Raw genomic sequence first — 72,089 nt, forward strand, 5'->3', positions numbered from 1 at the left:
GTATGTAATTCCATTAGAAGTGGCTCTCTGCCTCGTACAGAGACAACTACCCAGAGGAAGATGCCGTCCTGTTAACTCAATTCATCCTGCGGGTAACAAATGATTTCACTTCTTCAGAAATTGGCTCATTGGCCCAACCTGCACAAATTTATACGATATAGGAGCCGAATTAAGCCTTTCGGCCTATCAAATCTGCTCCACCATTCGATCATAGCTGATGTGCTCCTCATGCCCATTTTTCTGCCTTCTCCCCATAATCTTTCAACTCATTAAAAATCTGTCTAACTCCACCTTGAATGTATTCAATGCCCCAGCATCTTATGAACTTATGAACAAATGCAGCAGTCTGGTCTAGTTTTCCATATGGGAATTAGTAGTGCTGCCCATTCCAAAAAATGAACTGGCTGGATAATGCCCAGTTCTTCCAATCGCTTGAATTCAACATCAGTATCCCCTCTGCTGTTTTGTTCTCTTGGAATTAATACGCAAGACACCCTACTTATTGTGTCTAGTCTTCTGCAGAGAAGTCATATGAACTAGCACATCTTGGTAAGAACTCTTTTCCTTTCTGTACTCAACTCCAGTGTAAACTGGATACATACAGTCTGAGGATTTTTAAAAAATCTTTGTTGCCAAATGTAGAGATGCTTGTTTAGCATCTCTACATTTGGCAACAAGTTTAGGGAAAACACAATTCCTTTATTTGCAGGTTAAAAGTATAAAGAGACTTGCAGCTTTGTGGCTGCAATCTGCTCCCAAGATGACTCGGAGTACAAAAACCCACGCTTCCTTGGGTGATTCCCCCACCCTGCTCTCCAATTTGTTCCACAGATGACCCCTTGCTCTGCAAATTGATCCTTAAAATATCAATCACCACACCAGGTCAATAAGTTGCCTTCAATTCCATGAGCTCCAACTTTATTTAATAGTGTCTCATAAGTGACCTTACCAAATATCCACTGGAAGTCCATATAAATAACATCCATTGACATTCCTCTCTTCAAAAATTTAAATCAGGTTTGTCAGGCAAAACCTACCCTTTATAAGTTGATGTTGGCTCTCTCTGATCAGCACAAAAATCTCAGTCACTCTATATTTAACTATCGAATCTTAATTATTTCCTGACAACACATGTTAGGCTAACCACAAATTCCTTATGTTTCCTCTTCCACCTTCCTTAAATAGTGAAGGGATACACATAATTTTGAAACCTATGTAATGGTTACTGAATTGTGAGAGCTGTGGAAGGTGGCACAGTGGTTAGCACTGCTGCCTCACAGGGACCTAGGTTTGATTCCTGGCTTGGGTCACTGCCTGTGCGGAATTTGCACATTCTCCCTGTGTCGGCGTGGGTTTCCTCCATGTGCTCCAGTTTCCTCCCACAGTCCAAGGGCGTGCTGGTTAGGTGACATAAGACATAAGACATAAGAAATAGGAGCAGGAGTAGGCCATCTAGCCCTTCGAGCCTGCCCCGCCATTCAATAAGATCATGGCTGATCTGTTGTGGCTCAGTTCCACTTTCCCGCCCTCTCCCCATAACCCTTAATCCCCTCTCTTATCAAGAACCCATCAACCCGCTTCTTAAAAATATTTAGCGAGGCAGCCTCCACCACTTCAACGGGCAGAGAATTCCAGAGATTCACCACCCTTTGAGTGAAGAAGTTCCTCCTCAACTCCGTTCTAAACCGCCTCCCCTTTATCTTGAGGCTGTGCCCCCTAGTCCTACTGTCTTTTTTGAGCGGGAAGAGTCTCTCCACCTCTATCCTATCCATCCCATTCATCATCTTATACGTCTCAATGAGATCTCCCCTCATTCTTCTAAACTCTAACGAGTACAAGCCTAGTTTATTCAGCCTCTCCTCATAGCTCAATCCCCTCAACTCCGGTATCAGCCTAGTAAACCTCCTCTGCACTCCCTCCAGGGCCAAAATATCCTTGCGCAGGTGCGGCGCCCAAAACTGCACACAGTACTCCAGCTGCGGCCTCACCAATGCCCTATACAGCTGCAGCAAGACCTCCCTACTTTTATATTCAATCCCCCTCGCTATGAAGGCCAGCATCCCATTCGCCTTCCTGACCACCTGCTGCACCTGCAAGCTGGGTTTTTGCGACTCATGCACAAGGACCCCGAGGTCCCTCTGCACCGTCGCCTGCTGCACCTGCAAGCTGGGTTTTTGCGACTCATGCACAAGGACCCCGAGGTCCCTCTGCACCGTCGCCTGCTGCATTGCATTGGCATAAGGTGACCTTACATAGAAACATTGAAGATGGGAGCAGGAGGAGGCCATTTGGCCCTTCGAGCCCACTCTGCCATTCATTAAGATCATGGCTGATCATCCAACTCAATAGACTAATCCTGCTATAGAAACATAGATGATGTCCACTTTACCACTCTCCTTTTCCAAAATATACTTGATTTTTAGGGTTTTAAGTTGTTTCTTTATCTTATTAAATTCTTAGAGTCATGAAGGTTTGCAGCATAGAAACAGGCCCTTCAGCCCAACTTGTCCATGCTGCCTTTTTTTTTAAAACCCCTAAACTAATCTCAATTGCCTGCATTTGGCCCATATCCGTCTATCCCTATCTTATCCATGTAACTATTTAAATACTTTTTAAAAGATAAAATTGTACCTGCCTCTACTACTACCTCTGGCAACTTGTTCCAGACACGCACCACCCTCTGAGTGAAAAAATTGGCCCTTTGGACACTTTCATATCTCTCCCCTCTCACCTTAAATCTATATGCCCTCTAGTTTTGGACTCCCCTACCTTTGGGAAAAGATATTGACTATCTAGCTGATCTATGCCCCTCTATATCTCCTCTAAACATCACTCACTGATATTTTGTCATTTTACCTATTGACAGATTTGCCCTATTTAGTCTTTGTCGCTCCTCATTGTCACACCATATTATCTAAAACCAGAATCTTAGCTCCTTTGTATTTCTCCTTTTCAAATATTGCGTTGAATTCGATGTTATGATCACTATTAGTCAAATATTCACATGGAATCTGTATCATTAGTCATTACTAAATCTAATATCACATGCCTCCTTTTTTGTTCGCGGGCATATTATTGCAGTAAACTACCCAAAACACTCTCAAAGATGAATTTACTATCTGACATATGCTAATCAGCTTCTTCCAATCTATATAGAAGTTAAAATGACCAATTAAAACTCATCTGCTTTTCCTTTATGCTTTTCTAAATTCTACATTTATACATTCTACCACCTCACAGCTGCCCCCAGAGGATTGATACAAAACTCCCGTGACTGTCTTAAATGCTGTTTTATTCCTTGAATCCACCCATAAATTCTAAACTGCCTGCTTACCTTTCATTATATCCTCATTCACCATTGAAATGATTTCATTATAGCTCACCAAGGCTACAGCTCCACCATTTTCCCGATCGAGAGCCTATAACTTGGTCCATTTAGTTTGCAGTCCTGACTTTCTTATCCATGTCTCTGTAATGGTTACCATGTGCCCACAATTCATTCAATTTATTCCTCATAGTGCATCTGTTTGTATAAAGTCTGCTTCTTTAAGCCTCATACACTAATTGGCCCTTACACTCAAGGGCTGACTTTACTCACACATTTCTGACTTCTTTTTCCCGGTTTAATTTTAAAACAACTTGCATTCATATAGCATTTTCCATGGTCACCCGGTGTCTCAAAGTGTTTTACAGCCAATTAAGTACTTTGGAAGTACAATTACTGTTTAATGTAGGAAGTACAGCAATTTGTGCACATTGATCTTACACAAACAACAATGCCATCATTTGTGATGGTTATTAAGGGATAGAGTGTGGTCACTCCCTTGATCTTTTCCAAAATAGCACCACTGGTCTTTACATCCACTCGAGAAGACAAATTGAGACCTCAGCTAAATGGTTCATCTGAAAGGTGGCACCTCTGGCAGTGCAGCACACCCTCAATATTGCACTGAAGTGTTACCCATGATTTGTGCTCCAGTGGGAGTGGGATTTGAACTCAGAACTTTGTGACACTGTAGTAGAAATGAGGCAACTGAGCTATAGTTGACACAAATATTATTCTACATCTTTCCATTTCTTTTTACCTGTACTGCCTAAAACACAATTCCTGACTGTCACTTTACACTCTTCCCTTTTGCTTCAGAAGCATTATTTATACTACCTTCCCACCAGAGATCCCCCCCCACCTCACAATCATATTTAACAGTTTACATTTCCTGTGACAGCCCTACTTATTGATTCTGCTTGGGCCCAGATCCCAGCGCAGCTCTGGGACAATCTGTTCCAACAATACAGTGCCTCATAGCTCCAGATCACCCTCCATATGGAGTCTGCATGTTCTCCGTGTCTGCTCGAGTTTCCTCCAGGTGCTCTGGTTTCCTCCCACAGTCCGGAAGAAGGTGCTGGTTAAGTGAATTGGCCATGCTAAATTTTCCCTTAGTGTACCAGAACAGGTACCGGAGTGTGGCGACTAGGAGATTTTCACAGTAACTTCATTGCAGTGTTAACGTAAGTGACTTACGACACTAATGAATAAACTTTCTCTGTCCCTGCACTGATGGCAGCGTCTCATCAAATGGAACCTCGATATCCTATACCACTCCTTTAATAATGCAAAGAGTATAACCCTGGCTAGCGGCATGGTGACACAATGGTTAGCACAGCTGCCTCACAGATCCCGGGACCTGGGTCCCATTCCTAGTTTTGGTCACTGTTTGTGTGGAGTTTGCACATTCTCCCCGTGTCTGCATGGGTTTCCTCCCACAGTCCAAAGATGTGTGGGTTAGGTGCACTAGTGTCCCGCGATGCATAGGCTAGAGAGATTAGGGGGGTAAATATGTGGGGTTACGGGGGATGGGGCCTAGGTGGGATTGTTATCAGCGCAGACCCGAAGGGCCGAATGGCCTGCTTCTGCACTGTAGGGATTCTATGATTCTAGGTCCTCTTCTTGAATGGTGTCTCCCCAACCAGGATCTCTCACCTATTTTTCCTACATTATCGCTCCCGACGCAAATGACAACAACTGGCTTCACCTCCGTCCTCTGGGAGGAAATGCTGGTTAAAAGAGTGAAAAATCCCAAACAGCAAGAGATGGGAGCTGAAGAAGCTGGGTATCTACCCCTTTTCGGTGACATCACCACAAAAGACAGCAACAAAATTGTGATGCTAATGACTCCATCAAAGGAACAAAGCTCAGGCTCAGCCTTGCTAATTAGAGAAATTAGCCATTCATTTTTCTTTATTTTCATTCAGTTTTAACCAGTTGCTACTTCATTTATTCAAACGTTTTTTCTTCCTCCCCCTTCTTGTTAATGTCTTTCTCTTTTTCCTCCCTTTTCAGCAGGGTTTCTGTTAAATTGTCAGCGATTCCTTACAATACTTTTCCAGGTGAGTTAAAAGAGAATTTGGAACAAAATTATTTAGCAGCATAATACATCTTGTTCAAAATTCAAATATAAGAACACAAGCCCAAGAGCCTGCTAATAGATATCTCTATCAGCCCCAGTTGGCTGTTGTAGATTATGCTAAATTATCTCTACCTGTGCTTTTGAAAGAAAATGCATGAAATGACAGTTAATTGTCCAAACTCATTATTCTGTTCAGTCGTGTTGCATCTGATGAAGAAGTAGCTGTATGAAAATATTGACTACTGTTTAGATCTTCATGCGTTTATCCATGTACGTAATTGTTCAAATATGATTGCATTAAAGAATACTAAATTGGCCCACGGAGGTGTCCATCAGTGATTATTTCAGCTTAAATCTTCAGCTGCCATTCAGCTTTTGCACATCATATATTAAATCCCTGACCCCTGACATTACCCATGAACCACCCTTTTTTTTTATTCCTTCTTTAAATCTTTATCGCGGAGGCTCTGACATCAACTTGCTCTGTTGCACAGGATTTAGGAAAGTGTGCACTGGTCAATCCATGCTGAATAAATTCTTCCCCTCAGTGTGAGCCTGCGATAATCTTCAAGGCTCCGGCTCCCTCTAAATGAGGTGCAAAAACCTCGAGTTGGATTATCTGCATTTCCATATGGAAGATGGTGTACAACAGTTCAAAATTAAATCACAGATTTGCAGGCCGTTTTGCTTACACGGCTAATGCCCTTTAGAAAAGTTTCCACAGGGAAATAAAAAAAAATCATGTTCAAACAGTTTTAAATAAACCTTTACATTAAATCATTCATAGAAGTAGCAACCTAGAGAGAAAAAAGGAGGTTGATTTAACAAAGGCAAGAGGAAAAAAAAAACCCATAATCTTAAAGAAGAGAACCTTTGTTGTGAAAAAAAAGGACAACAAAAAAAAGATTTAATCTGTTAAGGTCATTAACCCTTAGAAAACGGGTGCCAGTGATGTTGAGGCAAGAGAAAGTGTTATTTCCTCAGCTAGTACAGTTAACATTTCTGGAGTTCAAATACTCAGTTGTGGAACCAGGGACATTCTACAAACATTCCTTTTAAAATCTCGAATAAAATTTAAACTAAAAACATAAAATATTACAAAATTGCATTTCACATATATGAAATACTGGCTACGTAGCATCTATTTACAATATTCATCTTTTAAAGGGTAGAAACCGTTTTTTGTTGGGGAGGGGGGCATAGGTAGGTATTATGTTAAAAGAAAACATTGCAGCCACAGGGGTAAAACTCTGAATAAACAGCGGGCTTCCAGTCACGGCATCTACAGTAATCGCAATCTTTAAAACCATAAACAGGCTGCCAGACACCATGGTGTTGATGGATCACACAGGCTGATTTAGCAAGTTCCAGTTTATGTGGAAAAATTTCACACAACTGATGCACTCCCAGAGCAGAGATTTCCATAAGGAATTCAGCAATGGAATTCTTATTTTTTTACCTCGCCGTGCAGCTGTCCAGCAAGCTTAAAGGGCCACCTTCAATTATTTTGCGAGTCTCTTCAAAGGAAAGTTAAAAGATAAGCTTTAACTCTATTTGAACGTTGCATGATCTTTTGGGTTCATGATCTGGGAGAGTATAAGACATGGCAAAGTTAATATGTAGAGCAGGTTTTCAAAAACTAAATATGCCAAAATTCTCGCATCCATTCCTTCACTTGAACATTGAGTTTTGTGACGGTGCCTGTGTCCAAATATAGAATCCCTACAGCACAGAAGGAGGCCATTTGGCCCATCGAGTCTGCACCAAACTACAATCCCACCTAGGCCCTATCCCCGTAACCCCATGCATTTACCCTAGCTAGTCCCCCTGATACTAAAGGACAATTTAGCATGGCCAATCCACCCTAAGCCACACATCTTTGGAATGTGGGAGAAAATCAGAGCATCAGAGGAAATATAAGCAGACACTGGGAGAATGTGCAGAGCCCGCACAGAAGGTGACTTGAGACCAGAACTGAGTCACTTGGCATTGAGAGGCAGCAGTGCTAACCACTGTACAGGACAACTCCTATCATTCAGCCTTTGACACTACAAGCACAATATGATCGCATTAATTTCTAATGACAATCAATTTGTAACTCTTACTTTTCATGGAGCAAATTAGTACTGCAGAATATCTGTAAGTACCTTCCATAAGTCCGCTCAGCTTCTCACCAAAACTAACCCAAATATCAATTTTAAGAATGCAGAATAATTCCTTTTAGCCTTAAAGGAATACAAGTGTAGTTTAGCAGCAGAATAATACACCCGCACCTAATTACCTTAGGCGTAGCCCTGAGATGCCTACTTAGCCCCAGCAGAAATCAGAGGAAAGAGTGCAGGCCTGGTTAACCCAGTCCAGCAATTTTTGATTGGACTTGTAAAGTGCAGCCACTCCTTACAAGCCCAATGACAACAGAAGCAGCTTCAGGGATAGAGACTGTAGCAGGTACTCATTAGAATCCATCATCAAGGAGGAAATAGCGAGGCATCTTGAGGTGAATTGCTTGATAGAGCAGACGCAGCACGGTTTCGTTAAAGGGAAGTCGTGTCTGACAAATTTACTGGAGTTCTATGAGGATGTGTCTAGGGCGGTGGATAGAGGAGAGCCGGTGGATGTGGTCTTTCTGGATTTTCAGAAGGCGTTTGACAAGGTACCTCACAAGAGGTTATTGCAGAAGGTTGGGGGACATGGAGTTGGGGGTAGGGTGTTAGCGTGGATAGAGGATTGGTTGTCAAATAGGAGGCAGAGAGTGGGGGTCAATGGGTGCTATTCGGATTGGCGGTTGGTGACTAATGGAGTGCCCCAGGGGTGGGTGCTGGGGCCTCACTATTTACCATTTATATAGATGATCTGGGGGAGGGAACCGAGTGTATGGTGTCGAAATTTGCAGATGACACCAAGATTGGTGGAACGGCAAATTGTGCGGAGGGTGTGGTGAGTCTGCAGAAGGATCCAGATAGGCTGGATGAATGGGCCAGGAACTGGCAAATGGAATTTAATGTCGGCAAGTGCGAGGTGGTCCACTTTGGTAGGAATAATGGTAGGAAGGATTATTACTTACGTGGCGAAAAACTGCAGCAGGCGACGGTGCAGAGGGACCTCGGGGTCCTTGTGCATGAGTCGCAAAAACCCAGCTTGCAGGTGCAGCAGGTGGTCAGGAAGGCGAATGGGATGCTGGCCTTCATGGCGAGGGGGATTGAATATGAAAGTAGGGAGGATATTTTGGCCTTGGAGGGAGTGCAGAGGAGGTTTACTAGGCTGATACCGGAGTTGAGGGGGTTGAGCTATGAGGAGAGGCTGAATAAACTAGGCTTGTACTCGTTAGAGTTTAGAAGAATGAGGGGAGATCTCATTGAGACGTATAAGATGACGAATGGGATGGATAGGATAGAATTGGAGAGACTCTTCCTGCTCAGAAAGGACAGTAGGACTAGGGGGCACAGCCTCAAGATAAAGGGGGGGCGGTTTAGAACGGAGTTGAGGAAGAACTTCTTCATTCAAAGGGTGGTGAATCTCTGGAATTCTCTGCCCGTTGATGTGGTGGAGGCTGCCTCGCTAAATATTTTTAAGACGTGGGTTGATGGGTTTTTGATAAGCGAGGGGATTAAAGGTTATGGGGTTATGGGGTTATGGGGAGAGGGCGGGAATGTGGAACTGAGCCATGACAGATCAGCCATGATCTTTTTGAATGGCGGGGCAGGCTCGAAGGGCTAGATGGCCTACTCCTGCTCCTATTTCTTATGTTCTTATGTTCTTATTACAATGGGGATTCTCACATCCCTGGTTGTGGCATGTTACTGATGGCTGGCACTCCCAGTGGGATAAAGTATATTCACCTCCAGTTTGGAAAGAGGACCTCACTTGATGAAGATTCAGGCAATGGGAGCAGCCTGAACCTTTGAACAAAATATAAGCAGTTAAAGTAAAAGGATTACCTGTCGTTCCCATACCCCCCTCAACCCTCCAATCACTCACCATGGGGACTAAAGTGGTGCCACCTGGGCACTGCCTTCTGATAAACATGCATTTTATCATTTTGGACATAATTCCTCACACACAAACTTCTATGCTACTCTTACTTGAAAGCCAATCATAAAACAACTAACTATCACAACAACACTGTTAGCGAGCGACAAACTCATGATTTACATACCACGCCAGCATTTACTATCTGTATGCCTGATCACTCCTGGCCAAAAATGGATAAAAACTGACAGGACCAAATGACAAAAAGCCATTATTAGGAGCAGTGAGTGCAATGGAATGGAGGTTAAGTTTAAGCTTATTCATTAGTGTCACAAGTCGGCTTACATTAACATTGCAATTGCAAAGTTACTGTGAAAATCTCCTCATCACCATACCCTGGCGCCTGTACTGGTACACTAAAGGAAAAGTTAGCATGGCCAATCCACCAACCATCTTTCAGACTGTGGGAGGAAATCAGAGCACCCGGAGGAAACCCACACAGACATGGAAAGAATGTTCAGACTCTGCACGCAAAGTGACCCAAGCTGGGAATCAAATCAGACTCCTTGGCATGGTGATGCAGCAGTGCTAACCACTGTGCACAACTGTTAAAACACATCCACTGAACCGGAAGAACTATGCAAATGAGTGTAATAATTTCACTGGTTTTTATATTTCTTATTTTCCACTTTGCAAAAAGTGCTCTCAGGAGCAGTCTGCTTATTTGGTATTCTAGGCAAGGATCACTTTATTTGCAGGAAATTTTCAAACAAAGCGTTTGGCTCTGAACATTCTGCTTTTTATCTCCAAACATGAAAGAAATATTATCGGTGGGACGGGGTGGGTTGTGAGGGAGAAAAACAAAAAAATATTTAAAGCTGTGTTTAAAATCAGAGATAAAGCCAAGAGAGAAACAAATGGCCATAATCTGGCTAATGTAGTCCCGACAAAATAAATGTGAATTTACAATAGAATATCGGACATTCGGATTTGCCCATTTGATTAATAACTAGCAGGAATGGCTTGGCTCCCCAGCAACCAGCTTTGTGGCAGAATAAAAGTCATTTTTACCCACACCTGCCTGACTTTTGTGTTTAATTGTATGCTGGAAGAGGGAGTTATGGAGGTCTGTATCGTCATGAGAAACCCGATCTCGTTATAAATTATTAGACTGCTGCAGTAGAATCAATGAAAAGTGAGACAATCTAACAGCAAAGATTCTGCCTTGTGTTTTTGGCCACAAGTGAATTCCTTTGATTTAGGCGGGGGAGGGTAGGCTGCAACATGTTACATACAGAATAGCATGTAGAATATACAGAGAGGCACATGTTGATGGTGGCATGTCAAATAAGGTCACATATCAGATGAAGCGTGTTACATTTCAGATAACTGTGTCACATACAGATGCAGCACATTTCAAAGAAAAGGGGATGTGGTTTGACCTGTGTCAGCCAGTATTCACACCTGCAAGGCATTGAACAGTCACATGTAGTTTCCTTCCCTTGAAGGCTATTCGTAAAGCGTTGGGTTTTTATGGCAAGCTAGTGGCTTTCCAGTCACCAGTGGTTCAGCTATTGACACTCGCACCTCTGGAGTCTGTAGGTTGTGGGTGAAGTCCCATTCCAGAGACTTGAGCATAAAGTAGATTGACACTCGAGAGTGAAGAGGCAAAATGCTGTGGATGCTGGAATCTGAAACGAAAACAGAATCTGCTGGAAAATCTCAGCAGGTCTGACAGAACCTGCGGAGAGAGAATAGAGCCAATGCTTTGCGTGTGGATAACCCTTCCTCAGAGCGGTCATCCTGACCTGAGACTTTGGTTCAATTCTCTCCCTACAGAAGCTTTCAGACCTGCTGAGATTTTCCAGCATTTTCTGTTTCTGTTGTGACACTAGGGAGTGCTGCATTGTTTGAAATGCTGGCTTTCAGATGAGAAGTTAAACTGAGGCTTCATCTTCCCTCTCAGGTGGCTGTAAAAGATTCCATTGAACTATTCTGAGGAATACCAAGTGTGTTATCCCTCGTGTCTTAGTCAATATTTATCCCACAATCAACAACACTATCTGGTCATCATTACATTGCTGCTTGTTGGAGCTTGCTGTGCATAAATTGGTTGGTGTGTTTCCTACGTTACTATAGTAACTACTTTTGCAAAAAAAAAGTATAGCCCTAATGGGTTGCAAAGTGCTTCTTGTGAGAAGAATGATATAAACGCAAGTCTTTCTTCTGTGCATTCCTACTAGCTTGACATTCTTTACTTTCACTTTTACAATTGGCCTGACAGGTTTTACATTACAACCGCTACACTACCATATGAGGAACATGGGATATATGTTGGCTGGACTCTTAAGAACAAGGTGAAACAGTGTGCCACACACCAACAGATTTGGACCATCCCAAAACAGAAAGACTAACACTAATTCAAAAATACAACATTCACACAAATCTATATAAAGATGGAGTTTATAGGCTCATTTTTAATTCAGTTTTGGAAATCAGATGAGATGGAATTCATCAAGTCACATGATTTGAACCAAAACACTACCTAATCACATGACTTGAATTGTAGTGGCCTGTTTGATGAATTTTATTTCACGAGCAGAGTTTTCAGAGCAGGTTGTTGAAAATGAATTGGCCTGAAGGCTCCTCAATGAAATAGAAGCTCTTAATATAAAGATTTATTTTTTCAGTTTTGTGGTTACAGAGCATCCACCACGCAGGGAAATGTTTCAAGGAAGAGCTGTGTAGCTGTAATAACATTGCGTTATCACAGTGTGGTGAATGTATGAACATCGTCTTCATTCATCTTCTGTTATCACCTTCAATCAGGAAAACATTAACACTGCACTAACTGCACCAGCATTTAAAATAAAAATTGATGAATTATGCTCTCATACGTTATTTGCAACTTGCTGTTCTCGTGTGCATATCCAAAGTTACCAAAGTTGAAAGTTGCACAAGGACGTTTTAAGCACCTTGTGCAATTTAATGAGTGCAAAGAAAATTCCAGCTATGCATTGTATTTAGACCTGGTACAAAATATTACTACATACAACAAAAGGCTTTATTTTGATTCTGTGCTCATGCATGATATCCATTAAAAACAACCTTGAGGCTCAGAACGAGCTGTGGTTTTCCCTCTCTTCCACAGATCAGAGGATATTAGGCATATCACTTTGTCATGCAGGTTAAAGTACCAACTACTCTTTAATGCTTCTTTAAATTGGCACACAAAACTACTTAATGAAAGAACTGCTGATTTATATATCTCTTACTTTATTTGAAATACAATAGGCGATTTTCACAGTAATTTTGTTGCAGTGTTCATGTAAGCCTACTTGTGACACTAATAAGTAAACTTTAAACAACCAGCAAGAAATAAATATATAAAGAAACATAGAAACGTAGAAGATAGGGGCTAGAGGAAGCCATTTGGCCCTTTGAATCTACTCTGCCATTCATTAAGATCATGGCTGATCATCCAACTCAGTAGACTAATCCTGCTTTTTCCCCATAACCTTTGATCTGATTTGCCCCAAGTACTATCAACTGTCATGGTGAGAGCAATGTTGGATAAATATCAGCAGAAAGCACATTCCACCTACTCACTGTGCACCTGGCTGATAGTAATTTTGTCAATCAATTGCTAGGAATACAGAGGGATTCTTGTATATATATTCACTTTTCCCTGATATGCTGAGCAACTTCAGCAACTATTGTTACTCTAATTTTCTCTCTTCCTCACCTGAAGACAGCTGGAATATGATTGTCTTAACACTCTAAGCTCTCTGGTGAGCTGTACAAATCTCCCATGTGAGGCTGGGTGCTTTTATTTCTTCCAATTCCTGGTCTGGTCTGCACAAGAATCTATTTCCATAAAGCATTCTTGGCTGTTAATGCCCTCAGAGTTGGCCCAGCAAGCCATTCGATTGTAAAACAGTTGAATAAGGAGAATAACTTCCTGATTTTGTTCTGCTTTGCTACTGGAGTTTCACATGGGCAGCGGTGGGGGAATGGGGTGCGACGTGAAGCCGCCCACTACCTCCATATCTGTTTTCATACAGCCTGGAAAACTTCCCTCTTTATTCCTCTCATTAGTTAGACATGCTTCTTATATCTATATATCACTGACCTTTGTACTATTTGCTGTGCCTGAATTCCCACACACATACCCACCATTTCACACAAGAAACAAGGGGCCCAATTTTAAGTTTCTGTAAGTGAATGCATTTTGAGCAAGTTAAAATTGGGCCCAATATGTCTCTTACCAGGACATTTTCTCTTAAGGAAAGGAGAAGCTATTGATGGAGACTAAGCACCTTACAGGTACAGTTCATCCAGACACTGGTATTTTCACATCAGGTTAGACAGAGACATGCTTCTCTGCATTTGTAAAAGGAATAATACTTTACAAAGGAAACCTAACCTACAGCCCTGTAGAAAGGGAACCTGTCTTCCACTGCCTGGTCTGGTCTGCACAAGAATCTAGTTCCATAATGCATACTTGGCTATTAATGACCTCAGAGGTAGCCCAGCAAGCCATTCAGTTATAAAACAGTTGAATGAGAATAATGCGACCTCACTGCATCAGAGATCTGGGTTCAATTCCAGCCTTGGGTGATTGTGAAGTTTGCATGTTCTTCTCATGTCTGTGTGTGTTTCCTCCCACAGTCCAAAGATGTGTCTGTTAGGTAGATTGGCTATGATAAATTGTCCCTTAGTGTCCCCCGATATGTAGGTTAGATGAAATAGCTATGCTGAATGTTTGGGGTAATGGGGATAGGGCCAGGACAGGGAGATGGCCTGGGGAAACACTCCATCAGAGAGTAGGTGGAAACTTGATGGGTCAAATTTCTTTCTTTATTCATTTGTGGGATATGGGCATCACTGGATGGCCCAGCATTTATCGCCCATCCCTAGTTTCCCTTGTTCAGAGGGCAACAACATTGCTGCAGCTCTGGAGTCACATGTAGGACAGACCAGGTAAGGATGGCAGATTTCCTTCCCTAAAGGACAGTAGTGAACAAGATGGGGTTTTCTGACAATAGGCAATGGTCTAATGGTCATCAGTAGATTCGTAATTCCAGAATGGACTCCTTCTGCACTGTACAGATTCTATGATTCCAATATCACTTTAGGAGTACCACCACGTAAAGTAGTTCACTGCCTTATCATAATTACTGATGTGAAAGAGATGCGGCCTCACCCATGTTGCTCACATCCTGAGAATCTATTTTCAAATGAGCCACTACCAGCCACAGCTGGTCACTTGTGCTGTGTGTTTCAGGCAGTGTGGTCCTCTCTGCTTCACAATCCAACTACCCAAGAGTGAATGTCTCTGGCTCAATGTTTGAGAAGGTTGGAGTGAGTGATAGCACGTTGTGGTGATTGTTTCTTTAAGGGCAAAACAGCAGAGTAAGGGTCACCTGGCCTGGATGACAAATCAGGACTCAAAGTGAGGAATCACCCCTGGGAGAGGAGTTGTCTTCATTGCTCACCAATCATATAACTACCCAATACTCAAGATCTGGCAAAGATCAAAGAGAGATATTGTGGTGAATATATTTATTCTTTTTCTCAGATATCGATTAAAACAGGATACTCACATGTATCAGGATAATTTCATCCTTGTTGCCAGATGTAATAATGCACTTTCAGAGACTCATTAGTGAATAACAAAGGATTTATTTACATGGGTCAATAAGAGCTACAGCATATCTGCTGCTAGTTCTAGAATACCTTTTGTGTAAGAGAACTCCTCCTCCTGAGGTGATTGCCCCCACTCTGAGTCCAGATTGGTCACCCAGGCCAGGTGATCCTTACTCTGCTGTGTCTCCCTTAAAGGGACAGTCACCACATCCAGATGAAAGGCAAAGCATTGCTGCAATTAAAAAAGTTCAAAAGCTTAGAAATATGGCTGTCACTAGAAAACAGTGCTACAGCTTTAAGAGTAAAGGCCCAGTAAACTCTATACCTGCATTGCAAAATATATCTGAAAAGGGAAGCCAACTGCATCCTCGCAACTACAGCCTGTGTGTCAAAAAAAGATTACCACATTCTTAAAGCGGTAATACATTTAAATTAGCAACCACAAGAAGAAACAACTGGCTATGGACAGGAGAATTAGTTTAAAGTTTATTTGTTAGTGTCACAAGTAGGCTTACATTAACACTGCAATGAAGTGTTAACACTGAAAATTCCCGAGTTGCCACATTCCGGTGCCTGTTTGGGGACAGTGAAGACAAATTTGTCATGGCCAATACACCTGACCATCATGTCTTTTGGACTGTGGGAGGAAAGCAGAGCACCTGGATGAAACCATGTAGACGTGGGGAGAACGTGCAGACTTTGCACAGACAGTGACCCAAGCTGGGAATCAAGCAGTGACTCTGGCACTGTGAGGCAGCAGCGCTAACCATTGTGCGAGAAATTAGAGAATTAGAAAAAGCCTCAGATAGAGGTAGCAAAGGCCTCAAAGAAGATCTCAAAGAAGTGGCAACAAAGACCTCAGAAAGGGGGAAATAAAAGACCCCGAAAGAGGGGAAAAGAAGACCTCAGGCAGGGGGCAATGAAAGGCCCCACAAGGAGGCAATAAAAGATACCAAATGACCAGCAAAGGCAGACCCCTCAAGGAGTACAACAAAATTCACCAAATAATAGGCAACAAATGACCCCTAGAGAGATGGTAACCAAATGAAAACCAACAAGAAAATTACAGAATGGAAGTATGATAACACTTCATCAGAGACAGAACCAACCAACGGTGAGATCAAAAGGCTTTGGCTGAAGTTAAGGTAAATATAAATGAAGATTTCATTGGTAAAATGTATATATCCAGTAAAAACATGATGGATTCCTCTTGAAAGAAATGCAGAGATTAAAGACCTCAGAAGAAACAGGGAACTATTGAAAATAAAGAGAATTAGCAAAATGAATTAAAAGCTTTAGAGAAGACTCTCTACCACAGAAAGCTGTTGGGACCAGTTGGTTAGATTTGTTCAAGAGGGAGCTGGATGTGGCCCTTGTGGCTGAAGGGATCAAAAGGTATGGAGAGAAAGTGGGAGTGGAATACTGAAAGTACGTGATCAACCATGATCATATTGAATGGTAGTGCAGGCTTGAAGGGCCGAATGGCCGACTCCTGCACCTATTTTCTGTATTTCTGTAAGAATTAAAGCAAGAAGAAATGATTGGCAGCAAACTTGGAGGAAAATGAAGTTGCAAAAATGTACAAACTAAAGTTCAAAAGGAGAATGCAATGACACAATGGAAAATCGTCTGAACTCCATGAAAAAGCAACTAGAAAATAAGAACAAGCCCAGTGAAGAATTGAAGCAGGAGAACAAGAGCTTGCAGAAGGAAGTTTGGCAATGAGAAATTAACCGAAGAGATAAAAACGTTGGAATTGACAGCAGAATTAACAATTCAGACAGAGAAAGAAACGAGGATTGCATTTCAGGACAAGATTGCTGAAATGGTCACGCTAATGGAAAAGCACCCGAACCAATCTGGTAAAATGATCGATGGAAAAGATGCTGAATTGAAATGCTGGAAAGAGAAGAAACTTTATCACCTAACCTAAGTATCAGAACCAGAATATTATGACCATTCCTTGACATGTGACAGTGCGAGATTGTGAAAGAAAAGTCAAGACATAAGATTTTGTCATACTGTGGTGATATGTGCCTGCATGCATTATAATGTAAGGGGCTTGGCAGAGCAAGGGTTAACGTGAGACTGGAGAGTGGCTCTGCCCAGAGAGTGATGTATGTAGCTACATGGTCAGAGAACAGCCTAGATTTTCACAGTAACTTCACTGCAGTGTTAAAGTAAGTCTACTTGTGACGCTAATAAATGAACTGAAAAAGCTACCCCATGCAATTTTCACACACTCTCTTGTTTTCCATGGCAGTAGGGAGTTTCACACTGGTGGGGGGATGGTGGGGGTGGCAGTGTGGCAGAAGTGGAGATGCAGAACTTAAACTCACCAAGGAATTCTGCTGCAGATAGCTGAGCACATGCCCTGATCTCCCATATGTACACAGTATATGGGAGAGCTGTCAGCCCCTCCCCTCCCCGATCCCCCACAGACATTGCTCCCCGCCAGACCCCACTAATCACCACCCCCTCCACAGCCAACACCCCCCCACACAGAGCAACCCCCTCCCATCGCCACGTGAGCCAGCCAATTGCGTCCTAGGTTCAGTAATGATATTGAAATGAGGATATAAATATTTAAATCAGCCTCGTGCCCTTCCCAGGCGTGAGGCTGACTTTGTCAATAAAGATGGCCTGGAAGAATACAAAGGCTGGACCCCAGGCGCGATTTGCTTCCTGCTGAAATTTCCTGCAATGCTACACTACTTGATCAGCCTATCAGTGCTGAAAATCATGCCCTTAGTGTTTAAACATGCAAGCTTCAAGATCTCATCAGCGAACCATGGCCACTGTAACTTTGAGAACCATATTAAGTATATAATATGACATGATGTCACAATATGAAATTTGGATCTCTGGAATTATTGTCTCTAATACCAGACCCCTCTTGTACCAAATGGGTATGGAGGGATGGATTGTTCGTTAACAACTGGACCACCAGAGGAATAGAGAAATACTCCAACAGTCATTGTTGCCATCAAGAAATATTTTGGAACCCATATGCACCAAAGTACCTGATCAACCTGTTATAAATATAAATGATGCCTCCGTGAAAGAAAGTAGTGATGAACCGTCTACGTGGTTGTAATTTTTGCAAGATTTGGTAAACCGGAACAGATTGTTAGCGATAATCGTTCACAGTTTACTTCACAAGAGCATGAGGATTATCTCAAAGTCAATGGTATTCGGCATATAAAATTCTCATCTTATCATCCATCGAACAATGGATTAGCTGAAAGATTTGTACAATCCTTGAAACCTTCTTTAAAAGCTTTAAAAGAGCAAGGTTCGTTATCACGTCATGTGAATAGCTTTTTGGTATCTTATAGAAACACTACTCATGCGGCGACCCAAAGTTCACCTGCATTACTAATCTTAAAGAGAAAGTTGAGGAAACTAAGTTTGATTTGATATTACCTCCAGAAACTTCAGAGGTAGTAAAGCATTAACAACAATCTCAAATTGCTAAATGAGAAGTGAGGGCAAAACAATAGTCATTTCAACGAGGAGATCGTGTGTTAGCATGTTATAAGGCATGAGTGAAAAACGGGTACCAGTCATAGTTTTCGAAAACAGGTTCAATTTCTTACATTGTTCAAAATAAAGACGAAATAGTTTGGATGGCATTGTGACCAATTGTTGTCATCTCAAAATGATTTCTCAAAATCATCTCTAGAAGTACCAATTTCTTTAGTCCCTAGTGTTGTAAAGGCTTAGTTGAAACTGAGTTCGCTGATGATTGTGTTTTTGTTACTCTACCAAGTAAGAATGTTAGAGAACTGCTGAAAAAGAAGTATTTACTGAAGTTCCAACTCATAACTTCTCGGGTCAAAGATAGCCAAATTCCTAAACATTGTAAAACCAAAGGGGAATAGAAGTCCTCTTGATTGCCTTTCTTATTGACTGTGTATAATGATTAATGATACATGGTACTGTTTCGAGAGTGTTATTGATCCTATGTATAACACTAATAATTTGTTGTCGTTACCGCAGAAGTAAAGGGGGGAGGGGTGTTATTTGTTTAAAAGGGTTGCAGGTTTCTTTGGAGCTGATCACATGGCTTTATGGTGATGTCATTAGGGTGTTCGCAGGCTTCACCAATGCCCTATACAATTGCATTAAAACATCTCTACCCTTATATTCAAATCTTCTTGCTATGAAGGTCAACATACCATTTGTCTTCTTTACTGCCTGCTGTACGTGTGAGCTTACTTTCAGCGAGCAATGCATAAGAACATCATGGTCTTGCTGAGTATCCAGCTCTCTCAATTTACACCCATTCAAGTAATAATCTGTCTTCCTCTTATTGCTACCAAAGTGGATAACCTCACATTTATCTGCATTATACTGCATCTGCCATGCTTATGCCCACATACTCAACCATCCAATTCACGCTGAGGCATCTCTGCATCCTCCTCACGGCTCACCCTCCCACCCAACTTTGTATCATCTGCAAATTTGGAGATAATACATTCAGTTCCCTCTTCCAAATCATTAATATATAATGTGAACAATGAAGATCCTAGCACAGATGCCTACAGTGCACCACTAGTCACTGACTGCCAATCAGAAAAAGACCCATTTATGCCAACATTTTATTTCATTTCTGCTAATCAGCTTTCTATTCATGTCAAGACATTACCTGTATCCCATGTGCTTTAATTTCACATACTAGTCTGTTATATGAGACCTTGTCGAAAGCCTTCTGAAAGTCTAAATAAACCACATCCATTGGCTTTCCTCAGTCAACTCTACTAGTTACATTCTCAAAGAATTCTGATAGGTTCGTCTAGCATGATTTCCCCTTTGTAAATCCATGCTGACTTTGTCTGATTGTACCACTGCCTTCCAAACGCTCAGTTCTGAAATCCTTGATGATGGACTCTAGCAACTTCCCCAGTACTGATATAAAGCTCACTAGTCTGTAGTTCCCTGTTCTTCCTCTTTCTCTCTTTTTGGATAGCAGGCTTATGTTAGTTACCCTCCAATCCGTAGGAACCAGTCCAGCGTCCAAAAAAGTTTGGAAAATAGTCACTAACTGATCTATTATTTCCAGGGCCACTTACTTAAGTACCCTGGGATGAAGATTATCAGGACCTGGAGATTTATCCACCATCAATCCCATCAAATTCCCCAAAACTGTTTATCTACTAATGATGGTTTCCTTCAGCTCCTCACTAAAACATGTTTCTCTCAGAACTTCTGGTACATTATTCATGGCATTCTTTGTGAAGACTGAACCAAAGTATGAATTTAATTCTTTGGCCATTTCTTTGTTCCCCGTTATAAATTCTTGCATTTCTGACTGCAAGAGGCTACATTTGTCTTTGTCAATCGTTTTCTCTTTTTCTTAGAAACTCTAGAGATTATAGACCAAGTTTCTCCAATCTCTCTTCATAGGATTGTCCTGCCAACCCAGGAACAAGTCTGGAGAACCTTTGCTGCGCCACCTCTATGGCAATAATATCTTTCCTGAGGTGAGGGGACCACACTGTACTTGGCAATCCAGGTGCTGTCCATACAATTGAAGCAAGGCTAGTGACAATAGGATGTAGAAGAACATTTTTTCAAAAAGTCATTAATTCATGACTTTCCACTATGTCAAAAAAAGTCATTTCATTAGAAGGCAATAAAAGTGTCAATCGTCCAGACAGGTTAGCTCAGTTGGCTGGTTTGTGATGCGGAGCAACACTAGCGACACAGGTTCAGTTCTTGTGCTGGCTGAGATTATTCATGAAGGCCCACCTTCGCAACCTCGTCCCTCGCTTGAGGTATAGTGACCCTCAGCTTAAATCACCATCAGTGAGCTCTCCCACTTAAAGGGGAGAGCAGCCTTTTGACAATTGGGACTGTGGCGACTTTACCATACTTTTACCTTTACTTCAAAGTATCAGTGACAAAACCATGCACCCTTGAAACCACTTAACCTTATGTAAATAAGCATCATGAAATTGACAGCAGAGATCAGAGGCTTGATTCACAAAGAGGACATTTTGAACTTACCTTTTGAAAGGTCCCCTCATACAATTGTGTTGGAATTGCATGAAGTTTGTTGTATTTATTCTTCTCTTGGTTTCACTCAATTTCTTACTAAGACAGATTCTTAGTTTATAGGCCAATGGATATGGTCAATAAGAATGCTATTTGACCATTTATCAAATAGATGGAGAAAACTTTACTCTGAATTTATCACAAGTAGAAGGGGACTTATTGATTACTTGGGGAAGTGAAACTTTCCAGGTTTGATCACAAAGTTGCATTGTGCTGCACTGGATGTGAGAGCTTGCTGGTGAAAACCATCCCGTGAAGCGGGCACAAAGAAATTATCGGAAGTGCATCCAATTTATAAAGGATAACACAATATGTTACGAGAATATTATCCACTGAGCCATCAATGCATCCTAAAGTTAACTAATTCATGATGCAAAATAGTTATGACAATGAGCAGCATGGCGACATAGTACTGCTGCCTCACAGTCCCAGGTTCAATTCCAGCCTCGGGCCACTATCTGTGTGGAGTTTGCACAGTGTCTCCCCGTGTCTGTGTGGGTTTCCTCCGGATGTTTCAATTTCCTCCCACAGTCCAAAGATATGCGGATTAGGTTGATTGGTCATGATAAATTGACCCTAGTGTCAGCGGGATTGGCAGGATAAAAGCATGGAGTTGCGGGAATAGGTCCTGGGTGGGATTGTGGTCGGTGTAGACTTGATGGGCTGAATGGCCATCAAGTCTACACTTCTATACTGTAGGGATTCACTGATTCTGTGACAAGACTAAGTTTTCAAGTCAAAACTGTATCAAACTATTAATTCACATTGTGTTGAAAAACCGAATGGATGAATCATTTAAGCAAATTGTCAATTTAAATATTTTGCTTGCATGCTAATATTATCAGCAATGGAGGGCTTCTGCTTATAATATTGCTGTTAATTTACACCAGTGTGATAACTGACATTATACCTTCGTTTCTGCAGGGCACTCACTCTATGTACAATGGCACTACTGAGAGCAACTTGTACTTCATAATAGACATGTATAGAGAGCTCATTTGAATTGGGTTCATAATTAGCGCAGATATTAGCTGTTATTTTAATGTGTCCAGGTTTTGAGAACAATGTACCGGGCATGGCTACACTCTCAAGCTTGTCAGAAGTGATGCCATCCTGTCCAAATCATACCTCAGGTAGAAACAGTAATGGTGTCCCCCTGGTGGAAAACAAAAGAAGTATTTTGAGTTGAGTTTCTCCACAACACTATAAAGAACTGAGCGAGAATGCTTATTGCAAACCATGCACAAAGCTTTTGTAAGATGAAGGGTTTATTCAGCAATTTAAAACCATATTCTTGCAACAAATCTCTGAACATTTTAACTTAAAAAACCCATAATACATCCAGTTTTTCTTATCTTGCCAATGTTGTTAGTTACTCATTTAATATTATAATAAGACATCAAGGTGTATCTGATCAATAGCACATTGCATATCCTGATCTCAGCAGGCACTTACATCAAGTTAGTGGTGCATTCGATGTACATGCTCCCAACCAAAGCATCTTGCGTTTCCATGGCATCTCTACTTACATTTGTTCTAGGTCAGTTTTAAGAAAAAGGGAGTGGGGTGGGGGGGGGGGGGTAGCAAGAAGCACTTAGCATCATATCAAGAGCTCCTTCGTTCAATTTCCTCATATGTGGCAGAATTACTCTATTAACCTCGCAGTTCTCAAGCATATGAAGTGGACTTAGAAAGGGCGCTCCCAATAATGGCCAGTTTGCCAAATCCACCTTAAAAGATGTGGAAGGACAGCTGAGCTCTACTGTTAATAATGTAGAGTCTAAGGTTATATATGAGATTGGACAACGGGCAGTAGGGACCAAGAGAACAAGCCATACAGTATTTATCATAAGTAAACAGTGTTACATCGTACATTTATTGAAGTTGTGCCTGGTTAATTCAAATCTCAGAGGTCACTTTTTCATTATCATTATTTCAATATCATCGACAATCAATTGAAAATAAATAGGTTACCTCTGGCAATAAACTTCTGTCAACCAGAAAATCAAGGCCCAGGAATCAGGAGAACATCCAATGCCAGGCTTAGTTTAATCCTGAGCCACAGGTTCAATTTATGATTTTGGGTCAAGCCTGCGACACATCATTTTCGTCTTCTTCATCTTTCAATTATGGAAGAGGAAATGAAGTAGCAGAGCCCCTGTTCTTGAATGTTACCCAACATCCTCTGGAACAAGCCGCCCCTGGTCAGGTCACCTGACAGTTGTTACCATCTTTGCTCACTGAAAATGAATGACCACTAGGGTGAATTCCTGGTGGACGGGTGGTAATTCTGCAGCTGTACAGAGCATTTGACACCACCTCTGGAAACCTCTTTGGTTCTGAATACAGGTGTGTTCTTTTCTTGGCTTGGTGAAGATGATGCATAAAAGGTGCCTGTTGCCAAGTCTTTAAAGAAATAAAGGCTCAAGTTATGAAAGGAGGAGGGAAAGAAGGAAATTAAGGCAGGATTTTTTATATTTGATTTATCATTGTCACATTATTGGTATATGGTGAAAAATATTGTTTCTTGTGGGCTATGCAAAGCATACCATTCATAGAGTACATAGAAGAGAAGGAAAGGAGAGGGTGCAGAATACAGTGTTACAATCACAGTTAGGGTGCAGAGAAAGATCATCTTAATATAGAATAGGTCACTATATGATGGCAGCAGGGAAGAAACTGCTCTTGTATTGGTTGGTAAGCAACCTCAGACATTTTCCTGACGCAAGAAAGTGGAAGAGAGAATGTCCGGGGCTGCATGAGGGTCTTTGATGATGCTGGCTGCTTTCTCGAGGCAGCAGGAGGTTCGGACAGAGTCAATGGATAGGAGGCTGTTTTGCACGATGGACTACATTTGCATCCCTGGAAATCCTACTGGCCAGAGGGACCATAAAATTCCACTGCTTTCCAAAAACTCAGGGAATGTCAAAGCACTTTACTGTCAATGAAGAACATTTGAAGTACAAACACTGTTACATGTTGGAAACAAGGCAACAAATTTACAAACAGCAATACCCTACAAACATAAAGAAGATAAATGATCAAGTCATTTTTTAAAAGTATTATTTGAGGAATAAATTTTATGCGGGATACCAGGCATAATTCTTTAAAATAGTGTCCTGGAATCTTTAACCTCAATATTAAAATCTTCAAGATATGAGAATAATAACAAACTACTTTCTACTCACAGTCTAACCATAACTGAGGTGCATCTGAAAGGATGACCATCTCATTTGTTAGTCCATCCTTCAGTCAACCAGGTTACCGTTAATTGACAAATCAAACTAATTAGATTGACAGTTACCTACCTAGACCACATCCAATCCATCCAGCCCATTCTCAGAAAACTAAATAATGATAATGTGGGAATTCATTCAAAAGGCAATATGGAAACTTGACGGTACTCATGTTATAAATATAACACCAGCATAATAAATACTTCCCTGGGAGGAAATTGGCCTTCTCTGCTTCTTTTTGGAGTCAATTTGGGTGCCAACACTTGATCCGGTTTAGATTAGATGCAGAGTCATTTCATTTTGGCCTTGCTAAATTTATTGCTTGAGTACACCATAAATGTTCTGAGACACTGGGCAAACATGCAAATATTTCAATGCCAGTTTTGTTGGAATGAAGGGAGAGTCAAAATGGTTCAGTGGGCCAGTTGGAGATCCAGCAACATTGTTGACAGTGCTAAAACATGCACAGCAATACTGATTAATCAGAGCAGATTTGACTGGTAGGTTTCCATATGATGGAAAAAAGATACCATAACATCAGTCACAGTGACCAGTTGGCATCTTAGACAGTACCTGAAGGTTGAACAGGTTGGATACAGTTGCTGCCAAAGTGGACTTCATTGGGTTGATCTTAATCATTGGTTGCCTCTGCCACCCTGTCAATCAAATTTTCTTTTCAATTCCGTACAAAAATAAACAGAATCCTCTCTCATCCCTCTCATAATAAATACTGAAAATAATGTGGTTGCAAGTACAAGTCAAAATTCAAGCATATCACAGACAAATAAATCTATACCATCAGTCAAATAATTATATACATTATTGAATGTATCGGGTACTAACAATTTATTTTATTAAATAGTTTACTGCTTAAGAGAAGATATTCAGATATCAAGCTTGCAGATTAGCCTTAATTGTCCAATTTAAAACAGATAATCAAACTTTAAACTCTAAGTAGTCCTTTAAGTTGAACTGAGCGATGAATGTGAGGTATTAGTCACATAATGGGTGGCACGGTGGCATAGTTAGGAATGGGTTAACAGTCCTTCCAGTTAAGTCCTAATTTGTTGTCAATTATCCAATAGAAGTCACTGATAAAGGGGCTTTAGGTGCCATTGGCTGTTGATGGAGATCGTAGATGGAGTTGGATCAAAGAAATGAAGGTAGTTTATGAAGAAGCTGGACACACGTCTACTTTACTGAGCTACAAACTAGAGGCTCAAATAACTAGCACCGCTGGCTCACAGTTCCATGGACCTGGGTTTGATTCCCAGCTTGGGTCACTGCCTGTGCGGCATCTGCACATTCTCCCCGTGTCTGCATGGGTTTCCTCCGGTTTCCTCCCACGGTCCAAAAGATGTGCTGGTTAGGTGCATTGGCCATGCTAAATTCTCCCTCAGTGTACCTGAACAGGTGCCGGAGTGCGGCAACTAGAGAATTTTCACAGTAACTTCATTGCAGTGTTAATGAAAGCCTTCTTGAAACACTAATAAATAAACTTAAAAATATCCTAGAATAAATGTTATGGTCATATTCCAAAATATACTGAATGGATGCTAAGGACAAATTTTGCAATGCTGTTTACACACATACACTCTCCATCATGCCAAGTACCACAGCTTCACCAAGAAATTGATTTTTGCTTCCATTTCTTGCCAGATATCAATCACCTCCCCTATCCTTCTGGATGGGACGATCCCCCTCTCCGCCCCTTTTTACTGTCCAATGCCTGTGAATAATAAATTGCATGTGATACAAAAGGTTTCTGAGAAATCTACATCTGTTTCTGATGACTCAGAGGCCAGGAATTACATCTGTCTCTGTATTTTCCCCATACAACAGCAGCAGTGACAGGACACAATGACAGATCCATGTTCTAAACAGTCACAATAGGCACAGTCAGTCCATTAGTTACCGATTGTCTGCAAGCTGCCTTGGCTTGCATTGCACAAGCACTCATAATGAGAAAAGATGGCAGCTGCTTAGAAAGGGGGCGGGTGGGTGGTAGGGGTGGGGGGGGAGGGAGGGTGGTTTGTGGGTGGTGGGTGGGGGAAAGAACGAAAGAAAGGAACAGATTTGCAGATAACAGAGATGGAAAACAACCGTTGCAAACAGCCGTTATTGTTGCTTGGGATGGCAAGGTGGCTAATTTGTAGGACACAGGCATATTCTACCCTCTTTAAAGATCAAAGCAGACAGATTGCTATATAGGGGTTCCAATGGAAGCAGACGATTGTGTAAAATGAGAATCAACAGTGTCACTTTACCACATTTCCAACTTAATTGGTCTCAGTTTTTTTTTAATATTCATAATTTGAATAGAAATTATGAACTCACATTACAAAGCTATCATGAGATAAAGGATAATAGATGGCAGGTACTAAGTTAATCGGCTAGCTCTAACAATGCCATAAAGCTCAAATGGCTTAGGAAGATTAAGCAAACTTTAAGGCTGAAATGCTGCCTTAAAATCAGCAGCAGCTTTATAACGTAGCGTATATCTTTTTTTAGGGAAAAAGAACATTTGGAAGCTTCCTTCTGTGGACAGTGCGTTTGATAATTTTGCAAATGACAAAGAAGGCCTCACATTAAAGAAGATACCATATTGGATCAGGAGGAAAAAGACATCATGATCAATACTTGAATAGTAAGAGATTGTTTAACTAACATTCTGAGAACTTGAGTTTGTTCCTTCTTGTGACGAATGGAGCTTTTCATTGTTAAGGACCAAGTTAAATTTTGGAATGCCTCCCTCCCTCCCGCTTCCTCCCCCCCCCCACCTCTAACTGCCTAGTGTGAACGTGAGTAAAAGGTTCTCTGAACAGTGACTCCAGAGCTGGCTGGAGTAAATGACAGACCGAAGGTCAGATTCATGTCTTGTGTAAATAAGAAAACCGAGGTGGCTTTTGGAAACACGGATGCAAAGTACGCAAAAGAGAAACCTGCAAGAGAAACATGGTGGATGTTTTCAGCATCGTCGGAGATTTTGATGAGAATGTGGATCTCTTATACCGAGCATTTTGTTTTTTTTAAGAATGAAGATGTTGTGGTGTTCATTTTCCTGTGCATGATGGGAGGTAAAACTGTTAATCTCCCCCGCAATCTTGTGCAATCTGATAAACCAGGCAATAAAACATACAAGTGTACAAGCGAATTGTGGAAATTTTACAAGCACATTTTTGACCTAAACCCCTGGTGATTGCAGCATGTTTTAGATTCCATAAAATAAACCAAGAGGAGAGAGGGGCCAATCATACAATTTGTTGCAGTGCCTAAAAGACTCACAGTATATTGTGAATTTCGAGATGTGCTTAATGATACCATTTGTGACAGACTTGTTTGTGGCACATGCAATGAAGCGACACAAAAATGTCTGTTAGCTGAGAGTAATCTCACTCTGCAGAAAGCCATTGAAATCACTGTTTCTGTGGGGCTGCACTGTAAAGAAAGCCCAACAACTCATTTCATCCACTCGGATGCACAAAATGTCTGCTGAATCATACCAAAAGCCGTCAGAGCTTTGTACATGTTACTGGTTTGCAAAACCAGGACATTCTCCCGCTGATTGCTGGTATAAAGGCTTGGAATGTCAAAGTTGTGGGAAAAAAGGATACATAGAGTGTGCTTGCAGGAACAAAAAGCAACTATAAATAAAAATAAAAAGCAAAAAGAAACTATGACAACATTTAAACAAAATAAAAGGAAAAATGTCCATGCTATACAACAGGGTCAAGAAGAGCGAAGTGACACACAGTCAGAGGAGGAGCTATCAGTAGTATACTAACCATCACCAATTCTGTGCATGGATACTGGGTTGTTCCATTCCTGGAAGGACAGTCAGTAAGAATGTAAGTTAACACTGGGGCAGCAGTCTCACTGGTGCCAGAGACCATCTACAATGAGAAACTCCAACACAATCCCTTAAGACCATCAAAGATAATGCTGATGACATACATAGGAGAAGTGGTTCCACTGAATGGTCACATTGAACTGGCCATGCAACTCAATGGACAAACTTTGCCTCTACAGGTAGTGAAGGAAAACTGCCCAGAGTTGATGGGTCATGCATGGCTGGAAAAAGTTCGACTGAGTTGGGCTGAAGTCCACACATTGGCCAATGGAGAATCAGGCCTTATGAAAACTTCTAAAAAAACAGTTATTTTCAATGGAGAGTTAGGGAGAATAAACTAAAAATAAAAGACAGAAGACAAGCAAAATGTTTGAAGACATGACCAGTACCATCTGCTATTAGGTCGAAGATAGGGGCTGATTTGGAGCAGCTTGTGAAGACTGGAGTTTTGGAACCTGTCAGTGTCAGTAAATGGGCCATGCCTATTGTTCCAGTCATCAAGAAAGATGGCTCTGTGAAGATTTGTAGGGACTTTAAGGTCACTATAAATCCAGTGTTATGTCCTGACCCATTACCTCACACTGAGGACTTGTTGAGGGATTGGCGGGAGATCAACATTTCGGCAAAACTGACCTAAGCCAGGCTTACTTGCAGATGAATGTGGACAAGAAGTCACAGGGACTGCTGACAATCATGACACAGAAGAGCTTGTTCTGGTACTGAAGGTTGTCCTTTGGTATCACATCTGCTCCTGTATTGTTTCAAAGGTCAATGGGTCAGGTTCTGAGCTGACTGAGCAGAGTTCCATGCTATCTGGATGACATCCTAGTCACTGGAAGAGATGAAGAAGAATACCTATGAAACTTGGATGACACTCTAGAGATTGGAAGACTATGGTCTAAGAGTCTGTAAGGACAAGTTTGAGTTCTTCCAATCTTCCGTTGGATATTTGGGACATATGATTGATTCAACCAGTTTCCACAAATCTCCTTCCATGGTTAAAGCTATCACAGAAGTTCCTGCACCTCAGAATGTAAGCCAGTTACGTTCCTTCCTGATATTGTTGAATTATTATGGAAGATTTGTTCCAAACTTGGCAACAATTCTGAAACCATTACATAACCTCTTGTGTCAGAACAAGACATGGAAGTGGTCAAAAGAAATGTAATAATGCCGGCTAAAAAAGAGTTACCTAAGTTTGAATCTCTAAATCACTTTGATCCTATATTATTCTTACAGTTAACTTGTGACGCATCTCCTTGTGGTGTGAGAGTGGTGTTCTCTAACATCATGCAATTGGATGAAGAACTAACTGTTGCTTTTGCTTCTTGCACCTTAAGCGAAGCTGAGAGCAACTATGTCCAGGTTGAACATGAAGCACTGGGGATCATCTCCAGCATCACAAACTCTACCTGTTCCTGTATGGAAAAGAGTTTACATTACTGACCGACCATCGCTCACTCACTGCCATTTTTGGACCACACGTGGGAATTCCGTCTCTCATTGTAATTAGAATGCAAAAATGTTATTGCTCTTGGCTGTACATACTTGCATGATTAAATACCACCAAGTCTAGTTCACAGAGGAGGCAAGGGCCTAGTGATATTATCGCTAGACTAGTAATCCAGAAACTCAGCGAACGTTCTGGGGATCTGGGTTCAAATCCTGCCATGGTAGATGGCGTCATTTGAAATCAACTAAAAAAATCTGAAATTGAGAATCTACTGATGACCATGAAATGATTGTCGATTGTTGGAAAAACCCACTGATGTCCTTCAGGAAGCGTATCTGCTGTCCTTATCCAGTCTGGCCAACATGTGGCTCCTGAACTGCAGCAATGTGGTTGACTCTCAACTGCCCTCTGAAATGGTTCAGCGGACCACTCAAGGACCTGGGTTCGATTCCCAGGTTGGGTCACTGTCTGTGCAAAGTGTGCATGTTCTCTCCACGTCTGCGTGGGTTTCCTTTGGGTGCTCTGGTTTCCTCCCACAATCTGAAAGACGTGCTGGTTAGGTGCATTGGCCATGATAAAATCAGTGTATCTGAACAGGCGCTGGCAACTAGGGGATTTTCACATCAACTTCATTGCAATGTTAATATAAGCCTACTTGCTGACACTAATAAATAAACTTTTAAAATTTTAGTTGGATCAATCGCACAAGAAGGCTGCTCACCACCATCTTCTCAGAGACAACTAGGGATGGGCAGTAAATGGTGGCTAGCCAGTGATGCCCATGTCCCATGAATGAATTTTAGAAATTGTCATACATATGGACTTTCAAGGTTGCCACAACCTTTCAGTTCTTCAGACTGCTTGAAGGGGAAATTTCTTTACTTTAAGCAAAGAGCCAACACACCAGTCACCTCTATGCATATGAGAAAGCACACTCCGAATGCCCCTAAGCTGTAAGAAGTGATGGACAAGGTTTTACAAGAACAAAGAAAATTACAGCACAGGAACAGTCCCTTCAGCCCTCCAAGCCTGCACCGACCATGCTGCCCAACTGAACTAAAACTCCCTGCCCTTCCGGGGACCATATCCCTCTAGTCCTATCCTATTCATTTATTTGTCAAGAAGCCCCTTAAAAGTCATACAGACTTCAGGACTAACACCTAACCTGAAACCCAACTACTCCAAAAGAGCAAAATTGTCACTTCAGTCAGTGTGGTTTCTATGGAGGCTCAGAGTGATCATTCCATCACCATTGATGAAATACGTGCTTGATAGCTATATGAAGGCCACTGTGGGGTTATACGCATGAAAAAAAAGCAAGAAGTTATTCCTGGTGGCCAGGACTTGATGCTGAGATTGAAGAAAAAGCAAGAACATGTTCTTTCTCTGAAAAGGTAAGTAACCTGTCATCCTTAGTACTGCTGCATCCAGGGGAATGGCACAAAGAGGCTTGGAAACATATCCATTTGGATTTTGCAGGATCTTTCAAAGGACACATGTTTTTAGTAAATATCGATGCTCAAAGCTGATTGCCAGAGGTCACTGTGGTGACATCTACTTCATCTGAAAAGATTGTTGAGAAGCTGGAAGAAATGTTTAGTCACACTGGATTTCCCGAATGGCTGGTGAGCCACAACGGACCTCAATTTGTCTTGCAGGAATTTGAGAACTTCCTACAAGAAAATTATATTCAACACATTTCATCTGCACCATGTCACCCTGCCGCTAATGGATGAGTGGAACACTTTGTCCAAACCATGAGTCATACTTTGACAAGAACAGAAGAACAAAGTTCTCTCATTCAATGCTTCAACAAATCCTTACTGGTCTATCGGAACACCACACATGCCACGGCCAAGACCTCTCCTGCAATACTCATGATGAAAAGGCAGCTGTGTTCTGCATTTGATCTTCTAAAACCTCCAAAATCCAAGGAGATTGTGCAACAGCAGCAACAAGCACAAGTGGAATGGCAGGAAAGCAAGGCAAAGTGCAGAGTTTTCCACCAGGGGCAAGGAGTCTTGGCATGAAAATATTCATCAGGGGAGAAATGTTTTCCTGTCGCAGTCCTTGAGCAAACTGGACCTGTTTCTTTCACCGTTGAGACGTCAGATGATATTATCTGGAGGAGACATGCAGACCAGTTACTTGATGGAAAAACTGATCTGCTAAGATTGGAGCCTGTTGAGAATTAGGTTCACCATGTCAGGACTTTCCTACAACCTCAATACCACCGGACTTTGTTGGGGAAGTCAACATCTCAACTTCTCTTTGGACTTAAAACCAACCTCCAGTTCGCATGTCAACACTGGTTAAACCAACTACTGCTGATACCAGTGTAAAGATGCCAGAGGTTCATCAGCAACTGTTCCAAGAACGATGACCTTCAGACCATCTGAATTTATAATAATGACTAATCCAGTGACTATTATTCATGTTGAACTTGATCTGGGTCATTGAAATTAAGAAGGAAGGAAATGTTATATATTTGCCCTTTTGGCTTATTCTAGGGCTCTTCTGTAGTAATGCTTGCAAGGAAGTGATACTATGCGATGTGAAGTGGGAAGCAGAGAAGCAGCAGGCATGAAAAAGAACACGCCACAATAAAATTCAGTTCAATTGTCAAGTTTTCCTGAGTTCATTCTCCAAATACAGAACTTAGGGGATGTATTATCTTGTAAATGCATAGAGCAATGGGGAATGAATGCAACATGACCGTGTTCATGTTTCCTTTAATTCATTCAAGGGATGTGGGTATCACTGGCTTGGCCAGCATTTATTACCCATTCCTAATTGTTCTTGAAAAGGTGGTAGCAAGCTGCCTTCTTGAATTGCTGCAATCCATGTAGTGTAGATACACCTACATTGCCGTTAGGAAGGGAGTTCCAGGATATTGAGCCATCAACAGTGAAGGAACGGTGATGTATTTCAAAGTCAATATAATGACTGGCTTGGAGGGGAACTTACAGATGATGGTGCTTCTGTGCCTTTGTCCTTCTCGATATTAGTGCTTGTGGGTTTGCAAGGAGCTGTTTAATGGATCTTGCTGAGTTTCTACGGTGCATCTTACAGATATATGTCTGCTATAATTTTTATAATGATCACATCAGGGAGACACGGTAGCACAGTGGTTAGCACTGCTGCCTCACAGCGCCAGGGACCCTGGGTTCAACTCCGGTTTCGGGTCCCTGTCTGTGTTGAGTTTGCATATTCTCCCCTTGTCTGCATGGGTTTCCTTCGGGTGTTCCGGTTTCTTCCCACGGTCCAAAGGTGAGCTGGTTAGGTTGATTGGCCATGCTACGTTAAGCCTAGTGTCAGGAGAATTAGCAGGATAGATATGAGGGGTTACAGGAATAGGGCTTGGAAAGGATTGTGGTCTCCTGCACTGTAGGAATACTATGAATTCTATGAACAACTTCTACGATGCAATGTAAATATGGTTCCTTTAAACCTTCTAAACAGTATTCACGGACATAAGCATTCTTCTTGGTCTGAAACAACAAAATTCGACGTAAATAATGGTAGTGCTTAAAAAACAGCAACATTTTAAAAAAATGAACGCAGTTTCGCAACGATTGCATATCACTTTTTGTAATGAGTACAATTATCCAGTGAAGGACTTAACTGGATGATTCATATAGCTGCTGTATTAATAAACATCCTTGTTGCAATTTATATATCTAAAGTCATGGACAGAATTTTATTCCTTAACACTACTTTGCATGAGCAACACATTTTCTTTCCCTCAAGATAAAAACGAAGCCAATTGAATAGATTGATTAAAAATGGCTTTGTACACGTAAAGCTCATCAAAGACCATCTACTGAAAAATGACACTCTTTTATGAGAGGATTATGTGCAAACTGCAAGTGTAGAAACACTGAGGCAGCTTCGGATTGGGACCATTATAAATTTGGTTACAAATCTATTTCTGCAGCGGATTATTTTCCTCTGAAGGAAAACAATTGGTTTTTGTTTGCAGAAAAAAAAATTCAGTTTGCACAATCTGCTCTGATCCAGGTCAAAATTAGTCTTTATCCCAACTTCGGCTGAAGACATTTTTAATTTCTTCAAAGTCGAACGGTTACAAATCATTTCTTTCAGTCGGTCGCGCCCACCACGCGAATTGTCATAGGTGGGACGGAAGGTTTGGCAGACCATTTAAAGGTCTGTTGACCTTAGGCAGGAATTTCTGGCCTTGGGATGGGTGCGACCTGAAATCGCACCCCACTTTGTTGAAAGTAAAACTGTTTGATGGCAGCACGGCGGCACAGTGGTTAGCACTGCTGCCTCACAGCGCTAGGGACCCTGGTTCGATTCTGGCCTCAGGTCACTGTCTGTGTGGTGTCTCCACGTTGTCCCCATGTCTGCATAGGTTTCCTCCGGGTGCTCCGGTTTACTCCTATGGTCTAAAAATGTGCAGATTAGATGGATTAACCATGGTTAATTGCCCTTAGTGGGGACTAATAGGGGAAATATATAGGGTTACAGGGATTGGGTCTGGGTGGAGTTGTTGTTGGTGCAGGCTCGATGGGCCAAATGGCCTCCTTCTACACTATCAATTTCTATGATTCTAAGAATCAGACCATAATTTCAAGGTGTTTCCAATGGAAGGTTATACAATTATCTCAAAAACTGGTGGAATTCTCCAGCTGCGCTGGTCTAAAAGCTGGAAATTCCTGTCCGAGTGTCAGTGGGGTTTCATATTGTCCGTAACCCGCCTGCTAAAATTCCAGTGGCGGGCGCCAAGGGAGAATTCCAATCAGTATCTTTCAGAAAAAATTTCAGAGTTGGGGCTCCGTTTGAAGCTTACACCCCTGAAAATAATTGTGAGATGGTAGTGAGGATGTTATAATTGGTTTCAACCTCACGAGATGGCAAGGGAAACATGCTATCCAGTCAGAGAGTGGTGAATCGGTGGAACTCTTTACTGCAGAAGGCTGTAGAGGCCAGACCATTGAGTGTCTTTAAAAGAGATAGATCGGTTCTTGATTGATCAGGGGATCAGGGGTTATGGGGGAAAGGCAGGAGAATGGGGATGAGATAAAAGCCATGATTGAATGGTGGAGCTGACGAATGGCAGATGGAGTTTAATTCAGACAAATGCGAGGTGATGCATTTTGGTAGATTGAACCAGGGCAGGACTTACTCAGTTAATGGTAGGGCATTAAGAAGAATTACAAAACAAAGAGATCTAGGGGTACATGTTCATAGCTCCTTGAAAGTGGAGTGGACGGAGTGGTGAAGAAGGTATTCAGCATGCTTGGTTTCATCGGTCAGAACATTGAATACAGGAGTTAGGACGTTGAAGTTGTACAAGACATTGGTAAGGCCACACTTGGAATACTGTGAGCAATTTTGGTCGCCCTATTATAGAAAGGATATTATTAAACAAGAAAGAGCGCAGAAAAGATTTACTAGGATGCTACTGGGACTTGATGGATTGAGTTATAAGGAGAGGCTGAATAGACTGGGACTTTTTTCTCTGGAGCGTAGGAGGCTGAGGGGTGATCTTATAGGGGTCTATAAAATAATGAGGGGCACAGATCAGTTAGATAGTCAATATCTTTTCCCAAAGGTAGGGGAGTCTAAAACTAGAGGGCATAGGTTTAAGGTGAGAGGGAAGAGATACAAAAGTGTCCAGAGGGGCAATTTCTTCACACAGAGGGTGGTGAGTGTTTGGAAGAAACTGCCAGAGGTAGTTGTAGAGGCAGGTACAATTCTGTCTTTTTTAAAAGCATTTAGATAGTTACATGGGTACAATGGATATAGAGGGATATGGGTCAAATGCAGGCAATTGGGCTTAGCTTAGGGGTTTTAAAAAAGAAAGGATGACATGGAAACAAGAAAGGCTGAAGGGCTGTTTCCATGCTGTAAACCTCTATGACTCTATATTCTGTCAAGGTATGAGCTTCACTGCGGCAGTTTTGTTTATATAATATCTGCTGGGATTAATTCAGTTCAGTTAATGCTGTCTGTCTGTTCGAAGCCAGTATCCCTTAAAATGTCATCAACAACTTCCCATTTTAAAGGGAAAAAAATACAGAAATCATGAGAAGTAACCGGGGGAAGAAAGTTTTCCCCAAAGGTTTAAATTTCTTCCTTGAGCTTCACACTAGGCAATAAATATTTGATGATTTTTTTCTCTGCAACACTTTGCAAACAATAGTGTTGCCAGCTTAGCAGCTGCCCTACTGTGCCCAGCACACCGGGTGACTATAGATTTATCTAAAATCATTGTTTACTGCGCTTGGCTAGAATACAAAGGAATGCATTTCTTACCAGGTCTCGGCCTTCCAATGTTGTGTGAACCGTACACACACTACAGGAGAATATAAATACAAAAGTCTTTGCACCATCTACAGAGAAGGGAAGAAGCAGTTACATTTCTATAGCACCTTTCACAACCTCAGGGTATCTCACAACCCTTCACGGCCAATTCATGACTTTTTCAGATGCAATCAATATTGCAACATAACAGCCAATATCCACATGGCAAGGTCCTACTAATGAGTCCTACCATATTGTGTTGTAATGAAATATGTTTATAATTGGAGAATAGAAGGGGAAGGATTGCAATAATCCTGCAGGTCTGGACCCTGGTAATAATAGCCCGAACCTTTTGAAGCAGTTCCCGGCCTGAGTCACTGTCTGTGTGGAGCTAGCATATTCTCCCCGTATCTGTATGGGATTCCGCCAGGCTCTTTTGTTTCCTCCAACAGTCCAAAGATGTACAGGTTAGGTGGATTGGCCGTGCGAAATTGTCCTTTAGTGTCAGGAGGACTAGCTAGCATGGGGTTATGGGGATAGGGGCTGGGTAGGATTGTGGTCGGTGCAGACACGATGGGCCAAATGGCCTCCTTCTGCACTGTAGAATTCTATAAAAGAATTAATTTCAGATTGCCCCTTGGCTCTAATTTTATCTCGCCACATTGGAGCTTCACATTTCTGGCCAGGAATTCCAGTCTCAGCTTCTCCAGAAATGTGCAGTTTACGGTTCCTCAAAGAGCTTCATCGTAGTGCTGGGGCATCAGAAGAAGACAAGATGCACAACCTTATTTGAGGCACTAGTGGTCGTATTCTCATATGTAAATATAAATAAAGGTTTGATAGGGGAGGTGCACTTAGTACAACATGATACACTGACTGAAACATTTATATTGCAAGTTGAAAGCTTCTTTGAAAAGGTACATTGAGGAGGCAAGTGTGTGTGGCGGGTAAGGTGGATGAAGCAAGCAGGTAAGGTGGTAGGGTGGGTAAGAGGGTAAGGTGGAAAGTAGGCAAGTTGACAGGTGGGTACCGTGGCGGGGTGTCAGCTTGTTAAGTTGAGTGAGATGGGTAGTTGGGTTGAGGGTGTTGGGTTAACTCAGCAGCGGTTGTCAGGCCAGCAGTGAGTCAGGTCAGGTCAGGGGTGGGTTAGTGTGTAAGGAGGGAAGTCCAGGCATCAGGGAGTGCAGTCAGGTGGGGGTAGGAGGTGGTGGGGGGTGTTTGTCATATTTGGTTGGGAGTCGGTCAGAAGCTGAGGCAGGAGGAGTTGGGAGATGGGGGCTCATCAGGTTGGGTTGAGGGCATCAGTGTGAGTGATTGGTTGGTCAGTTTTGCAGTTACCCAGGTGTTAAACTAAGATTTTATTGTCTAATATTTCCTGGGTAATTAGTTAGGTAAATAAGTTGTAATTGTCCAAGGTCTCTGGGTGGAATTTTCTGGCTGTTCACATCCCGCTGTTGCTGCAAGTGAGGAGGGAGAATTTAGTTCAGCTAAATATCCGTTCACTGCAGCAGAATCAGAAAATCTCATCGGCATGAACAGCTGGAAAATTCTGCTCTCTGGCTTTAGCTCAGGACAGTATTTTCCAGCCCTCCGGCTGTATATTTTCCAGCAGTGGAGGCGACTCATAATCGGCCGCCGGTGGGATCTTCCAGTCCTCCTGATGTCCAAGCACTGGGCATGGCTTGCTTGTCCAGCCACATGTGTGTGGTTGGGGGATTTCACCTTCGGCGGGACAGGAAGATCCCACCAGCGGGGAGGGCCAGAAAAATCCACTGCAGAGTTTTTGGAAGGTGCCAGGGAGCAAGGAAATTGTCATTGGAAATTCAAAATTCCCACTGTCCAGAGATTGAAAGAGCTGGGCCATTATAGCTTCAACTGCAGCACCACAAAACAACCCCCAAAACTCACCTCCTTCCAGTTCATGGCAGCTTCCTCTTATTTATATGTGCTCTGTAGAAGACATACATTGCTAGGAAAGATCCTGAGCCTCAGAAACCAGGAAATACTTTGACTTAATTGTTTATTTATGCCAAGGTATGGTATGGTAGCACAGTGGTTAGCACTGCTGCTTCACAGCTCCAGGGACCTGGGTTCGATTCCCGGCTTGGGTCACTGTCTGTGTGGAGTTTGCACATTCTCTGTGTGTCTGCGTGGGTTTCCTCCCACAGTCCAAAGATGTGCAGGTTAGGTTGACTGGCCATGCCCAAGGACACAGCTTCCTGCCCTGGCTACCTGTAGGCTGTTGGTTTGGCTGGTTGCTGAATTCAGCAACCCTTGTGACTTGCCTGTACTGTCTGGTTTCAGTAATTCTTAATTCCAGGTTTCTCTTATTGAAATCAAATTCCACATCTGCCATGGTGGGATTCGAACCTGGGTCATTTGCTGAGTTTTTAGAGTAATAATCTAATGATAATACCACTAGGGCCATTGACTCCCTTGTTCAATCTGGAGACCAGCCAGATAGAGCGACAAAGGCCTGAGGCCAATCCCCACTCTTCATGTTATCACTGAAAACGATGACCACTTCTGATCACCGAGTCTTGCTGAAATGGACACATAGATAAGAAGAGAATCAACCTTGGACACGACGCACTCATTTTTGAATGGAAACATGTGGGCCAGAATTTTACCATCCCACCTGCCACGGGAATCAGAGTGGGTGAGGGGTGGACAATGGGAAGGTCCACTAACCTCGGGAGGGATTTTACGGTTTCGGGACGAGCGAGACCATAAGATCCTGCCCATGATCTCCCACTGCCCTGGTTCACATGAGGGGCTTTTCCCCACCCATGGAGTAAGGGGGGGAATGGGAGCAAGAGGGAAAATTGGACAAACTCCACCCCCCCTCAAAACAACGTCTTATAATTCACTTAATACTAGCCGTCATCATCTGTATGAACGTAATAAATCATGGTACAATAATTTTGCATATAATCAGGTTTGCATGTGACAGAGCCTGATTATATATCAGAGCCTGATTACTAAAGAAAACCGTCACTAACAAAACCAATGTCCTGACAATGTCAGGAAATTTACTGTGAAGCCATATATCTGAGGAATATATACCTGCAGATTTTGCTTCAACCATCTCCCTTTCTCACTGTAAAGTGCACAGCTCTATAGACTGATGCAGAATAAGCTGATGTAGAAATGATGCATATATTTAATTTCCGATTTCCTGTTCTGCTTCACAAGCAGTGGATTAAAACACTAGAGCTTCTTTCACATGAGTATACAGGACTTAGCTACTGGGAATAGGTTTCATTTATCTGATAAAGCACGCCTGGATTTTTATTTGCATCTCTTACAGAGCTAAAAAAAATGCAAATTCTAATTGAAGAAACTTTGAATCCGTAATGTGCTTGTCTGTTCATTATGGAATTTTATCTACTTAAAGCAGATGGAATATACTGCACAGGCCTAGGGTTTGCAAAGCAAAGATTTGGCCTCTTTAGCCATTAAGCAAGCAGATAGTCATTATTTTTTCCCTAAGAATGGGCTAATCAAATAGCCATAAATGTTAGGAAAAGCCTTGAGACTTCAATCCATGGGTTAGATCAGGTCTATCCTATTTAGATAACCTTCATATTGGTCTTTGGAGAGCTGTATTATTGATGATTGAAGACTCTCGCTGCTTTAACAAATGAACTGATCCCCCTTGGATAATCTCTTTATCGCTTCAGCCCTCATCCATAGTCTAAGACTGAGCCACTGAAAGGGGATGCCCCAATCTGGGCTGTTAGTTTTAATGTGACAAATTCTCCAAGCCTCTCTTTCATGCCTGACCAGCGAAGCACAAAGGGACACCAAGGGTCACTGTTATCAACACCTCAAATGCAAAAATGGTCCACCTGCTGTTAGGCCTGTCCTGGTAGGGGGGGCCCTTTATTTGCTGGCAGCTTCCGCACACCTGAACTATATCATAACACAAAGAGATAATCTGCCAGTGGAAGCCGGTATTCATTTGAAAAGGAAACCCTACGGTGCACAAGCATTCTTTGATTCTTATTTAAAAGAATCAAAACTCTACTGGGCAGCTTTAATTTTCATGCTCTTACCTAAGACAAAATCTTTGCTGGTAATTTCTGTGTCCGTTGCATTTCAAGCACTGATGTATAATGTTTCCTTTTTGATTTCTGTACTGCAGATTGAGAATTCATCAATTATTTCTTCGTGGAAAGAACGTTCAACATTATTTCTTGTGCAAATGTTAATTTCCAAATTTAATTTTAGTTAATGTCTTTTTTTTCTTTAAACACACTAGGAAATTTATTTAGAATTGCCCATTTTCTTAAGAGGGACAGGATTGTGTCCACTCAGCACTGATGCACCAACCGAAAGTATATAACAATTTTTAGGTTTTCCGAGGGAAAGAAGATCAGGCTTAACTCCTGCTTATTTTTTTTTAACCTTTATATAATCGCCCATCTTATTTTACTCCCTAGACCACGATGCACCGTTCTCCCAGTCGGGAGGGCGGGATGTCCTGAGCTGCAATTATCCCCTCAACCGCTGTCAATTCCCTTCGCTGATTACCCAGCAGAAAGCATGATTCTTATGGATAATCCCAGTGATTCCGCAACATGATAAAATGTCTGATATCTGTGCGGTGCTCCATCCAGCCACTTGGGTCAGGACTGATTCAGCTTATAGAGCTCAGGAAAAAAAAATACCTGCTGTAGTGACAGGCTTTCCGGAGGCTTGAACTTGTGCACTCTGCCTGGGTGCAATCAGCCAAATAAGTGATTGGGATTGAACGGAGATTTTCCTTTTTTTTTTAACAATGGCTTTAGTATTTTTGTACAGATGCTACCTGCGATTAATTTTCTTCATTTTTGAAAGCCGCAAGAGACCTTGGGAACCTAAAAGGTTCGCTTATTAAAACTATAACTACTGTGGCATTTTCCATGACCTTCCAGTTCTCGTGTGCCCCCAGCACGTGCGCCAATTGAGAAACACTATCATTCGCCCAAGGAAGTCTCATTTTGTAAATAACCTTTTTATTTGATTAAAGGTGCGAAAGAAAAATTCCCAATGAAGTTTACAGACTTAGTACCTCAGAGTATGTGCTGGTAGAGCACATACCACCACCACGGTTCATCTCAATATCATTACAATGCCTTGAGGCTTTTCCCTGCCTGGGTGTTACTCAGTAACTACAAAGCTAAAAATAAAATCTTTTCACTGAGAGCTTTCATCTCACTAATGAGGCTGCAAGTCACCCCGCATCTAACAACCTGCTCCGAAAACTCTGCTCACATTTTGGTCGCTGTGACAATTTCATCACAGCAGCTGAGACAATCCATAAAATTCTGAAGCAAGTCACAGCACTCTTATAAAACAAGTCAACTTGTCCTGTCTCCTAGTATTGATGGATCCTCGAAATGACTCCAGGATCTGGATCCAAATCCAAATCCGGATTTGGATCTTCACTAGAAGCTAATCAGTTCTTCCTCGAACTATACCCTATGTGTGTGAGAAATTAATCGAAATAAATCCATTAATTTTGGAGAAATGTTTTTTACAGAGAAACAGAATGACAGACTGAGATAAGAGACTAACAGGCATGAAAACGTTGGCTCACATCTTCCAAGTAGTGGATTGCCCACTCCGCCCATACTTAGCTGTGTTATCGGACTCTGCATTTCTAGTTGGGACTTTCAAACCAGCTTCTCAAGAAATGTAGGGTGCACCTGAAATCAAACTGCTTCTCTATAGTGCTGGATTATCAGATGAAGACAAGGCCTCCCTTTTATAGTCCAAAGATGTGCGGGTTAGGTTAATTGGCCATGCTTAAAAATTGCCCCTTAGTGTCCTGAGATGCATAGGTTAGAGGGATTAGCGGGTGAATATGTAAGGATATGGGGGTAGGGCCTGGTGGGATTGTGGTTGGTGGGCCAAATGGCCTCTTTCTGCACTGTAGTATTTCTATGGTGATTTCTATGATGATTTCTATGATTATAACACCATATTCTGGTAAATGCTTATTAACATTCTGAAAATCTGGGACGTTTAAAAAGCTTTTCAGTGTTTTAGAGTATGAGTGAATGGGTAAATGTGTTGGTGGGTAAGAGGGTAGGGTGGGTCAAGTAAGTGCACAAGGAGGTAGGTTGGGTGAGGTAAGTGGGCAAAGAAGGTAGGGTGATAGATGGCAGGATGGGAGTTAGTCATGTCAGGAAGGGTTGGGTCAGATCAGGGGCTATTCATATTGAGACAGAGGGGAGAAGTCCATGTGTCAGGGAGTGTAGTCAGGTGATGGGGGCTAGTCAGATCGGGTTGAGGCAGTCAGTGTGAGTGATTGGGCAGTCAGTTCTATAGTTACCCAGATGCAAGACTAAGATTTTTCTGCCTACATTTCCAGGGTTACAATCTAAGCAAGTAAGTCAGAACCATCCAAAGTCTCTGACTCTAACTCAAGAGTTGGAATTGGTTGAAGAGTCCAAGTGATCAGGGAAATTTGCCATTGAAAGTTCAAACTTTCTTGGCAATTTCCATGGGGTCAGCCCATTAGGAGTTATGAGAGGTGTCAACACATATCTTGGGGATATGTCCAGTCTCGGACAATCCAAAGACTGAAAAATCCAGACCATCTGGGCAGTAGTGGTTAGTACTACGGCATTGCTGCCTCCCAGAATCAGGGACCCAGATTCAATTCCTGCCTTGGGTGACTGTCTGTGTGGAATTTGCACGTTCTCCCCATGTCTGTGTGGGTTTGCTCCAGATGCTCTGGTTTCCTCCCACAGTCCAAAGATGTACATGGTAGGTGGATCGGCCATGCCAAATTGCCCCTCAGTATCCAAAGATGTGTAGGTTAGGGGGATTAGTGGAGTAAATGTGTGGGGTTACTAGTATAGGGCAGGGGGTGAGCCTTGATAAAGATGCTCTGTCAGAGAATCAGTGAAGACTCAATGGGCCAAATAGCCTCCTTCTGCACTATTGTTTACCTTCAGCAGTGGAGAGAAAAAAAAATCCACAATTTGTCACTGAATAATAATCACACAACAGATAAAAACATAAATACTTTAGTCCTCCATTAACGATATTTACAATGAAGATTCACCAGGAGAATCACATTTAAAGAAAATAATATAATTGGTCAAAAGCTTGTTTGCAAAATCCATTGGGTATGGACTGCACAGACCAGAATTGGCAGAAGTAAATGAGTGACAGATGAGAAAATTTGGAAGTTGGCATGTTTGCCTTGGAGACAGAAGGTTCTGGGTTGAACCTACATTTGAAGAATGAAATCTAGGCTGACACCTCACTGCAATGTTGAGGGAGTGCTGCCTTGTCAGAAATAAAATTCTGTTTTCGGAAGCTTTCGATCTGATCAGGTGGATTTAAAGCTCCCTTTGCAATATTCAAATAGAAGGGGAGAGATCTCCTGGTGTCCTTGTCATCTTGCTCCCCCAGCCAGTGCTGCCCCCAAAAAAACCCCTGATTATTTGGTCGTTTATTTATTTGTTGTTTGTGGAACCTTGTTTTTTTGCAAATTAACTCCTATTTTTTGTCAGCGGCAGCTCCTCAAAAGTCAATCCATATTTTGCTAGCTACCACAGTAATTGATGGCATGGGTGCTCTGGTTTCCTCCCACATTCAAAAAACGCTCTGGTTGTGTGCATTGGCCATGCTGAATTCTCCCTCAGTGTACTCAAACAGGCACTAGAGTGTAGCAACTAGGGGATTTCACAGTAACTCCACTGCAGTGTTAATGTAAGCCTACTTGTGACACTAATAATAAATAAATAAAAGTATGTCCTATAAGGTGCTAAATCAACACAGAGGATGCTGGGAAAGCTCAGCAAGTCTGGCAGCATTAGTAGGGAGAGCAAATAGAGTTAATTGTCAGAATTCTATAGCCCCACCACCAAGGAATCACAGCGGGCAAGGGGCAAAGAATGGTTGACTTCAGATGGGAATTTCCAGTTTTGCTCGAGTGAGGCCATAAAATCCCCCCCAGTGTTTCAAGTCAGTTGGACACTTCATCAGAACAAAAGACAGGGAGAAATGTGTTGGATATTATACTGTATAAGAGGGGTGGAAGAGATGGAACAGCGATTAATGAGAACTGGGAGAGACCGCAACAAAAATGTACCAAATTGAAGAACAAGAGACAGATGACCCAGAGTGGGAAGTGGAAAAGAAGGTTTTTTTTTTCCATCGAGACCAAACATGTATGGTCTTTTTTTTTATAGAGGGTTTAAGATGGAAGAAAAGGTCACAGTCTAAAGTTGTTGAACTCAATGTTGACTCCTGAGGGCTGTAACCTGCCTAACTGGAAGATGAGACGGCATGGTGGCACAACGGTTAGCACTGCTGCCTCACAGCGCCAGGGACCCGGGTTCAATTCCAGCCTTGGGTCATTTCTGTGTGGAGTTTGCACATTCTCCCAGTGTCTGTGTGAGTTTCCTCCAGGTGCTCCAGTTTCCTCCCACACTCCAAAGATGTGCAGGTTAGGTTGATTGGCCATGCTAAATTGACCCTAGTGTCAGGAGGATTGGCAGGGTAAATATGGGGGAGGGGGTTACTGAAATAGGGTCCGGTGAGATTGTGGTTGGCGCAGAACTTGATGGGCCAAATGTCCTCCTTCTGCTCTGTAGGGATTCTATGAGATGGTGGTCCTCCAGTTTGCATTGGGTTTCACTGAAGTCTTGCAGCAGGCCAAGGACAGACCTGTGGACATGGCAGAAGGTGTTGAGTTAAAATAGCAAAGCAGCAAGGAAGTTGGGGCCATGCTTGCAGACTGAGCGAAGGTGTTCCACAAAGCAGTCACTCAGTCTGCATTTAGTCTCCCCAATACAGAGGGGACCATAGTGGAAGCAGCAAATACAGTGAACCAAATTGAAGGCAGTGCAAGTGAAATGCTACTTAGCCTGAAAGGAGCGTTACGGGTTTTGAATGGGGAGGAGGTAAAGGGGGAAGTGTTTCATCTTCCGTGATTGCAAGGAAAGGTGTTGTGGGAAGGGGATGTGGAGTTGGTCATGATGGACGTGTGGACTAGGGTATCATGGAAGGAGCAGATCCTGTGGAATACTGGCAGCAGTGTGAGGGAAGGTGATTACAAAGATATAAGCACTATGTTTCTTTAAAGCAATGCAATGCGAACATTAAGTGCATGTTTTGTAGTTTACTTTTAAAGGGGGCCTTTTTGGTAAAGCTCTGCAAATGTATCATACACAAGGATGACAAAAGTAACATGGCTCAGTTGGGAGCCTCGGAGACAGAAGTTTGGAGGTTTCAGTTCCACTTCAGGATTTGAGCACAAAAATCTACAGTGACAACAGTGAGGAAATGTTCCACTGTTTGGAGGTGTTATCTTTTGAATCCAACGTTAAATTGAGGACCCATCTGCCTTGTCAAATGGACACAAGAGGACCCATAGCACGGCTTCAAAGAAAGGTGAGGAGTTATTCCTGGTGTTCAGGTGAACATTTAGCCTTAATTGATATTACAAAAACAGATGATTTGGTCAATATCATATTGAAGATTATAAGAGCTTGCTATGTGCAAATTGGCTGCCTTGTTTGCTGCAACATGGCAGTGAATGCACATCAAAGTACTTCATTGACTATTGAATGCTTTGAGATGTGTTATGGTCATGAAAGCCTCAACATAAATGCAAGTCTTTCTTTAGTCTGCCTAAAGACCATGAATGACATGAAATGAGAAAATGTTGTAAACTTTCAGTGTGGAGAGTGAGATGGAATTAAAGGGAGTGTTTTACCACTCCTTGGCATTTCTTCAAGAAGAAATTAGATACAGCCCTAGGGGCTAACGGGATCAAGGGATATGGGGAGGGAAGGGGGGAATCAGGATACTGAACTTGATGATCAGCCATGATCAAGATGAATGGCAGAGCAGGCTCAAAGGGTTGAATGGCCTCCTCCTGCTGTCTATGTTCCTATGTGGGATCAAGGCAAGGGCTGGGGGTGGGTGTGGCTGTGGCTGTGTAAAATCGTGGGGAGCCAGGTCAGATCAGCTCTCTGACCAAGTCCTGCCATCAGGGAATTTTATCGACGGTAGGAAGGCAGCAGAGAGTCCCAGTGGAGGCACCAGGTGAATTCAAATGGACACCCAGTGGCTGGAGGGAGCATTATTTCATTGTAAGATGTGGCCGCAGACAGGGAGGGCAGAATCTGTGGCCCCAGGGATCTGATAAGAGGGCTTTTCTCCTCTGTCAATTTAATTTTTATTGTTTAGTAAATTTGTCAGCTCGATCTGGAGATTGCTGCAGGGTCCTCATCTGTATGACTCAATACTGGCCACTGCTCCTTGGTGGCGCTATTGAGCTGCCAGCTCTCTGATTGGACTGTGTTTGGAGCTTGAAGGGGGAGGGTGATCATCCTGAACCGGACAGCAAGGCCTGTCACTGATAAAACCATGCTGTAAACCTCTATGACTATTAGGTTTAAGGTGAGAGGGGAGAGACACAAAAGTGTCCAGAGGCGCAATTTTTTCACACAGAGGGTGGTGAGTATCTGGAACAAGCTGCCAGAGGTAGTAGTAGAGGCAGGTACAGTTTTGTCTTTTAAAAAACATTTAGACTGTTACATGGATAAGATGGGTATAGAGGGATATGGGTCAAATGCAGGCAATTTTTTAAGGGTTTAAAAAAAAAGTTGGACAAGTTGGGCTGAAGGACCAGTTTCCATGCTGTAAACCTCTGAAACCCACGTGAGGATCTCACCGACAGGTTTTGTGTGTTTCTAACACTGCTAACTGGCCGCTGGCCATTTTTGTGATGAATGTTCCTTTGAATTGTGATGGGTGTTCACTGCCCCGAAACATTAACCATTTCTGTCACCACAGATACAGCCAGGCCCACTGAATTCTTCTAGCATTTTGTCTGCTTTGCAACAAAAATCGCAAACTAGCTCAACAATGGGCCTCAAGTCACTTAGAGTCAGAGAGGTTTACAGCAAAACAGGGCCTTCGGCCCATCTTGTCCATGCTGCCTAGTTTTACCACTAAGCTAATCCCAACAGCTACATTTGGCATATATCCCTCTATGCCCATCTTACTCATGTAACTGTCGAAATGCTTTTTAAAAGACAAAATTGTACCCGCCTCTACTATCTTTGACAGCTTGTTCCAGACACTCAGCGCACTCTGAGTGAAAAAATTGCCCCCTGGCCCCTTTTGTATCTCTCCCTTCTAACCTTAAACCTATGCCCTCTAGTTTTAAACTCCCCTACCTTTGGGAAAAGATTGACCTTATCTATGCCCCTCATTATTTTATAGACCCCTTCTATGAAGAACAATATTTATTTAGCTTTTTGAAAACCGTGCAGCAAGACAAATTTTAAAAGTTTCATATTGTCAATACAGGAATGAGTTTGAAATAAATGCCTACTCCAGCTCCAGTGCTAAACCAGAATGAAAACAGCAACCCAAAGACCATACCGTATTTGATTACACGTGGAGCTAAGACTCAGCCCTAGCTAGTTCGCATAGTATTATATTCAGCTCTTGAAAGGGAATTAGCAAAATATCAGATAGGTTATTCAGCATCATTCCTATTGACTAGAGAAATAGACCTCAATTTCCCATGCGACCGAGATGAAAACAATGTGAGGGGAGTGCGCAATATAATGGTTGGTATACCTCTGGGACTTGGCTTCAATTTTAGCTCAGACAAATAGAAGCTTCCTCTCTCTGTGCCGCCTATAAAAGTCTGTACGAAATGAATTTGGACAGTCTCGGACACGTCCCCGATAGGCATTTATTCATATTTGGTTAAAAAAAGCTCTGACAGTCTCATTCACAATGCATAAAAAGGTTGCCTTTTGCAGCTATGGTTAAAGTATATTGCTTGGCCAGGACAAAGAGAACTTTACCCTACAACTAGACTATGCTATGAGATGAAATGCCTGATGTTATGAATTGGCACTAAAAGTATTTCATTTCTAAACATAGATACACTCAGCCTGATACATGCAGAAGCACAAAAAAAGATATGTGTCACATTTGAGGTGACAGATATCTGACAGATTTTCCTGATGGCTTTCTCCTATGGAATACAAGCAATGTCAACACAATTAGCATCCTATTTGCATAAAACTATTAAAAGCCAAATTAGAGACATGTGGATTCACCTAAATTAAGCCAGGTTTCTTCGGTTTAGATCCAAATAGATTTAATTTATATTTCAGTTCAGAGGTTATCAAATCAATGGTGTCAAATCAATGTATTAGGGCATTGAGAAAAGGATTTGTCTCTCCAGACTTTCTCTTAGTTTTTGCAAAGCTAAAGCTGGTTTGGCTAAAGGTATAGAACGGGACGCAGCAGTATTTATCTGCTTGAATACATTTGCATCTTATTTGACAAATAATGGCTTTTTTTTATCATTGTGCTGAATTTTACAAAATGTACTGCAGCTCTGTATTTTCTGTGGAAAAACGTCTCAGTACCATGCAATGTGCAGAGAATGGAACTCATTTTACAATAACAGTTCTTTGGCAGCTATATATTGCATTATTGGTCAACATTTAAAGCTTCCTTATTTTTCATTTTCTAAATAAATGTAATTGAAGTTAAAATGCAGTCATCTTCATCTCACGTACAGTCACAAAATCATTCTATTCCAAAAGTTATGTTTGACTGTAGGGTCCATGTAACTTTTAGGAAGAAATTCCACTCAACTCTAAATGAGAAACTAAATCCTGTGGTGTGAAAATTCAATCTGATTTTGGCACAGTCAGTTTAGTCTCAAAGCATTGCGTTCCTTAAAATAGAATGCAATTCTACAGGTCAACATTTTCACTGATAAGCATTTATCTGTGTTATTATTACAGTAGTCATTATTTCATGGAGAAATACCTTGTGCATCTGGCTGACTGATATGCCAATGGACAGTGGAATACCCTTCAGTGCAACCCTTATATAGAATCAGAGCATAAAATAGATGCATCTTCATTATTTGGTGACAAGAAAACATTGAAGGTCGGGATTTTTTTTTCTTCTGAACTCAGGGGTTCAACATAGCAGCACGGTGGCACAATGCTTAGCACTGCTGCCTCACAGCGCCAGGGACCCCGGGTTCAACCCCAGCCTTGGGTCACCATCTTGAGTGGAGTTTGCCCATTCTCTCCATATGTGTGTGGGTTTCCTCCAGTTTCCTCCCACAGCCCAAAGTTGCGTGGGTTAGGTTGATTGCCCATGCTAAGTTCACCCTAGTGTTAGGGGATTAGCAGGGTAAATATGTGGGGTTAGGGGAATAGGGCCTGGATGGGATTGTTGCCGGTGCAGACTCGATGAGTCGAATAGCCTCCTTCTACACTGTAGGGATTCTATGATTCTATTCTGTGAACAAAAAGAAACTTTTCTCCTCCAAATTTCAGTGATTTCAAATTAAAAGCAAATGATTTTTTTAAAAACTTAGTACATCCTCTGACAAATCTATTGCCCTACATACATAAAATGGTGGTGGGGCTGCATTGAGTCATGCATGTTGCATGATGTCATGCCTCAATATGCCCTGACACCTTCACTGTGGCTGAAGTTTGAGCCAGAATGTTAAACCCCTCTCTGGCATCGCATGATGTTTTCATTAGGACCACACTGCAAAGTTTGGAGAAAGAAAAAAGACACGCGCCCCAACACATCATGATTTACTCTTTGTAAATAATTCATTTTTTCCACATCCTTTGTGTTTGCAGGAATGTGACAGCGATTTTGCGAAACCGTTGGAATAATGTAAAATGCAAGCCACCATTTGTGAAACAGCTACAAAGATGAAAGGCAGATAACCAGTTCTTTAAACCTTGAAGAAGAGAAAATTGTCAATATATATATGTGTGATAAGCAAAACTGTTGGGTAAATAGGCATGTCATAAGGCAATGAAAACTTCCATTTACAGATTGTACTCATCTGAAAGCCGAACATTCCCATGTAATATATGCCCATTAGTGTTTCACATACAAACAAAACCAAATAAACCTTGTCTTGGGATTGAACATCTTGCATAATATTGTCCTGTTTTATATTCATCATCTTTGAATTATTTCCTATACTTATTCCTTCACACTTGCCTGGTACAAAAGTAACGCTGCAGAAGACACACTCACAGTTTTCTGATCATGTGACTCTTGAGCTGGCAATTAGGACAGGTGCTGGATGCAGTGTACAGAAAGAAGCCACTCAGCCGATTGTGCCTATGTCGACTATTTGCGAGAGTTTGCCGGTTCGTACCCATTGCCCTGGAAACCTTTCCCTTTTCAAGCATTTGCCTCATTGAATGTTAATATTGAATCTGCTTCCAGCACACCATTGAGAGGTGCACTCCAGTTCACAATAGAAAAAAAAAGTTTCCTTGTTTTTCCTGCAGATATTTTAACAATTAGCTTGAATCCATGTTCTTTGGTTACTGAGCCTTTTTTAAAATTCATTCATGGGACATGGGAGTAACTGGCTGACCAGAATTTATTACCCATCTTTAGTTGCCCTTGAGAAGGTGGTGATGAGCTGTCGTCTTGAATCATTGCAGTCCATGTGCGGTGGGTTGACCCACAATGCCAGTAGGGAAGGAATTCCAGGATTTTGATCCAGCAACTGAGAAAAAAACATTGATATATTTCCAAGTCAGGATGGTGAGTAGCTTGGAGGGAAACTTTCAGATATCTGCTACCCTTGTTCTCCTAGATGAAAATGGTCATGTGATTGGAAGTTGCTGTCTAAGGATCTTGGGTGAATTCCTGCAGTGCATCTTGTAGATAGTACACACTGCTGCTATTGAGTGTTGGTGGTGGAGGGAGTGGATGTTTGTTGATGTGGTGCCAATCAAATGGGCTGCTTTGACCAGGATGGTATCAAGCTTCTTGACTGTTGTTGGAGTTGCACCCATCCAGGAAAATGGGGAGTATTCCATCACACTCCTGGCTTGTGCCTTGTCGATGGTGGGTAATCTTTGGGGAGACAGGAGTTGATCACTGCAGTATTGCTAGCCTCTGACCTGCTCTTTTAGCCACTGAATCTATGTGGTGACTGCCAGTAGATATGATTTCTCCCTGTCTCGTCTTTCAAAGTCCCATAGAATTATGAAGATCTCTATGAAATTACCCCTTAATTCTTGGTAAGTCACTCTCTGCTGTTCTCCCTTTAACCTGTGTAACGACAATAACTTGTTTTCAAAGAATCGAAGGATAGATACAACAATAAGTAACATTGAAATTGTGCTCTTGAAGTACCAAAATGGTTCACAAGAACATTTTAAAACTTGAGCTACACAGAGAGATATTAGATAAGACAATAAAAAACTTGCTCAGAAGAAAGGATTTAAGAGGGAGGACATTCATCAAAGGTGGAGATAAGGGTGTGGTTGAGTAGATTCATAGAGTCAGAGATATAGAGATTGGAAACAGCCCCTTCAGCCCAATTCGTCCATGCTGATCAGATTTTCTAAACTGAACTATTCCCTTTTTGCCCTTCTCTCTCTAAATCTTTCCCAGCAATTGTACCCGTATAAGTGTCTTTTAAAATGTTGTAATTGTACCTGCTTCTACCAGCTCCTCCAGTACCTCATTTCATATACACACCACCCTCTGTGTGAAAAGGTTGTCCCTCAGCTCCCTTTTAAATCTTTCCCCTCTCACCTTAAACCTATGCCCTCTAGTTTTGGACTTCCCTACCCTGGGGAAAAGACCTTGCCTATTCACATTATCTAAGCCCCCTCATGATTTTATAAACCTCTAAAAGGTCACCCCTCATCCCCCTACGCTCCAGGAAATAAAGTCTCAGCTTTACCTTATAATTCAAACATTCAAGTCCTGGTAACATCCTTGTAAATCTTTTTTTGCTCCCTTTCCAGTTTAATAACACATCTCCTACAGCAAGGCGACCAGAATTGTACACAGTAGTCCAAATATGTCCTTATCAATGACTTGTACACTTGTAACATAATGTCTGAAGTCCTGTACTTAGTGGCTGAAGAAACATGGAGAGCGAGAGGGCAGATAGTTGGGATTTTGGAAGTACAGTTGTTAGTGAACCAAAATGCACATGTCCCACACTGGGGTGTGTAGAACAGAGCAGTAAACAATAAACCAAGAATAACATCCATGGAAAGGTTTGTTGACCTCAGGTGGGATTTTTCAGTTTTCGGTTGGGTGCGGCCAGAAAATCCTCACCCAAAGTTTGCTTGTGTAAATCATCCAATAGCATACAGTGTAGACTCATCAATTTACTGTGTTATAAACACACCACTTTCCTGTATAAAGGATCCAATGGATGCAATATTAACACCACAATGAATTTTAAAATGGTTTTTGCCATATCCTTAAAGTTACAAAGTCAATGAGCATAGTGGACCTGGCAGGCCTGAATCCATCTCCTTGGGAGCTCCAAAAAACAAATTCAAATTGAATCCAATTCATGATCTCACAAGTGAGACATACAAGATCCAAGCTGACAAGAAAAGGCATTACACCCCGTCTTGAGCTTTATCTGATGCTTGACATAGCCAAAGAGCTGAGAAGTGCACCCCTGCCAGGTGATTATGGTTTCACCATGAAGGCACTTTACAGCCTTCCAGACTGAACACTGAGATCATCAACTTCAGAACATGTACTGTCTCCTCCACTTTCATTCCATCTCCATTTATTTTGTTTCATTTTGTTTTATCTTATTTATTTTTATTATTTTATACGATTATTTTTCATATTCATTTTTTTCCATTGTTTCATTTGTCCACTTTATAAAAACCTTGTTTCCCTATTCTCCAACCCATTAGGGCCGTCTGCCATATGCCCTATTTGGGGATAAATCCAGCCCAAATCCACTCTGCACCACTGCTCTGCCATTTACACATTCTGATCTCTTAATGGGCCGCCAACAGCACCTTTCTTAGCCTTGATCGCCACCATTTACATTCCCTTTGTCCTTTTGTCGATGACATTTTGGTCAATTACACACCCCTCCATCATCCCCTCCAGCAGTATAAACCTAATCCTATTTTCTTTGTCTTTAGCTCTGACGAAGGCTCATCCAAACTTGAAACGTTGGCTCTATTCTCTCTCCACAGATGCCGTCAGACCTGCTGTGATTTTCCAGCATTTTCTGGTGTTATGGTTTCACCCCTGCCAGGAATGTCAGTGATTCTTTTTTCCCCAAAAAATATACTTTATTCATAAAACTGATCCAAAATGACTGTAACACACATATTCAGGCTGTCTGCATACATCAAGTAACACTCTGAGATGCTTCAATACAGCAAAGGAAACATTTCAGACGTTTTATAATGGTCTTACAAATACTGCAGTTACTTTAAAGGTTAACCACATAGAAAAAGTTGCACTCAATGGTGTGGTATAAAACATTCAATGAGATATGATTGGGACATTTCACTATCCTGTATAAAGTATCCAACAGAATGGAATACAAACACGTTACTGAACGTATTACTGCTACTTTACTTACTTGAAAAGGTGGCAATATTGTGTCATCCTGACCCATCTGGCTAAATCCACCCCAAAACCTGAATCTCATTGACTAATTTATAGCTACCCATCAAATCGTTAAATGCAATGCTGTTTTGTCAGACCCAAAGAAAGCCCGCCATACATATTCATCTGCATGCAACCTCCTGGTGCACACAACGGCGATTGACTTATAAGATTTCAGGTGGCAAGCGGACTTTGGAATCACAAATGGGCTGAGTGACGAGGAACTGGTTTGAGGTGGAACACTGAAGCTGCTCAAGGGTGCTTGGGATTAAACCTCCTTCCTTCCCAAGTTGCGCACAAATGACAACGCCCACCACAAAACGGCAGGCAGCAGAGTTCACAGTGCTTAAAGTGAAAGAGCTTCGTGCTGGCTGTGGAAGGGTTAAAGTACCCATCATTGTCTGACAAGCGCTAGAACAAGAACTTTAAAGCAAATGCAAGTACATTGGTCTGTAACAAGCGGCGTGACCCCCAGAGCATATGCATTTTTTTTTCTTATGATGGAAAGCGTGACTCCAGCTCGATACAAATAGACTTCTCACATCAGGAACATTGGGAGGATGGCGTGTTGCTATGAGTTGCAGTGGGAGTGGGCTGCCCGTACCTTTCACCTTTCGCTTCTTTATTAATGAGGTTGCAGTATTCACTCCTCAAACATGTTTTGTGACAACGGGGAAGGTGTCACAACCTCTTTAATTCCCTCTTTAAAGCTTACTAAATAGGCGGCTGCGGTACTGACAAAAGTGAAACGAACACTTGCTCCTGAATCTGTCCAGAGCACAGCCTGGCTTCCTCCCTGACTGGAACACTCCCTCTACTGGAGGGGAATGCCGATGGCTTCTCTACTCCCATTTCTTCAATTTCTCACTTTCAAGAATCCGCTCCCTTAAGGATTTATGGTGCAGCCGGATCACTGTGACCATCACCAGCGACCATCACGTCCCAAGCCACACAATTGCTCTTTGACATGTTCCGACCGACGGATGGATATGTCCTGTCTGTGTGGTCAATGTTCAGGAAATTTGAGAATTAAATGCACCATGACAAAGAGTGAGACCATTACAAACCCAGTAAAACTACCAATACAGGAGGCAGGGAATAAAGACTCATTGCTTTAATTTCAAAACAAAAGCATTTCCCCATGTTCCCATTGTAGTGCCAACCAATTCTGAAACACTCCAGTCTCCAATGGGAGACAGGAGACTGAGGTGGCATGGCACAGTGGTTAGTTAGCACTGCTGCCTCACAGCTCCAAGGACTCAGATTCAATTCCGGCCTCGGATCACTGTCTGTGTGGAGTTTTTCCTGTGTCTCCATGTATTTCCTCTGGGTGCTCCGCTTTCCTCCCACAGTCCAAAGATGTGTGGGTCAGATTGATTAGCCATGCTAAATTAACCCTAGTGTCAGGGAGATTAGCAGGGTAAATGTGTGGGGTTAGGGGAATAGAGCCTGAGGTGGGATGTGGTCAGTATAGACTTGATGGGCTGAATGGCCTCCTTCTGTATTGTAAGGATTCTATTCTACGATTGGCTCTTGGTGGGGGATCCCTTCCTTCAACATTCAAGTGCACTCAGTGAAGGTCATTTTAACGTGTGCTGCCTAACATGAAATGGGTGATAGCAAGTAATAGAGATTAATTCTTGTCTCTCCAGTCAAAAGCTGTGTCATGGATTTGAGCACATTATTTATCATAGAATCATAAAATCCCCACAGTGTAGAACGTAACCATTTGGCCCATCGAGTCTGCGCCAACTCTCCGAAAAGTATCTCACTCAGATCAGACAGAAGCAGCGCTGGACAGAAGTAGTCCCTCATTGTTAGTGGAATCAGTTTTCAGACATCCATTCGTAGGGTTAGTGGAGTATGGTCATAAAGGTAGGTTCTGATGAGGCCTTTAGAGGTGGGGGAGGGAAGTAACAAAGCAGAAAATTTGTTGAAGAGAGGTCCAATGTGTCGGGCTCACATATTTAGGAGATTCTCCTGCCAATGGGTGATGGACAGAACAGTGCAGGTGGTCCAAAAGACAGTAGCAAGGTTACAAGAGTAAAGGAGACAATGGATTAAATACATGGAGAAATTTATGAATGAAGATGAGGCTATTAAATTTGATGAACAAAGCATTGGAACCACTAAAGTTGGCAGGTGCAGTGTATTGAAAATTGCATTTTGCATTTTGTCCAATTGAGGCTACTATACACACTGGTTTCAGCAGAGGAAAAATGTTAGGAGGAAGTAATCAAGGATTGATTTTTAACAGCTTGTCCAGTTCTAATTCTAAATATCTTTGGCTGAACATGTAATTGTTTCTGTTCCAAGAACGTAGCAGCAGGTATAGGAGTGAATGAGTGAGATCCTGAGGGAAGAATGCAGTCAACAGAGAATAGGCACTAACGTCAGTGATGAGAAACTGGGACTGGAAAACATTCATCCTGCAGCCACCGTTTTGGTTATGGCTTAATATCGACAATGAGGACAAGGGCAGCAGAGATTGAACAGGTTCCCAGTGCCCAGCTTATCCTGGTTTGTGCATTATTGTACTGCAATTTATCCCTAACACCCACGTGCCTGGCTCGCACAATCTGTGACTGTGCAAATATTGCTTCCTTTCAAGTTGTGTCTGAAATGATCAATATTGGGATGCATTGAATGGTTGTCACCAAGGCATGCAAACCCACCTTACAAAGGAAAAGGCTTTCCACTTTATTCTCAACTTAAAGAATGCACTCTTGCGTTTGCGTCAATGCCTTTATTCTGTGATGCATGCTTTTATCAAAAAAGGATGGGAGAAATTTGCAGGTGAATCAAAGAATGTTCTGACACGTGCCCAGTGACACAAGTAACCTGACACAAGGCCTTTATTGATCTAAAATGACTTCACACCACCTGATGATCAGCTCATAGCTGCACAGCCCATTGCTCTGAATTTGCTAACCTGAGTGTGTTATTACAAATATCTGCTCCGCATTCACTATCCTTTTTGGTTCAGTGCCATCAATCAATATTATGCCAAAACCAAAATTTGTGCCATGAGGATGACTGGTTTCCATTCCCAGTTTCTCATGGTCAAAGGTCATGCCTAGTTCTCAGGCTACCTGCATTTTGCCCTCAGAACCTCAGACATTTAGCCCAGTGCCTGACAATTATCATTGGTTCCAATGCCCAGTCCACCAATTTCATAAACCTCATCTTCATTCATAAATATCTCCATAACTTGCCCTATTCTACAGTCTCCTCTACTTCTCCATAAGCAGACTTTGCATTCTTTATGATCAGTGATGCAAACAACCATTCAAGTGTCAGGGAGGACTTTCTTGCTATTGAGGGAGGCCAGCAAAGGTTCACCAGACTGATTTGCAGAATGGCAGGATTGACATATGAGGAAAGACTGAATCGGCTGCGCCCATATGAAATTTAGAAGAATGAGAGTGGATCTCATAGAAACATATAAGGTCCTGATGGGACTGGACAGGCTAGATGTGGGAAGAATGTTCCTGATGTGGGGAAGTTCAGAACTAGGGATCACAGTCAAAGAATAAGGGGTAAAGCATTCAGGACAGAGATGAGGAAGAACTTCTTCACTCAGAGTTGTGAACCTGTGGAATTCTCTACCACAGAAAGCTGTTGGGGCCAGCTCGTTAGATATGTTCAAGAGGGAGATGATGTGGCCCTTGCAGTGAAAGGGATTAAGGGGTGTGGAGAAAGAGTGCGAGTGGGATACTGAGAGTGCATGATCATTTTCTATGTAAGAACTTATTTTATCTCACTGTCTTCTTCAGCATTCTGTCAAAGCAATACAAGAGAAAACCTTTGTGTAATTGCTACAATGCACTTGTCCCATCCAGCAAGCATAAATCTGTCTTTTACCAAGAACTTATTCTGTATCAAGGCTTCTTTCAGATGGCAAATAAAGATACTCTTATTGCATTGTTGAGAAACACCCCCAAAGGTACATGCTTCAAACAGTTTCCTCTGTTTGCCATACCATCATCCCTTTACCTCATCTCTGCATTTGAGCTGTTTCCCACATAATGACTGGCTTTGAGCTCATATGTTCCCTGACAATTTTGAATAATTCCTCACTTGTCTTTAAACTGGGCAGGAACCATCAGATCTTTTCGCAATGTGCATGTTTCAAGTCTGTAGATAATAAGTAAAACTGTTCTGTTTTTGGCAACCGCTGCAGGTTTATTTGCCTCAAATTCAAAATTAAAGTCTTTCTTCATATGCATTCCAGCTCACCCCTATTCTCTGATTTTTCCAATTAATGTTGACATGATCAAAGAAAAACTTCAGTGACTACCTAAGGAATATTCAATCTTTTTAGCAATCCACTGTTCGTTATCTATCCTCTTTGCATTGTTACGCTTGAGCAAACACTCAAATTGGTACTATAATAACCAGCTGCATTTATTTCCAGACCCTCTAGAACATACTGTCAAAGAATAACAAAGCAACACAAGTGAAAATCTTACACGAGTACAATGCTGCAGATACTGGAAATCTGAAATAGAAACAGAAAATGCTGGAAATACTCAGTGGGTCTGGTTGTGAGCGTGGAGAGAGAAACAGAGTTAATCTTTCAGATCACTGATAAGAACTGTAAAAGTTAGAAATGTAACAGGGTTTAAGCAGCTACAGAGGCAACAAAAGTAGGAGGTGGTGCAGTGTTGGAAAGAACAAACAAGAAAACACTATGTGAAGATCATGTTGTACGCTTGCTACAATGCACTGAGTTATCACTCTCGAAACGGGAAACAAAATGCAGGACTGTGTTCAGGCTGCTGAATCTGCCTCCTTTGAGGGGAGGTCACTCATTGGCACTTTCAAGGTGGCCAGGAGACAGGCTTAAACGTAGGAGGCCATTCGGCCTTTTGAGCCTGCTCTGCCATTTATCACGATCATAGCTGATCATCCAACTCAATAGCCTAATCCTGCTTTCTCTGTATAACTTTTGATCCCATTCACCCCCAGTGCTGTATCTAGCAGCCTCTTGAATACACTCAATGTTTTGGCATCAACCACTTCCTGTGGTAATGAATTCCACAGGCTGACCACTCTCTGGGTGAAGAAGTGTCTCCTCACCTCCATCCTAAATGGTCTACCCTGAATTTTCAGACTGACTCCTGGTTCTGGACACCCCCACCATCAGGAACATCCTCCCTGCGTCTACCCTGTCTAGTTCTGTTAGAATTTTATAAGCCTCTAATGTGAACCCCCCCTCAATCGTCTGAACTCCAGCGAAAATAATCCTACCCTGGTCAGTCTCTCCTCATACATCAGTCACGCCATCCCCAGAATCAGCTTGGTAAATCTTTGCTGCACTCCCTTGAGAGCAAGAAGACATTCCTCTCCAATTAACAGTGGCAGACAGGCTCTTAAAGGTGCGTATTCCAGCTCTGGCTGAGGTCAAATATCCAGTTTACTATATTTTTTCCAATCAAAGGGACACTGAGTATTCAGTTAACAATATCTGAGTACCATACATATCAAGAAGTAAACTTTTACTGTTCAATATTTGGTTAAACAATAGCCCAGGGCCTCAGTGGCAAGTGCACTCATTGCACTTACCGGATGCTGTGATCTCACACGTACCCCACTTTATCTTCAGAAAGTTGGAATGATAAACAACTGAGCTGAAGCCCAACGCAACCGAAAAAAAGGACTCATTTATGCACGAAACGTAGGTGAATAGAACACAAGTTTTCAATGAGTTTCAAGTAATCCATTCAAGCTATCCAGTTGATTGATGTGCAGGACAGACATTTCCCTGCAAAACTGAAGGATAGAAATGGCAGGATTTGGGAACCATGGATGACAAGGGAAATCGTAAGCTTAGCCAAAAGGAAAAAGGAAGCATACGATAAGTATAGGCAACTAAAAACTGACAAAGCCCTTGAGGAATATAGTGAAGGTAGGAAGGAACTTAAATGTGGAATTAGGAGGGCTAAAAGGGGTCATGAAATGTCTTTAGCAAATAGAGTCAAGGAGAATTTCAAGGCTTTTTATGCATATATTAGGATCTAGAGGGTAGTTCCTATGCTGGACTTTTCTTTGCTCTTCATAGCAAAATAATGTATCAGGCAAAACATACCCTTTTGATATGAGGCTAAGCCCCTAACTGGTGGAAGTTAGAAAGTGATATTTCTTTCCTCACTCACTGTTCCAAGCAAAACTACCCTTCCATTTATCCCTTTACTAAAGCTCAGCCTCTGTCCCGTTTCCAGCTCCCTTCATTGAGGATTATGTGCCTGATTTACAAATCAAAATTGCCAGCCTGAATGAGGAACTCTGCCCCTCCCCTTTTGTAAGCAATGATATCTACATTGACTGTTTAACTAGAGCCATTACTGTGCTCAATGAATGGAAGCTATTCTAATATTATAGTTGGAAAACCTTTTAGGAGGCGGTCAGCAATCCCCATTATCACAAATTAATCTGGTACACAAAAGACATCTGAGATGCTTGGTGTCCCAGCTAATTTGTTTTAAGCAATAGCTTAAATAGCAATCTGCAGGATTTTCCCTCCATCTTAGCTGTCAGATCCCTTCTCCTTGAGCTCTGATGAAGTGTCATCCAGACTCAAAACGTTGACTCTATTCTCTCTCTACAGATGCTGTCAGACCTCCTGAGATATTCCAGCATTAGCTATTTTTGTTTCAAATTCCAGAATCCACAGTATTTTGCCTTTATCCCTTGTCTGTGGCCGTCTAGTTTCTTAAGTTTCCACCCTCACCTCTTCCCCTCCCTCTTAGAAGCACAACAAAGGTTCCCCTCATCCTCACCTTCTACCCCAACAGTCTTCACATTCAACAAATCTTCTTGAACTTCTACCACCTCCAGCACGAAGCCACCATCAAATATAACTTTAATAACATTATTCCCCCTCCCTTTTCAGCATTTTAAAGGGATATTCCATTCATGGTCCATTCCTTAATCACCCCAACAAGCCCCTCCCATTCCCACGGCTTCTTCCGTTGCAAGCGCAAGGACATAAGAACATAAGAAATAGGAGCAGGAGTAGGCCATCTAGCCCCTCGAGCCTGCCCCGCCATTCAATAAGATCATGGCTGATCTGAAGTGGCTCAGTTCCACTTTCCCACTTTCTCCCCATAACCGTTAATCCCCTTGCCTACCAAAAACCTATCTACCCACGTCTTAAATATATTTAGCGAGGTAGCAAGGGATGCAGCACCTTCTCTTTTTAATTCCATCCTTCTCACCATCCTGAACACTCCATCTGGGTGAAACAGAGACTTTTTAAAATTAAGTGTGCTGTACTTACTACTATGATGCAGCCCCTTCTAGGGAGACCAAATGCAGATTAAGTGATTTCTTCACATAACACCTCTATTCAATCAGCAACCTGAGATTCCAATAGCTTGTCATTTTAATTGTCTTTAGCCCCTACTATACTCCTTACATACCTATGACGACTTGGCCAAATTCTCCTCCAACTTGATTTTCAAGTTTGCTGATGATACCACCGTAGTGGGTCAGATCTCAAACAATGGTGAGATGGAGTATAGGAAAGAGATCGAGAATCTAGTGAATTGGTGTGATGCCAATAATCTCTCCTACAATGTCAGTAAAATGGAGGAGATAGTCGTTGACTTCATGAAACATTGTGGAGGACATGGCTCTGTTTACATCAATGGGGATGAAGTGAAAATGGTTGACAGCTTCAGGTTTCTGGGTGTCCAAATCACCAAACTCTCCTGTTCCTTCCACACTGAGACTATAGTTAAGAAAGTCCAACAACGCCTCTACTTTCTCAGGAGGCTTAGAAAATTTGGCCACATCCACTACAGCTCTCACCAACTTTTAAATGCACTATAGAAAGCATCCTTTCTGGATGTAGCATGGCCTGTATGGCTCCTGCCCTGACAAGACCACAAGAAACTACAAAGGATTGTGAATGAAGCCCAATCCATCATGCAAATCAATCTCCCATCAATTGACTCTGTCTACATTTCCCCACCTTGGAAAAACAGTCAACATAATCAAGGACTCCACACATCCCAGACATACTCGCTTCCACTTTCTTCTGTTGGGAGAAGGATAAAAAAGTCAGAGCTCATATCACCAACCAACTCAAGAACATCTTATTTCCTGCTGCCAACAGGCTTTTGAATGGACCTTATATTAAGCTGATCTTTCTCTACACCCTAGCTATGACTGTAACACTAAATTATGCACCCTGTCCTTTCCTCCTGTATGAACAGTATGCTTTATCTGTATAGTGCGCAAGATACAATACTTGTCACTCTTGTGAATGTAGCCCAATCCATCACGTAAATCAGCCTCCCATTAGCTCTGTCTAACTTCCCACTGCCTCCGCAAAGCAGCCAGCATAATTAAGGACCCCAAGCAACCTGGACATTCTCTCTTCCACCTTCTTCCATTGAGAAAAAAATACAGAAGTTTGAGGGCACATCGCAACCGACTCAAGAACAGCTTCTTCCCTGCTACTATCACACTTTTGAATGGACCTACTTTGCATTAAATTGATCTTTCTCTATGCCCTAGCTATGACTGTAACACTACATGCTGCACTCTCTTGTTTCCTTCTCTATGAATGGTATGCTTTGATGTATGGTGCGCAAGAAACAATACTTTTCACTGTATATTAATACACGTGACAATAATAAATCAAATCAAATAATACATGTGACAATAATAAATTAAAATCTGTAATGTTTCCCAATTCTCACGACAGGTCACAGATCTGAAATGTTAACCCTATTTTCCTCTCCCATAGAAAGCTGCCTGACCCACTGGATAGATCCAGCATTTTCTATTTATATTTCCACTTTCCAGCAGCCGCATTATTTTACTTCTTTGTTTGCCAAAATATCGTGTGTGCTTTGAGCAGTTAATTTCTTGTGAACTGAATTAATCCTTGCATTAACAACATAAATTAATACAAATATCTATTCTGAACCAAAGAGGTGAACATTTCAAACCCTACAGTTTGATAGGGGAAAACTCAATGAGGGAGATAGCAGCCTATCTTTCAAACTTGGAAGCAATTTGAATCATGAGGAGGATAGTACTTGTTTACTAGTATCACAAGTAAGTTTACATTAATGTTGCAATGAAGTTACTATGACAATCTCCTAATATAAAACTTCAAAGGGACATGGATAGACTGGTGGAATGGGTGGACATGTGGCAGATGAAATTTAATACACAGAAGTGTGAGGTGATTCATATTAGAAAGAAGGTTGGCAAGAGAGAATACAAATAAAGGGTTTAATTCTGAAGGGGGTGCAGGAATATCGTGACCTGGGATATATGGGGGTAATAAGTGAAGGTATCAGGACAGGATGTGAGAATGGATAATAAAGAATACAACATTCTGAGATCAATAGAAGCATAAAGTGCGAAAGCAAGGAAGTTAACTTAAACCCATATAAAACACTGGTTCAGCCTCAATTATAGCATCACATCCACACTTTGGAAACGACGTGATAGTGTTTGAGAGGACGCAGAAAAGATTCAGGAGAATGACTCCAGGGATGAGCACCTTGAGCTATGTAGAAATATTGAAGAAGTTGGACTGTTCTTGGGGAAGGGAAAGTTGAGAGGAGATTCGAAAGAAGTATTCAAAATCATGAGGGGTCTGCTCAGTGTAAATAGGCGGAGACTGTTCTCATAGTTAGATGGATATAGAGCCAGACAGCACAGATTTGAGGCAATTGGCAAAAGAAGCTATGGCAATGGCACATGAGGAAAATTGTTTCCACAATGAAAATAGCGAGGATTTGGAATGCAGTGCCTGAGACTAGAATAAAGGCAGGATGAATTGAGGCTTTCAAAAGGGAATTGGATTATTATCTGAAAACAAAAGGATTGTAGGGTTTTGGGGAAATAGCAGTGGAGTCACACTAGGTAAATTGCTTAAAGCCAGAAACTAAACTGAACAAGCCTTATAAATATTGTGGCTGCAAGAACAGGTCAGAGGCTAAGAATTCTGCAATGAGTATCTCACCTTTTTACACCCCAAAACCTGTCAAAGGCATGAATCAGGATTGTGATGGAATACTTTCCACTTGCCTGGATGGTGCAGCTCCAACAACCCTCAAGAAGCTTGACACCATCCAGGACAAAGTATTCATTTGATTGGAAGCCCATCCACAAACATTCACTCCCTCCACCACCAATGCACAGGGGCAGTGTGTACCATCTACAAGATACACTGCGAGAACTCATCAAACATCCTTACACAGCACTTGCCACACCCATGATCACTGCCAACTGGATAGACAACGGCAGAAGACATATGGGGAAACCATGCTTGGGGAAGTTTTCCAAGCCACTTAGCAACCTGACTTGGAACTGTATCACCATTCCTTTATTGTCACTGGGTCAAGATCCTGGAACTCTCTCCCTAACAGCACACTGGGTGTACCTACACCACATAGACTACAGCACTCCAGGAAAGCAGCTCACCACCACCTTCTCAAGGGCAATTAGGAATGGACAATAAATGTCAGCCTAGCCAGCACTACCTACATCCCACGGATGGATAAAATGTCAGCACAGATAAAACAAACCAAATCCTCCTTTTGTGCACCCTATGATTCTATGATTGCACATATTCAGCATATATGAAGAACCAAGGGTACATTACAAAAGTAATGAACACGTCCTTTCTACTTTCCTTTCATCTTCGATTGCTTGTTACCTATTCTGCTCTTGCATTATATTGTCTTCAGAGAAATTGTCAAAAATGAAGTCAAAATATTTCTTTGATGGTGAGAGATTCAAAATGGCACCTTCTGATAACAAAGAGATATTTATATGTACATATATACAAAGCACTAAAAACATGTGCACAAGTACAAAATGTAACCTAAATGGCAAATGGAATAATGAGGTTTATTTCAAGGGAATTAGGAAGCAAAGAGGAAGAAGTTCTGTCTCTATTCTACAGCCGTGGATGCCGGAATCTGAAACAAAAGCAGAAAATGCACTGACAAAGGGTCATCCAGACTTGAAACATTAGCTTTGTTCTCTCTCCACAGATGCTCTCAGCTCTACAGCTTTTGTTCTGATTAAGTGCATTGACTCGAACAGATGCCAGACTATCGCAATTAGGGGAATTTCACAGTAACTCCATTGCAGTGTTAACGTAAGCCTCACTTGTGACTAACAAATAAACTTTAATTTTTGGCCAGATCCCATCTGGAGTACTACGCGCAGGTTTGAGCAATGCACCTCAATTTAGGGTTACAATGCAGAGACACCAGTCTTTAGAGGGTTTTATGAGGTTGCTTAAGATTGACTTGTCTTTAAGTTTTAGGTTTATTTATTATTATCACAAGTAGGCTTACATTAAAACTGTGATGAAGTTACCATGAAAATCACCTAGTCACCACCCTCTGCTACCTGCTTGAGTACACTGAGGGAGAATTTAGCATGGCCAATGCACCTAACCAGCACGTCTTTTAGACTGTGGGAGGAAACCGGAGCACCCAGAGGAAAAGAACATAGGCATAAGGGAGAACATGCAGACTCCACACAGACAATGACTCAAGCCGGGAATCAAACCCAGGTCCCTGGCACTGTGAGGCAGTAGTGCTGACCACTGTGCCACCTATTTCCTTAGGGGTTGTTGGATGATGTGGTTGAGATGTTTAAAATGTTAAGAGTATTTAATATTGTGGGTACAGATAAACAACTTCCTCTGGAGAGAGAATGATTTTAAAATTAGAGCCAAGAACTCTGTCATAATGATTTGTAGAAATGTTCTTTCCCCAAGGATGGTCACAAGGGTGGTCTTGTAGGCTTACATCACAAGGGTGGTCTTGTAGGCTTACATTAACGTTACAATGAAGTTACCATGAAAATCCCTTAATCGCCACACTTCAGAGCCTGGCTGGTGACAATGAGGGAAAATTTAGCATGGCCAATGCACCTAACCAGCATGTCTTTTGGATTGCATCTCAATTACCTCACAACTGTTGATGGGCATTGCTGAAGTGGGGATGCAGCCAAATGAATTCTGTCAACTTTCATTGCAGAGACACATCCCAAACGATGAAACATCTCCTAGAATGTCCTCTACTATCAGAGACATGCAGGCCTGAAGGTACGATGGCCTTTGATTCTTGAGCGAGAATCTGCAGGGATGACGGCAAGATTTCCACAATGAGATGTCAAAAAAGCTTGAAAGACAAATCAAAAGCATATTAATCTTTAACAAAAACAGAAAATGCTGGAACATCTCAGCAGATCTGGCAGCATCTGTGGAGAAAGAATAGGGCCAACATTTCGAGCCAGAATTTGACTTGAAATTTTGGCTCTTTCTCTTTCCACAGATACCGTCAGACCTGCTGAGATTTTCCAGCATTTTCTGTGTTGGTTTCAGATTCCAGCATCCACAGTATTTTGCCTTTATATTAATCTTTAGTCTGCTGAAAACATGATAATGCTTTGAATCCACAGTCGGAGTCTATACATAGCAGCCAAGGGGTTAACATTAATTATAACTCTTCGTAATTGTTTTCAAAAGGGCTATCAGTGATGACATTTGCTTTAAAAACTGTTATAACCTGAGTGTGGCTAGCACATCAAGAGGCATAAGAGGGCTCAACTATATTCACCTGAAAACATGGCCTATAGTCACAAGAGTCTCTTATGTTGCCTGCAATCGGATTAAGTGTCTTTTTGGTGGAATGGGGAAAGGGAACTTCAGCACTGGAGTTTGTACAGTTCAAGTAGTATCAAATCTGAAGTTTGATAGCAATTATTGCAGGTTGCTATGTGGACCATTCGTGAAACATAGACTTTATGGAACATTATGGAAATAAAGTTCAAGCCCCCTCTCTCAACTGCACATGGACTGGAGACATGACAGAAAGAAATTAGACACTACTCCTACACCCAAACATTTTTTGCTTCAGACTGAAAAATTGTAATGGAAGTAGAAATTGTCATTATGAATCTAAAAATATAAGTAGCAAGAGACTAACAGCTGGACCATAGTCAGGGGCAGAATCACAGAGAAAGACAAAGGGTGCGATCTTACCACCCATTCATGCCACGCTGTCCACTGCAGTGAAGACATAAAATATGGCGACAAGCCAAATCTCCGATCATTGCAGCGGGATGGGAAAATCCCGCTGGAGTGAACGGCTGGAAAATTCCAGTCCAGGTGAGGAAAAAAAAAAGAAAAGATTACAGATGTTAAAGGAAAAATGGGGAGAGGAGAGAGAAAATCGAATAATGAATTATCAACAATAGTGTCCTTCCTTCACTTGCTGGTTACGTATTGAGGTATAACAGACTGATTTGTTGCCAGTCACATTTAATCCTGAAAGGATTATATATAAAAATAACACTTAGTAACGTACCCATGATTTCCTTGTGACCTAAAGTTCAAAACTTTATTTCCCACTAAGTAACTATTATGCAGGAGAATGAACTGTTAGAAAATTAATATGTTATTTTGCTTTGTTCATTCATTTAAAAATATTCGATATGGGATTACATAATAGTCCCAAAATTATAGCATACACTCCTGGTCGGATCTCAGAGTATGTCCAGCAGAATCTGACCACAGCAGGTTTTTTTTTGTGAATTTATAAGTATGGCGATATTAACTGTGTCTGTGCTTAAACACTGATGCCAAAGACATCAATCCAACTAGCTTCCTTGAGTTTTATCAAAAGGGGTTAATTTTTTAAAAATTGAGCTAAGAATCCACCTAGTTAAAGCTATAGAGATACTTATGTGGGCAAATCCACATCCTGATCTTTGCAACACACACGCACGCACACATACACACAGTTATGCTGTAGGAGGTTATATTTTAAACAGCTAATATTCAATGATAATGCACAGAAATAAAGAGTGCACTGTTTATAAGTTCTTCACTGGTATCCATGGCTGCGGCAGAATATTTCCATAGTGGTATTGAAATTTCAGTGGAAACATAGAATCCCTGCAGTGCAGAAGGAGGCCATTTGGCCCATCAAGTCTGCACCAATGACAATCCCACACAGACCCTATCCCTGTAACCCCACTTATTTATCTTGCTAGTCCCCCTGACACTAGGGACCGGATTTTACCAGCACAGCCGCCCCGAAATTGGGGTGGGCAAGGTTCACACAACAGCATTCCCTGTTGGCTTCGGGCACGATCCCACAAGCCCCGGGCAGGCGTGCCAGTAAAATCAGTGCCTAAGGGTCAATTTAGCATAGCCAATCAACCTAATCCACACATCTTTGGACTGTGCTAGGGAATCAGAGCACCCGGAAGGAACCCAGAGTTGAAGTTGATATAAACTGTAATTTCTGTCTTTTCCAAAATTCATATGAAGATATGAAACAGGAGCAGGAGTCAGCCATTCAGCCCCTCGAGCCTGCTCCACCATTCAATAAGATCATGGCTGATCTGATTGTAAACTCAACCCCATATTCTGCCTATTCTGATAACTTTTCACTCTTTTGTTAATCAATATCTATCTATGCCTTCAATTGAGCATAAAATGGCAGAGGGCCTGTCAGAGTTGGAGAGAGTGTGTTCTCTGCTGACTCTCAGAATAATGGGTGCCGAGCGCTCAATATCCTGAAAATTTAGGTCAAGGTCTTGAAATTGAGAGAGAGAGAAGGGTGTGGGAATATTTCCTGCTGTATTGGCAGGTTTCTTCCCAGACTCCTATTTTAGTAGCTTAGATGTTGTATTGAAATGCATTTTAAAATGGTTATTCTAGTCACATGACCTCTCTCCTCAGATTGATTTCAGAAGATAACTGAAAGGATAGCAAGAGTTTTTATAAATATATAAAAAGGAAGAGGCTGGCTAGGGTGAACGTTGGTCCTTTAGAGGATGAGAAAGGGGACCTAGTGGTAGGGGATGGGGATATGGCTAAGGTATTGAATAACTTTTTTGTTTCTGTCTTCACGGAGGAGGACGTGAATAATTTGCCGGGTGTTAGCGATGGAAAGGTGGTAGGACTGGAGGGTCTTAATGACATTACTGTTACTAGAGAGGCGGTGCTCCACAGACTGGAGGGGCTGATTGCGGACAAGTCCCCAGGACCGGATGGAATGCATCCGAGGGTTCTGAAAGAAATGGCAGAGGTGATAGTGGATGCCTTGGTGGTTATTTTCCAGACGTCGCTGGATTCCGGGGAAGTGCCAGAAGATTGGAAAACGGCTAATGTTACGCCATTGTTTACGAAGGGTGCCAGGCAAAAGGCGGGGAATTATAGGCCGGTTAGTTTAACGTCTGTGGTAGGTAAAATGTTAGAATCCGTCATTAAGGAGGAAATTGTGAGGCATCTTGAGGGGAATTGCTTGATAGAGCAGACGCAGCACGGTTTCATTAAAGGGAAGTCGTGTCTGACAAATTTACTGGAGTTCTATGAGGATGTGTCTAGGGCAGTGGATAGAGGAGAGCCGGTGGATGTGGTCTTTCTGGATTTTCAGAAGGCGTTTGACAAAGTACCTCACAAGAGGTTATTGCAGAAGGTCGAGGGACATGGAGTTGGGGGTAGGGTGTTAGCGTGGATAGAGGATTGGTTGTCAAATAGGAGGCAGAGAGTGGGGGTCAATGGGTGCTATTCGGATTGGCGGATGGTGACTAGTGGAGTGCCCCAGGGGTCGGTGCTGGGGCCTCAGCTATTTACCATTTATATAGATGATCTGGAGGAGGGAACCGAGTGCAGGGTGTCGAAATTTGCTGATGACACCAAGATTGGGGGAACGGCAAATTGTGCGGAGGGTGTGGAGAGTCTGCAGAAGGATCTAGATAGGCTGGGCAAATGGGCCAGGAAATGGCAAATGGAATTTAATGTTGGCAAGTGTGAGGTGGTCCACTTTGGTAGGAAGAACTATTACTTACGGGGCGAAAAACTGCAGCAGGCGACGGTGCAGAGGGACCTCGGGGTCCTTGTGCATGAGTCGCAAAAACCCAGCTTGCAGGTGCAGCATGTGGTCAGGAAGGCGAATGGGATGCTGGCCTTCATAGCGAGGGGGATTGAATATAAAAGTAGGGAGGTCTTGCTGCAGCTGTATAGGGCATTGGTGAGGCCGCAGCTGGAGTACTGTGTGCAGTTTTGGGCGCCGCACCTGCGCAAAGATATTTTGGCCTTGGAGGGAGTGCAGAGGAGGTTTACTAGGCTGATACCGGAGTTGAGGGGGTTGAGCTATGAGGAGAGGCTGAATAAACTAGGCTTGTACTCATTAGAGTTTAGAAGAATGAGGGGAGATCTCATTGAGACGTATAAGATGATGAATGGGATGGATAGGATAGAGGTGGAGAGACTCTTCCTGCTCAAAAAAGACAGTAGGACTAGGGGGCACAGCCTCAGGATAAAAGGGGGGGCGGTTTAGAAAGGAGTTGAGGAGGAACTTCTTCACTCAAAGGGTGGTGAATCTCTGGAATTCTCTGCCCGTTGAAGTGGTGGAGGCTGCCTCGCTAAATATTTTTAAGACGCGGGTTGATGGGTTTTCGATAAGAGAGGGGATTAAGGGTTATGGGGAGAGGGCGGGAATGTGGAACTGAGCCACGACAGATCAGCCATGATCTTATTGAATGGCGGGGCAGGCTCGAAGGGCTAGATGGCCTACTCCTGCTCCTATTTCTTATGTTCTTATGTTCTTATGTTCTTATTAGCGTATGCCTGAATAAACTGTGTCTATTGTACAACAGCTGAGGTTAATGGATTCTTTAATGTCCAAACCATTAACTCCTGAATGAACCATCCTCTACATAGATGAAATATGAAGGACACCTTCCATACTGGTAGACTTTCTGTCTCTGCTTAAAAGATTGTTATGTAGACATGCAAATCATAAGAGCCTTACAGCTTCAACCCATTTTTGAAGTAGTTCTTGACATCAGAAGTATGAAAATGAATAGGAGGATGTCTTGGCATTTTTTAAATTGTGTTCCACATTGGAAATTTCCAGAAACTGTTCCACTTGTAATGCCAGGCATCAGATGACTTGTGGCAGCCATTTTAAGTCAGCACTTTTGCATGCCAGTTTAAAAGTCCTTTAAAGCAGTCCAATATATGTTTGGTTGATGAAATTAAAGGCTGATATCTCACATCCACACATCACACCATCATGACTTCAACCATTTATGCAGTTTCTCAATTTCCTACTAAAGTTACAGTGGGAAACCGCACAGTATGTAAGGGTCAATGCGTTCAGTTGCTGCAATTATGTATCCAGAGGGTTCCAATCCATAATTATTTTAAATATGTTGAATTATTTCTTCTTTTTCACTTCCTCCTGTATTACAGGGAGAGGTCAAGGAAAGTTTTAAAGTAAACCACGTGTCAGTGCTTTGAAAAATATCCTCCAATGAGAAATTTGAATCCTAGTTGCGACACCTGGGACTTTCAGTTTTTTGTTGTAGACAAAATGAAGTAGAGCTGGAACCAAAGTGGTGCTGGGAAAGAAAGGAGGGGGAGTGAGGGTTAAAATGGATGAGAGGAGCATGAGTGGACAAAAAGCAAGCAGATGGGATGAAAATATGGAAATGGGTTGGAAAACAATTTGGAAAATATGTTGGCAAAAACCTGGCAAAAGGAAAGATTGGGGTGGGGAAAGGTTGGAGCCTGGGAAGAGACAGGAAGAGGGAACAGAGCTGGAAAAGGGCTGGAAAAGGAGGACAAGGGTGACTAAGTAGTTAAGAAAAAAATAGGTTGCAAAGGAGCTGTCAAATTGAAAGTAAACTGGAAGAAATTAGGAGACGGTAAGCTGCAGATATAAAATGAGTGTTGAGCAGGAGTAGTCAACATCCATTAAAACCAACTACAACATGAGAGGAAAGCACTGGGGCAGCTTGGTGGCGCTGTGGTTAGTACTGCGGCCTCCAGGGATTGAGGTTCCATTCCCAGCTTGGGTCATTATCTGTGTAGAGTTTGCACATTCTCCTCATGTCTGCGTGGGTTTCCTCCGGGTGCTCTGGTTTCCTCCCACAGTCCAAAGATGTGCAGATAAGGTGCATTGGCTATATTAATTTGTCTGGGATGCGTAGGTTAGAGCAATTAGCCAAATAAATATGTGGCGTTGCAGGGATAGGGCCTGGGTGGGATTGTTCTCAGTTCAGACTCAATGAGCCAAATGGCCTCCTTCTGCACTGTAGCATTTCTATGACCTACTTGAGACAGTCCATCACTTGTGTTTGGAAACCAGATAAAAAGCAGAAAAATGAAATTAGTTTTGCGATAAAGCTGGCTGATGGAGGAAGCTACAAACTGTAAAGAAAACCAACAAAAGAGAAAATACAAATCTTGTAAAGGTATAATAGATGAATATAAAACTATTATTTATTCTATATGTTAAACACTGTATCCATTAGTAATGCATTAACAATTTTTTTGTTTTTGTGCACTACCAACCAGCATTCTTCCTGTTAACCTGTTTTTGATACGTTCTTTCATCAACTTGTCCCTTATAAATTCTCACATTCACATTTCTAAAGGAAACTGCCTTCACGTTAGGGATAACCATGGAATCCCTATAGTGCAGAAAGAGGCCATTCAGCTCATCAAATCTGCACCAACCCTCCGAAAGAGCATCCCACCCAAGTCCTCCCCTCCGCCCTACCCCTGTGCAATTACGATGGCCAATCCAGCCAACCTGAACATCTTTGGACATTGAGAGGTAATTGAACACAGAAGGTCTACCTAACCTGCACATCTTTGGAGTGTGGAAGGGAATGAAGCACCAGGCGGAAATCCACACAGACACGGAGAGAATATGTAACCTCTACACACACAATCACCCAAG

The sequence above is a fragment of the Carcharhinus amblyrhynchos genome, chromosome 20 (assembly GCF_965287045.1).
Source record: "Carcharhinus amblyrhynchos chromosome 20, sCarAmb.v2.hapA, whole genome shotgun sequence".
NCBI classification, from domain to species: Eukaryota; Metazoa; Chordata; class Chondrichthyes; order Carcharhiniformes; family Carcharhinidae; genus Carcharhinus; species Carcharhinus amblyrhynchos.